At 42.8% G+C, this 69,035-nt stretch overlaps 2 protein-coding genes across 2 annotated transcripts in view; both read left to right on the top strand.

Annotated features, from left to right (window-relative positions):
• Positions 1-24,170, top strand: part of LOC307245499 (sodium channel protein type 4 subunit alpha A-like) — a 36,711-nt gene extending 12,541 nt beyond the window's left edge. The window contains exons 10-23 of the mRNA XM_080021097.1: positions 1-46; positions 483-656; positions 752-1,108; positions 4,735-5,226; positions 7,133-7,271; positions 13,961-14,115; positions 15,004-15,177; positions 15,774-15,896; positions 16,455-16,736; positions 17,075-17,128; positions 17,448-17,585; positions 17,730-17,834; positions 18,814-19,084; positions 19,815-24,170. The exon at positions 1-46 is cut by the window's left edge and continues 193 nt beyond it. Of these exons, the coding sequence (XP_079877223.1) occupies positions 1-46; positions 483-656; positions 752-1,108; positions 4,735-5,226; positions 7,133-7,271; positions 13,961-14,115; positions 15,004-15,177; positions 15,774-15,896; positions 16,455-16,736; positions 17,075-17,128; positions 17,448-17,585; positions 17,730-17,834; positions 18,814-19,084; positions 19,815-21,067 (3,763 nt within the window). The 3' untranslated portion in view covers positions 21,068-24,170. The remainder of the gene's footprint in view (positions 47-482; positions 657-751; positions 1,109-4,734; positions 5,227-7,132; positions 7,272-13,960; positions 14,116-15,003; positions 15,178-15,773; positions 15,897-16,454; positions 16,737-17,074; positions 17,129-17,447; positions 17,586-17,729; positions 17,835-18,813; positions 19,085-19,814) is intronic.
• A 22,976-nt stretch (positions 24,171-47,146) lies between these two features.
• plekhm1 (pleckstrin homology domain containing, family M (with RUN domain) member 1) lies at positions 47,147-68,781 on the top strand. Its single transcript, XM_080021371.1, has 12 exons — positions 47,147-47,349; positions 48,584-48,725; positions 54,132-54,376; positions 54,757-55,407; positions 56,006-56,441; positions 61,435-61,582; positions 63,098-64,036; positions 64,422-64,567; positions 65,111-65,304; positions 65,814-65,877; positions 66,723-66,880; positions 67,414-68,781. The coding sequence occupies exons 2-12, from the start codon at positions 48,672-48,674 to the stop codon at positions 67,520-67,522; spliced, it is 3,144 nt and encodes a 1,047-aa protein (XP_079877497.1). The 5' UTR covers positions 47,147-47,349; positions 48,584-48,671; the 3' UTR covers positions 67,523-68,781.
• Positions 68,782-69,035: the final 254 nt, after the last annotated feature.

The following is a 69,035-nucleotide window of genomic DNA, read 5'->3' as shown; positions in this document are numbered from 1 at the left end:
CCCCATGACGGCCGAGTTCAACGACATGCTCTCCGTGGGCAACCTGGTGGGTTTCTGCCCAAAATCCTCACCATCCAGGCAGTATAGTGATAATAACAATAAACTAGTAATTACATAGTAATAACTCACCGTAAATAGTGTATATATGATACCTGTTGGTATCAGGTAATCAGTAATTACAGGTATATGATACCTGTAATTACTACATTTTCATGTAGTAATTACTTAATAATAATTCATACCTTATATACCTATACCTATAATTTATCCTCTAATAATTTGGTAATTAAATAGTAATAGTTTATACCTCAAATACCTATAAGGTATCCTGTAATCATTTTGGCATAACATTGTAATAAATTATACCTTATTTACCTATACCTGTAATATAATGTAATAACTGAATGCTGTAGACGCTAAAATAATTGAGTTATTTCATAGTAATTATTTACCTTTACCGATGTATCTGTCTGTCCCTCAAGGTCTTCACAGGGATCTTCACGGCAGAGATGGTCTTCAAGCTCATCGCCATGGATCCCTACTACTACTTCCAGGTCGGCTGGAACATCTTCGACAGCATCATCGTCTCCCTCAGCCTGGTGGAGCTGGGACTGGCCAACGTCCAGGGGCTGTCTGTCCTCCGCTCCTTCCGCCTGGTGAGACGCAGGGACGGACGGAGGGATGGATGGATGGATGGATGTGATAGATAGATAGATCGATCTTTCTCTCCCCCTCTCTTCCGTCTCTCCAGCTGCGGGTCTTTAAGCTGGCCAAGTCCTGGCCCACCCTCAACATGCTGATCCGGATCATCGGGAACTCGGTGGGGGCCCTGGGGAACCTGACCCTGGTCCTGGCCATCATCGTCTTCATCTTCGCCGTGGTGGGCGTGCAGCTGTTCGGGAAGTCGTACCGCGAGTGTGTGTGCCGCATTGCGGAGGACTGCGTGCTGCCGCGCTGGCACATGAGCGACTTCTTCCACTCCTTCCTCATCGTCTTCCGCATCCTGTGCGGCGAGTGGATCGAGACCATGTGGGACTGCATGGAGGTGGCGGGGCCCTCCATGTGCCTGGTGGTCTTCATGATGGTCATGGTGATCGGGAACCTGGTGGTGAGCAGGGACCTCGCCTTCCATCCTGGAAGGGATGGAGAAATGGAGGGTGGGGTGGAGGGGTGGGTGGGTGGATGGATGGATGGATGGATGGGTGGATGGATGGATGGATGGATGGGTGGATGGATGAATGGATGGATGGATGGATGGATGGATGGGTGGATGGATGGATGGATGGGTGGATGGATTCTAAGGGCATGCATGTAGAAGGCCGCATAGTCTCATTAATTATGGAGGGAGAGAAGAGGAAGAATTGAGTCGAGCAAAGAAGAGTGGAATTATTATTATGGAGTAGAGGGTGGTAAAGTAAAGGTAAAGGGAAGTTGAGTAGCGATAGAGTAGATGGGAGTAAAGGTAGAATAGAGGGAGGTAGAGGAGAAGTAGGTCGTGTAGTAGAGTAGATAGTGACTAGCGGTTGAATGGATGTCAACTATAGGTTGAGTGAAGATTGAGCGGAGGGACATAGATGTAGAGTTTATGAAGTAGATTAGAGGTAGAGTAGCATAGAAGTAGGTAGTGGCATAAAGGTTGACTGGGGGTCAAATAGCGGTCCAATAGAGGTTGAATTGAGGTCAAATAGAGGTCAAATAGAAGTTGAATGGAGGTTGAGTGGAGGGACGTAGACGTAGAGTTGATGGAAGTAGCGTAGAGGCAGAGTAGAGAAGTAGATTGTGTTGTAGAGTAGAGGTCGACTACAGGTTGAATGAAGATCAGGTGGAGGTTACGTAGAGGATGAATGGAGGTCAGGTAAAGGTTGAATGGAGGTCAAGTAGAGGTCAGGTGGAGGTTTAATGGAGGTTGAATAGAGGGACATAAGGTTGATGGAAGTAGAGTAGAGATAGTGTGGGGTAGAGGTAGTATTAAGGGAGGTAGAGAGAAGTAGGTAGTGTAGAAGAGTAGACTAACCGTGTGTACATCATATAGATCATATGAATCCTATGGATCAGCTCTGAACCTCTGCGAGCGCTGTTAGCCTATAAAGCCGCCTCGCTGTAGTATTACAATATTATAATAATACCAGGAGAGTGGAACATGGCCGAGCCCTGACAGCACCTTAGAAAGTACATTCTGAGTAAACATGGGGGATAGAAATGTGATTTTACTTCCTCTTGTAACACTGTATTTTGTGGTATGGTTTGGCTTGTGATTAAATGCCAGGGTACGAACAAGTAACAAAACAAAAAAAGTGTTGGCGTCCAACATGGCAGCCATGCTTCCTCTGGTGTGACTCACTGCTCCAAAGTGGATTTTAGAGACACCCAAAGTTGTTTGGATGGGAACACAAATTGTTAAGATTTTTAATTTGTCAGTTGAGAAAACCTGAAAACAGAGATAAATGCATAATAAAATCGAAGAATGGAACCATGAACCACCACCACCACACACAGAGACGAAAGACTGACTCAACTCCACTCAGTTCCACTCGCTCTTGGCAGCAGGTACTTTGTTTTCCACTGCAGATAGCACCCCCTGGATGTAGCTGGTCGTCATAGCGACGCCGCATGAAACTGCCGTGACGTCATCTTCAACGCGCCACACACAGGAACATTGGAGGATATCCAAGGGACGGTGTCACTGATTCCCGTTGTGTGGCTGTTTGTCACAGCAAGGAGGACAAACTCTGTTTTGGGAGAGGCTGGCGGCGGCAAGACGCGAAAAAAAAAGTAGGAGAGTTTGGGAAAATCCTGCTTCAGAGCAGGACGTCCCGCCTTGCGCAATGATGACGCGGTGACGATTCCCTCTGACCAATCAGTAGTCTGCAGTGTTTTCACATCACCTTCTGGTGTCGCCTCAGCTCACTTGGAACCTCGACGGAGGTGATACCAAAAAAAAAAAGTACCGGGTACTATCCACAACTTTTGCCCGATGGAAAAACCAAAAAAGCAAGTTGAGTCGTGTAGAGTTGAGCTGGTACCATGCTGTGGCAAAGTGGCGCAAGCACTTAGGGTGGGTGGTGGGTGGAGGGGGGTGTCTATTTACTATTTATATCTAATGACTCGATCGTGCAAACGGTGGTTGTGACCTTGAGTAGGTGCTAAGATCCGTCTTGGATGAAGCCAGACAGCTGAGGGAGCGCGGCTCATAGAGACATTTTAACGGTGGAATTAGCTCTAATTGATAGCGGGTCATAGCGAGCTGATCACGCAGCGACTGCGTCAAATCCAAGTCGTGTTTGTGCTGTGTCGACAAAAAACAAAAACACCAAATCGCTCACAGCACCTCACTGAATATTCAATGTTATTCCAAATACATTTTTCGCTGCATTTTGTATATATTATAAATTTACATTAACATATTAAGCAATTTTGTGTAACCTTATGGTGTAATAACGGGAATAATTGAATAATCAACACAAGGAATCAGTCAATTAATCATTTGTCTCAGTCCAGTCCAGTTCATGAGATATCCTGAGAAGGATTTTGAAAATTTGACAGTCACATTGAGAAAATACTCCTGAAATTAGCTTTTTACGACTTCACCTAAATGTGGATTCTAGTCTTCACTGGATATTATTAATTCAGAATGTATGCGGCTGGATAAACATGTCAAGCAATTTCAAGATAAATGTTTATGTCCAGAGCACCTAATTTGTGTCCGACCTTATTGTGCTGTCATTTTATATTTTTAATTATTGGGATGGATAAATGATCTACTATTAATTATCTCATTCACTTCTATCAGCCGCACTAATGACCAACATACCTTCACCAATCGAGGCGTGTCCATCTTCGTTAAATGTCCTCAGCGATATCTGCTCGAATTAACACAAGGACGGTGACGATGACCTAAAAACACCTTCCTGGAAGGGAGCCGAATGGACGACCAGGCCCTCACCTCCTAGACCCCTCGCGTCCCGGGGGGTCCGGCGGGGGTCCCATGGATCTGTGTCCAGCTCAGCCATTTTCCCTCCCGTAGCCTCACTGATTATCGGCTCGGGCGCTGGAAGGCCAGGAATCAGCCTTCCATTGGTCTGTGTAACCATGATCTCCCGCTAAACCCAGCAAATAGAAACCGAGAAACCAAGCAACTGAGCAACGGAGGCCTAATAGGTTTCGGACCCTAAACATAGAGTTGCTGCTTCGGCAACAAGCAGCAACTTAATATTTACTGATGTGCCATCGCAAGAACAACTCCCTAACTAACCCTGCTTCGTAAATAGGTATAACCCTAACTAACCCTGTGTATAGTCAATAGGTATAACCCTAACTAACCCTGATTAGTAAATAGGTATAACCCTTACTAACCCTGTGTACAGTATATAGGTATAACACTAACTAACCCTGTGTACAGTATACAGTAAAGGTATAACCCGAACTAACCCTGTGTACAATAAATAGTTATAACCCTAACTCCTTAGGGTTATAAAGTACACAAGATAGCTGACAATGCTTGGCCCACATCTGGTTGCAGGGGCAACTGGGCCATGGTCCTTGTTGGAGTCTGGCTATATTGTATAGTTTTTTAATCATAGAGAAGGTCATATGGATAAATATATCATCTCAAACCATTTACTACGCACATACACAAAATATCTTGGACAAAAGTATGGATAAAACTGAGGTAAAACTTTATTTAAATTTGCTCCACTCCTCTGTTTCCTCATCAACACCATCCCTCCATTCCAGGTGTTAAACCTCTTCCTGGCCCTGCTGCTCAACTCCTTTAGTGGGGACAACCTGTCAGCGGGCGACGACGACAGTGAGATGAACAACCTGCAGATCGCCATCGGTCGGATCACCAGGGGCGTGGACTGGCTCAAGGCCTCCACCATGGGCCTGGCCCTCCGGCTGCTGGGCCGGAAGCCTGGGAAGATCGAGGAGCCTCCGGTGGATGATGACGGGGATCCCAACATGGAAGCCATAGAGCTGAACCACCTGGACAGCGGGCGGGCTCTCAAAATGGCCGACGGGATGTTGAACTGTTTGGTGGAAGGTCGGCCTTCTGGGTACATTGTGGACGGAGAGCTGAGCGTCAACGTGCCCATCGCCCAGGGGGAGTCAGACTTCGAAAACCTGGAGGAGGAGGAGGAGGAGGACAGTGATGATGAGGATGATGATGATGATGATGATGATGATGATGATGAGTTTTCAGAAGAGGAAGAAGGTCTAAAACCCAAGGTACAAAACAAGCCAAAATGGGCGCATGCTTTCAAAGGTGTACTTCAAAAGTATTGTGTGCTAACAGTACCATGGAGATTCATTCCTCAGATATTCGTCCCCTTAGTGTCAGGGCCTTCCAAAATTTTTTAGAAGAAGTGGTTGCCAAGGTGTCAACCATCCATCAGCTTTTGGTTGTCAAGATTCACAACAAGGGTGAGATCAATAGATAAATCGATCAATTGATTTCTAATCAGATGGCAAAATATACCGCGCTGGTTGACAAGGGGGAAAAAGATTGTTGGACAATGCCCTGGGCAACCTGTATTGTCGAGCACTTATCTACAGTATCAGATAACACTTTATTGATCCCCGGGAGGGAAATACAGGAAAGCTGTTATTATTAGCCTTTTTCCAACACAATGGATTTTAGATAAAAAATGACAATCAACTATCTAGTGTACTTCTCCCCGACTGACAGAGGGAAATCGTCATTTCCACATTTAACTGCCTACATTCTTCCACTGTCCCAAAAGTTCTTTCCAGCCAAAAAAAAGCTACTCTCCACCAGAAAGAAAAGCCTTGCAGCGTCTCCTTTATACGGTGGCCCTGAGAGCTCAACGCACTGCAACGAAAGAAAACACATGCAAATATAGAAAACATGAGCAAATTAAGAAAACGTTTAGCAATATGACGACACATGAGCAGCATTTAACAAATGTGCTGCAAATTACAGACATGTCGAGAGAACTGCAGAGCAAAACACTTTGCAAATACCAAAAGCACAACTGCATTAACGGAAAACACAACGGCATTAACGGAAAACACAACTGCATTAACAGAAACCACAACCGTATTAACGAAAAACACAATCGCATTAAGGGAAAACACAACCCTATTAAGGAAAAGCACAACCGCATTAAGGAAAAACACAACTGCATTTACAGAAAACGAACCACATTAACAGCAAACACAACCGCATTAACGTAAAACACAACCACATTAAGGGAAAATACAACCCTACTAATGAAAAGCACAACCGCATTAACGGAAAACACAAACGCAAAAGCCACATTACGGAAGTGATCCACACCGGATGCACCGATTTATCTGCAGTACGATACAATATAAATAGATGCAATTCATAAATAGAAAAAAAACCTTTTACATCAATCCATAGTTTTTATTTAAGCCATTTAAGTGCGATGTTCCAGAGAAAACGGCCTCTACCGGCTCTGTGATAGTGTGGTGTCAGCTGCCAACAATTAGAATCTTTAGGGCAAACAAACTGAACTGAATGACTTCCTGAAGTAATCCGTTCATCAGTCAGTTGAGTTGAGCTCTTAGTCAGCTGTGAGCAAACCCATTAATGTGTTTGTGTTTTCAATTACTGTGGTTGTGTTTTCCGTTAATATGTTTGTGTTTTTCGTTAATGCGGTTATGTATTTTTTATTTGCAAAGCATTCTGCTATGCAGTTCATCGACATGTCTGGACTTGCAGCGTGTTTTCTAAAAGCATCGCATGTGTTCTAATTTCATTTAAGTTGTGGCCTTTGCATTTGTGCTTTGTCTATTTGCATTTGTTTTCTTGAGTTGCGGTGCATTGAGCTCTCAGGACCACCGTACCTTCAGGACCAATACGTCTGAAGGCCTGTTAAACCATTGGTCCTAGTCACTCATACTATTAGAATTCGTGATTATTTTTGTTGTTGCTATTCCCTTCTATTGTTCTATTTGCTAATCCGACCCATTTTCATGAACAAAACAACACTTTATGCGAGTGATGTACCTGTAGTTTAGACTGAGGCTGCTCCATTTAGCTTCTTGGCTCCTTCTAGAGTGATGTTTTCAACGGTCAAAAACAGCAATAAGGACGCCATTTTGAACCAAAGTGGGAAATAATGAATAACTTCTGTTTCTTGGCTAGCTGCTAGGAGCTACACATGATGATGATGACAAGTCCTCAGTTTGCAGCACCGTGGACTACCAACCACCTCAACCTGAACCTGAGGAAGAGGAGGAGGAAGAACCCGAACCAGTGGAACCAGAGGCCTGCTTTACAGACAGTATGAGGACATTCACTTTAAACAGACTAAATTCACTTTTACAGAAAGTATGAGGACATTCACATTAAACACACTGAAATCACTTTTGCAGACAGTATGAGGACATTTATATTAACGCACTGAAATCACTTTTACAGAGAGTAAGAGGACATTTATATTTAACACACTGAATTCACCTTGTCAGAAAGTGGGAGGACATTATTTTAATCATACTGAATTACATTTTACAAAGAGTACGAGGACATTTACATTAAACCCACTGAATTCACTTTTACAGAGAGTATGAGGACATTTACATTAAACCCACTGAATTCACTTTTACAGAGAGAATGAGGACATTTACATTAAACACACTGAATTCACTTTTACAGAGAGTATGAGGACATTTACATTAAACACACTGAATTCACTTTTACAGACAATATGAGGGCAGATTGATTCAAGAGGTTTATTCGTCACATACATATTCATACGTTCATACATATAAGCAGTGAAATGTCTTTGCAACACATGTGGAGATTATGCACAATAGTTACTAAACTGAACATAATAGCTAGCCTGTTTCCTACCTAGCACAAGACTGAAACTAACCGATTCCTAAAACATAATGTAGTTAGTGAAGAGAATATATAAAATAAGACTCAAAGAGGTAATACAGAGTGGGGGTACAAAATAGAAATAAAGGGAATAGAGTTATGTACTGTATATGGGATAGGCCATTTGTATATACAGATTTGTGCAGTAAAGTGCCTGTGAATACAGTGAGTATGGAGAAATACAGTACAGGATACAACAGTACGACACAGCAACACTGAACAGAACAGCAATACAGCGCATTATGCAGTAACCCAGAACAGTGATACAGTATGCAGTACAGTATGCAGTAACCCAGAACAGTGATACAGTATGCTGTACAGTCTGCTACACACAGTACAGTAAGGTAGTGGGGTCTGTGTGAGTGACTCAGTACTTTTTGTGAGGACCCCTGGTGAGGTCAGCGTTGACAGTTCTTATGTCTTGATGTAGAAACTCCGTCTCAGTCTCTGTTCTCGCTGTGTGGCTGTGGAGGCTCTTGCTCGACAGCAGCAGCTGGAACAGTGGGTTGTGGTGGTGGTGAGGATCCTTCATGATGCTGCAGCTCTGCTACTACACCTCCTGGTGTATAAGTCCTGCAGGGAGGGGAGGGTGGTGGCAGTGGTAGGTTGGGCTGAATGCAGCACCCTCTGCAGGGCCCCCCTGTCCTGAGAAGTACAGTTCCCAAACCAGGCAGTGACAGTATGAGGACAACCACCATTAAACACAAGGAAAACAACTTTTACTGACAGTTGATTACATTACATTACACAACAATTACATTACACAACAATAACATTACACAACCATTACATTGCATCACATTAAATTACACAACATTACATTACACAACATAACATTATACAACAATAACATGACACAACAATTACATTACACAACATTACAATACACAGCATTACATTACACAACAATAACATTACACAAAATTACATTATACAACAATAAGCTAGTGTCAAAACACAGTGGATTAAAATTTTCCAGACAGTATGAGGACATTTACCATTAAACACACTGAATTCAATTTTACCAACATTTGAGGACAGCTACTATTAAAGCACTCTATATAAACATGTCAGGACATTATGAGGAAAACTATTATTAATTAAACAGCATTAAACAGACTGACTTTGCTTTTAGTAAGGTCAAAGTCAAAGTCCTTAAAACATGATGATGATGATGATGATAATGATGATGATGATGATGAGTTTTCAGATGGGGAAGAAGGTCTAAAACCCAAGGTACAAAACAAGCCAAAATGGGCGCATGCCCATGCACGCAGACATTAAAACCACTGACATGTGAAGTGAATAACATTGATCATCTGGTTTCAATGGCACCTGTGTTCTTCTTTTTTCGTATATCATCAGATGGCCAACTCAGTGTCATATAGCCACGCCCTCGTCTCCAATCCTAGGTCAAAAAGGCCAGCTTCTGAGGGTGGGCTGTATAGGGGGCAGCTGGTGATTATGTGCTCGGCAGTCTGTTCAGGTTCGCCACACTCGCATGACGCACTGTCGGATAGGCCCCACTTCTTTAGAGAGGACTTGAAGCGCCCGACGCCAGTACACAGGCGGTTCAGCGAGGTCCATAGGTGGCGTGGCATGTCTTCTCCTTTTACACCTCCTCCTGGGTCCCGGATGTATCGTTGGATGCGGGAGGGCGCAGCTGACTCCCACGATTGTCTCCAGGATGCTGCCAGCCAGGCGTCCTTGGACAAGTCGTCAGGGATCGACTGTAGCATCTCTTGTGCTGCCTTGTTGTAGGGATGGCGAGACTTGAGCCTGCATGGTGGTGCCGGTGTTGTTGTGGCTTTGTGTAGGATGTGCCAGTCGTTCTTCTGGGCTTTCCTTGCCAGGGCGAGGGTAGCTGCTTCCCGTCGGAGACTGGGTGGGGCGATACCAGCTAGGACTGGCAGGTAGGACACAGGGGTGGGTTTCAGACAACCAGTTACTATCCGGAGGGCGCTGTTGATGACAGTATCCACCTTGTTCGCATGTGGACTTCTGCTCCAGGCAGTATTCCGCTACGGGTAGGACCAGGGCTTGCGTGGATATGCGTAGGGTCTGGGGGGAAGCTCCCCAAGTCGAGCCTGCAAGGCGGCGGATGAGCGAGACCCTTGCGGTTGTCTTGGCCTTCACTTCATCCAGGTGCTGCTTGTAGGACAGCGTCCGGTCCAAGCATACGCCGAGGTACTTGGGGGCTTGCTGGAACTCCAGGCGGATGTTGCCAACATGCACGTCCAGTTCCCTTCTTGCCTCCCGGTTGTAGAGGTGGTAAGCTGCAGACACTGTTTTGCCCATGCTGAGCTGAAGGTGCCACTTCTGGAGGTAGTCTGCCAGGATGCCCATGTCTCGGTTGAGGCCTTCTTCCATAGTGTTCCATGTTGGGCATCGAAGCATGATGGCCAGGTCGTCCGCATAGCCGTACTTCTTGGATGTTGTGTCTGGCAGGTCGTGAATATAGATGTTAAATAACATTGGTGAGAGGACAGAGCCTTACGGGACACCGTTCTTCAGCCTTCTGAGCCTGCTGGTCTGGCCATCGCTGGTTTGTAGGATGAAGCTATGGTTAGATAGCATCTCCATAATAAATCTCACCATGTGCCGGTCCGGGATTGTTCTCAACAGTTTCAGGTGTAGTCCACGGTGCCACACGGTGTCATAAGCGGCTGTCAGGTCCAGGAATACTACTCCAGCTTTCTCATTATCTTGGAAGCTGTCCTCGATGTCCTGGGTGAGTAGCGTTACCTGGTCCACCGTTGACCTGCCTCTGCGGAAGCCGGCTTGTTCCGGTGGGAGTTGAGGGTCCACCACTGGCTCAATGCGGCTGTGGATCAGCCTCTCCAGAATCTTGTACGGGACACAGAGCAGGGATATGGGCCTGTAGGACTTCGGGTCTTCGGCGGGTTTGTTCGGCTTTGGCAAGGCTATGATGGAGGCACGGCGCCAGGTCTTCGGGAGCTTGGACCTCCGGAAGCATGATGAGAAGAATGTGCGTAGCCATTGAGATGTTCTTTCACTTTGGTGCATAACAAACTCTGGGTGGATATTGTCTCGACCTGGTGATTTGCCCAGCTTCAGTTTTTTAATTGCTGCCTTTAGCTCGGCTGCTGTGAAGTCTCCTGAGAGATTAGCATCAGCGCTGGCTGCTCTGGAGAGGGATGATACCTCACACGATGTCAGTCGTGCGAAGTTTTTGTCCGCATCAGGGAAGCGACCATTTTTCAGGAGCTGGGAAGCAATAGCATCTGCAGTCACTGGACACCTACGAGGTGTTGTTTTTCTCCCTGAGAGCAAGTTGATGGTCTGCCACGCCTTCCGGCTGGAGTGGGTGAAGTCGATGGATTCCGCTACTTCCGTCCACCTAGCCCTTCGGGTGTCATCCAGCTTCTGCAGTAGGGTTGTTGCTGTTGCGTCCATTTCTTCCCTGGTGATCGCCTGCTGGTGTTGGCGCAACAGGCAGCTGCACTCCTCATCCCAGCCCGGAATATAGTTTTTATTGTAGCCACGTGGGATGTTGTGCTTTGCTGCCCTTTGGAGGACTTCACAGTAGGCACTGTATGCAGCATCCACGTCTTCTGCTTCTGGGTCCATGAGACCAGCAGTTCTTCTTTCTGTTTCCACCGTAAACGACTGCCAGTTCGCCTTCCTGAAGTTCCATCTCCTGACCGGTTTGCCAGCTACCGGCTGTACTAGGGATGGTACTTTGATGATGGATGGCTGGTGGTGTGAGCGAGGGAACCTGTCCAAGACCCGTCTCTCCGGTTTCAGGTCGTTACTGCGGCATATGACGAAGGCCAGATCTGGGTTGGTATAAGAGTTCCAACGTGCAGAGCAGAAGCTTGGGGGCTCCTTTTGGTCGTACAGCAGTAGTGCCTCAACGTTAGAGGCCCACTCACTCAGTGCTTCTCCATCCTGTGATGTGTGTTGGTAACCCCAATCCGTATGTTGGCAGTTGAAGTCACCTGCATAGATGGCAGGAGCAGTCACGGATGGAAGTGATGATGCAGTCAGCGCTGTTGGTGGGGGCTTATATACGTTCACGACAGATGTTTCTTGGATTTTAGTGGCCAGCCACTCGATGTTGCAGCCAGGTGGAGATTGGCTGGTGGCTGCCCAGCTCAAGCCATCTCGGACGAAGGTTGCCATTCCATGCTTCTTGCTGTGGATGGATCCAGCGAGGGAGAACCCAGGAAGCTTGAGGTTTTCATCTGACAACCAGTGTGTCTCTTGCAGGAGGACCGCTGCCACTTTGTTGGAATCGGCGAGATGCCTGATGACTTCGAGTTTGGCGATGGTAGGGCCCTCGACATTGAGTTGGAGCACCGGCAGACCTTGGTTTTCGACGGTGGGGGTGTCCGCCCGTCCTAAAGAGGATGTTCTCTGCCTTGGTTTTGGCATTGGCTTGTACCTTGGTCTGCCAGCTCGATGATTCTTTGGCGACATTAGTTTCGTGAGTTGGTCTTGCACCATTTCTCACTACTCACAGGAGAGGCCTCGTGAAGGCTGTCGTCTTCTCCCCAAAGACGGTGACGCCTTGACAGGTGCCCCCCCCAAAGTGGGGGGCACCTGTCAAGGGGTGGGATATATCAATTTTATATATTTATATATACTGTTATATTATTATTATTATTATTATTATTATTATTATTATTATTTTTATACTGTTATATATTATTATAATATATCCTGTTATATATTATTATTATCTACATAGTGTTATATAATATTATTATACTGTATATACACTGTTATATATTATTATTATTATACATATACTTTTATATATTATAACATATATTCTGTTATTTTTTTATAATTTTTATATACACAGTATAGGGTTATTATCGACATAGTGTTATATAGTATTCACATACTGTATATACACTGTTATATATTATTATTATTATATATATACTGTTATATATTATTATTATATATGCTGTTACATATTATTATTATTATATATACTGTTAGATATTATTATAATATATATGGTATTATGTATTACTATTATATTTACTGTTAGATATTATTATTATTATATATATACTGTTATATATTATTATTATTATATATATACTGTTATATATTATTATTATATATGTACTGTTATACATTATTGTTATTATATATAAGCTGCACTGTAAGGATCTGAGCCACTTTGACAAGGAGCACATTGTGATGCTGGACGACTGGGTCAGAGCATCTCCACAACCACAGGTCTTGTGGCTGTTCCCGCTCTGCAGTGGTTACTACCAAAAGTGTCCAAGGAAGGACGACCGCTGAACCGGTGACAGGGTCACGGGGCCCAAGGCTCATTGATGCACGTGGGGAGTGAAGTCTAGTCCGTCTGGTTCAATGCCACAGAAGAACTACTGTAGCACAAAGTGTTGAAAAAGTGAATGTTGCTATGATAGAAAGGTGTAGAACACAGTGCATGGCAGCTTGCTGCGTATGGGAGCGCTCACAGTGTCCATGCTGACCCCTGTCCACCCCTGAAAGCTCCTACAATGGACAAGTGAGCATCACAACTGGATCATGGAGCAATGGACATTTTCTTCTACATCATGTGGATGGGCGGGCTTAGGGTCTGATTCAAGATTCAAGATTCAAGATTCAAGATTCAAGATTTTTATTTGTCACATACATATACGTACTTCCATACATATATGCAGTGAAATGTAATGCAACGCACCCGGTGATAGCACACAAGAAGTCCTAGGAAAAAGTACAAAAATAAAATAAAATAAAATAAAAAGTAGACCGCGCTTTCTCACAGCGCGGTGACGGTCGCGGTGACCGTAGACGCGGTGATCCGATGGAGCATCTGCGGGATGTTCTGGAACAACAAGCCCGATCCATGGGGGCCCCACCTCCAACTAGCAGGACTTAAAGGATCTGCTGCTAACGTCTTGGTGCCAGATACCACAGGACACCTTCAGAGTCTGAGGGAGTCCATACCTCCACGGGTCACAGCTGTTTGGCAGCACGAGGGAGAGATTCACAATATTATTGTTATTAGTGGTGGCTTTAATGTTGTGGCTGATCGGTGTATTTGGCATTGAATGTGGCTTCCTGTTGTTCTCCCCTCAGACTGTGTAAGGCGTTGGCCGTGTCTGACTGTGGACATCACTGAAGGAAAAGGCAAAATCTGGTGGAACATCCGCAGAACCTGCTTCACCATCGTGGAGCACGACTGGTTCGAGACCTTCATCATCTTCATGATCCTCCTCAGCAGTGGAGCTCTGGTGAGTCTCCTCTTAATCTAATTCGGAGAAACAGCATGTTTCTAACATTGCTGCCAGCAGGGGGCAGCAGGCCAGATTGGACAAAAATCGACCTCATGTGGAACAGATGTTTTGAAACGGAAGTGGTTGGAGCTCCATGTGTGTGCAATACCCAGAAAGTCTTTCAACCCAAATTACAAGTTCAGTTTATCTTCACTTCTAGTGGAGAAATAGGAGAAAACATTGAATTCCACACATTGCAAAGCCCGACACCGACTTTTAGAAGTGGTTTTGGAGTTGGCAACCATGCATCAGCTGTCAGTTGCCAAGGCGGACAACGTGGCTGCAGAATTGTAAATATTTCCTAATTGAATGATAGTGATCCTAAACAATTAAAATCACCATATTTCAATGTTCACACTAGTTTCATTGTTTTTAAGTAAATCAACGTGCCAGGGAAACTCTGTTTCTTAACACACAGAGGAATACTGTGATGCACGAGACGGTTGACAATGGCCAAAATCTGGTTGGCCGGGGCAACTGGGCAACCATTATTTCCGGGCTCTGCAATGAAAAAATAACTTAATTACATTTTTGTAAAAGGAGAATTTGAAAAGCTCAAATCCTCCTGCAGGCTGCCATCCGATCCTCCGGTCACATATTTGACATCCCTGCATGCATATTTAATATATGACGGGTAGACTGATGGAACACTGAGCATGAAATGAGGTCTTTAGATTCCGACGGTGAAATCAAGGGCATCTAGCTTTTGGAAAGGGTTTTTGGGGACTGGCTGATAAGCCCAATTCCCTGAATCATATTCAGACAGCTTTTCAGTCGTGTTCTCCAAACCGAACATGCAAGGGAAGGTTCCCAGGGTTCCTCTAGCCTCATGTCTGTTCTCTTTAGGCCTTTGAAGACATCCACATCGAAAGGCGGCGGACCATCAAAATAATCCTGGAGTACGCGGATAAAGTCTTCACCTACGTCTTCATAATCGAGATGCTCCTCAAATGGGTGGCGTACGGGTACAAGACCTACTTCACCAACGCCTGGTGCTGGCTCGACTTCTTCATCGTGGATGTAAGTTCCAACGTTTGGATTGGACGATTGTATTTTTTGGGGTAATGTTTCTCTGTGCACTCCCATGATTCCAGTTTATCGTTGGACGCGCTCGGGTTCCCCTCTGGACAGAGCGATTAGTTCACGCATACAGTACATGTGAGGGCTCATAAATGAGTCACAGTTGACCCCCGAATGAGAAGCACATGCACGTACCTCAGTTCCGCACGAAAGGCTGAGATAGAAGCAACGAGGCCTGAAGGACGTGAGTCAGAGGAGCAGGAGGGCGAAGCTCGTGCTTCACCTTTCTCACAGCGCGGTGACGGTGACGGAGGTGACGCCGGCCGGGAAAGAAACAGCATCCACAAATAGGAGAAGATCCTTTGGTTTTGCATTTCGAAATGTGTGTGCCGTGTCTGAAGTGAATAAACAGGAGAGTTCAACGGGAATCAAATTCTGTGTACATTTCACCGTGTGATGAAATGTCACAAAAAAAAAAACAACAGTAAAGTTTTGCTTCAATTCATTAAAAATAGTCATTCAATGAGAAAAGTGCTTGACTTTCTTCCTGAACTCCAGGGTAACACCTGAATAGGAAATGTTTGTGTGTGCCACAGGTCTCCTTGGTCAGCTTGTGCGCTAACTGGATGGGCTACTCGGACCTGGGGCCCATCAAGTCCCTGAGAACCCTGAGGGCCCTGAGGCCCCTGCGAGCCCTGTCCAGATTTGAGGGCATGAGGGTCAGTGGTTGGATGAGAGTGGTTGGTTGGCCATTGGATGAGAGGGTAGAGCCCAACAGGTGGAACAGGTTGTATCATGAGTGGGAGTCGTGTGTTCTCTGCGTTGTCGTCTCGCCTGCCTGGCTGCTCAGCTGCATACCAACACCGTGAAGTCAGGGAAGAGCATCAATTATCATTCAAATAAAATAGATATAAAGACACCTCTGCTTAAAAAACCTTTCCGCCCAAAGTCGACCATCTCTCAATGTCAAGGTAGCATTACAATACTATAATTTTTTTTTTAATTGTTCTTATATTTTTTCCTTAAATTTTTGCCTGTATATTTCTTTTGTTATTTTCTTGTCGATATTTTTTCAGATTTTGATTATTTTATTTTATTTATTTTGTTTTGCACAGCCTTCAGAGTTTGCCCGTTACCAAGTATTCAATGAATAATGAAAAGACATGCATGTGCATGCATGCAGTAAACGGCATGTTTTCGATGTATTCCTGTTGTTCCCCCGGGGGGATAAATGAAGTCTTATCTCGTCTAATGGAGCTGTCGCTCTTCCCCGCCAGGTGGTGGTGAACGCGCTGGTGGGGGCCATCCCCTCCATCTTCAACGTGCTGCTGGTGTGTCTGATCTTCTGGTTGATCTTCAGCATCATGGGCGTCAACCTGTTCGCCGGGAAGTTCTACCACTGCCTCAACACCACCAGCGGCGAGCTGTTCCCCATGGAGCAGGTCAACAACCGCAGCGACTGCCTGGCCATCGCCCTGGAGACTGACGATGCCCGCTGGGCCAACGTCAAGGTCAACTACGACAACGTGGGGCTGGGCTACCTCTCTCTGCTGCAAGTGGTGAGGGCACTATCAGACGTCACAACGTTTGATCAGCGCCTCCACGTTGATTATTTGGGGATGTCTGTCGCTGCTTTCATGTTTACCGGCGGTGTTCGTATAAAGGACGAGATGTGGACGTCGTGACCACTGGGTAGAAGCTGCAACAGCCTCTGCAGCTCAGAAAACTGCGTCGCTCCGCTGCCGACGCTCATCAAAGACAACGTTTAACTACGCCGCCATGTCATGGAAACCACAATCCTTGACGATGTCGTCTCTCATATCACAATATCAATGACATCGACATGGCGGCACTACGCTAATCTGCTTCTGATCTGATCGGACTTCTGCGTTTACAGGCGACATTCAAAGGCTGGATGGACATCATGTACGCCGCCGTTGACTCCCGAGAGGTAATTAATTTTTGATCTATTGATTTCACATATTCATCTCCGACTTATTAATTGTTAAATTTTTGATGTACATTTCGAGTAAATCGCCAAGCTTATTGCGCTTGGCGATTTACCTGAAATGTATGTCAATAATGATTTATATTTACAACTACGTATTTTGTTATTGCATACGACACACCATGTGTTTTGTCTAAAATGACCGTACAGTATAAGATAGGGAAATTAAAGGATGATGTTAAAATGTAATAATACGTGCGGTGCAGTGGGAGTGACGGGGTGTAGTGGAGGGATAACAGCACGGCGTCTGCGTTGGCTGCAGGTGGAGGAACAGCCCTCCTACGAGATCAACCTCTACATGTACATATACTTCGTCATCTTCATCATCTTCGGCTCCTTCTTCACGCTCAACCTCTTCATCGGCGTCATCATCGACAACTTCAACCAGCAGAAGAAGAAGATGAGTGCCGCCCCCTGTTTGAAAAGGGACACTTCCTGTCTCTCCGCCCCCTCCCATTGAATCCCTGCTGTCGCTGCTGGCGGCCGCGCGCTGGGTCTTGGTGCTTATCTTTGTGTTTTTCTCTCTTTTTCTTTCTCTCCGCACTTTGGGGACAAGGACATCTTCATGACGGAGGAACAGAAGAAATACTACGAGGCCATGAAGAAACTCGGCTCCAAGAAACCCCAGAAACCCATCCCGCGCCCGACAGTACGTCCCCGACGAGCATGGTGCCGCCGTAGCGATGCCTTACAGCAAAACTACTAAACTCAACCAAACTTTGAAGCAGAGCTTGTTTTTTAGACACTTAAATAATATTCCAAGATGGACTGGACACAGTCTACTATTAAACAGTCAAATTCCAGTCAATTTAACGTTATTTCTGAATCGTTTCCGTCCAGGGTTGACTGAAGTATCCATCTATCGTGTATCTCACAACGAACAAACAAACAACACAAATTAACACAAGAAGTACCGAAAACAAATGGGCAAAATGCTAACATTGCTAACTCGCTTCTAATCCGTCCGGAACGGCTGTAATACCCCCGTGAGCCTCTGGGGGCGGTGTTCTCGACACACAACCAGCGGACAAATAAACAAACACATCATCACAACATCTATGTTGAATTAGACCGAGACCAAATGAACTCGGGGTCCAGCAGACGTACAGACGTGTTTGCTCCGTACAGACCAGAATGAAGGAACCTTCTGAGACGGAGCTTCACACATTTTGTCTCAGAAACGACCCCAATAATAATTGTGAGTCATTATGGTTTGTGCAGCGTGTTTTATGAATCTATTTTTGACGACCTGAGAACGAGTAAGCTGATCTTGGCTCCGCCCGCCGGGGATCTTTGAGACTGACCCCTGAAGACGGGGCCCCCGAGCCGCTGGTTGGGAACGCCTGGAACCGGGTACCCCTCCCAACAAGCTTGTTGCAATGCATGGTATGTTGTTTTTCTAATTCATCTAAACTACTACCAACAACAACTAAACGACAACAACAACAAGGTTACATGGGGTTGATATGTAGCATGCCACACTGGGTTGGAATGCTTGGCATGGACGTGTCATTATTGACCTTTGACCTTCATCACAGCGCTGGTGTGAACAGGATCAATGACCCTTGGGAATTCATGTTCTCTCCCCCCTCCCACCCAACCCCCTTGACCCCATGACCCCTGTGAAGAACCTGATCCAAGGCGTGGTGTTCGACTTCATCAGTCAGCAGTTCTTTGACATCTTCATCATGTCGCTGATCTGCCTCAACATGGTGACCATGATGGTGGAGACGGACAACCAGAGCGAGGAGAAGGAGGTCTTCCTCTTCAAGCTCAACGTGGCCTTCATCGTGGTCTTCACCGGCGAGTGCCTGCTCAAGCTCTTCGCCCTCCGCCATTACTACTTCACCAACGGATGGAACGTCTTTGACTTTGTCGTCGTCATCCTGTCCATAGCTGGTGGGTTTCCACAGCGGAACATTCATTTAAATCCCTTTGAAGCCATATAATTAATTTTATTAAGATCGCAATGTCAGAATCTGAATCAAAATCTGTTGATTGGGCCAAGTACATCTATTGTACATACTGTATTCAGGGGATTTGAAGGTGTGGAGGACGTTTTACACTTACACTTATCTTTATTCTTCACACGTTTTTGCTTTACTTCTGCTATCCTTGAAACCTCAGCTTTTGCAAACCTCAGGGTCTCAGACGACAGAAAAGAACACCACAACACGCAACACAACACAGGAAACAGACTTCTGCCTGAGATACCAACCACGCAACCCTGACACGTCTGTGATGGAGCTTTTAGAAAGGGGCTCCGTGGTACAATGGTACAAAGGCAGTTACCTATAAAGAGACTTACTTCACTCCCAGACTCTAACAGTGATGAAATTTCTGGTACTTGACACCGCACCTTGACCGGAACCGACAGGACACTTTGGGACAGTTGAGTCATTTCTTAGCCTTGTGTGAATAGAACACTGGGACGTTCAAAAGCTAGCGCCACAGAGACCTCTACCAGGATGTTCGGACCGGCTTGAGTCTTTAGCTTGTTTTTGAGACTTCCTTTGCAGAAGGAATGACGTTGAACAGAGAGAGGGAAGATGCAAAGGCAGATGTTCTTACATAATTCAGTTTCTCTTCTTCCCACTTCTCTAACTGGTGTCTTTGCTTTTTATTCCAGGCACGATGCTCTCGGACCTCATAGAGAGGTACTTTGTGTCGCCCACTCTGTTCAGAGTGATCCGGCTGGCCAGGATAGGACGGATTCTACGTCTTATTAAAGGAGCCAAGGGCATCCGGACACTGCTGTTCGCTTTGATGATGTCACTCCCTGCCCTGTTTAACATTGGCCTTTTGCTCTTCCTCATCATGTTCATCTTCTCCATATTCGGCATGTCAAACTTTGCCTACATCAAAAAGGAAGCGGGAATCGATGACATGTTCAACTTTGAGACGTTTGGGGGAAGCATCATCTGCCTGTTTGAGATCACCACCTCTGCCGGCTGGGACGGACTTCTACTCCCCATTATGAACAGGGAGCCGCCGGACTGCGACCCGGACTTTGAGAACCCGGGCTCGGAGGTGAGGGGAAACTGCGGGAACCCTGGCATGGGCATCATGTTCTTCTGCAGCTACATCATCATCTCCTTCTTGGTGGTTGTCAACATGTACATCGCCATCATCCTGGAGAACTTCAACGTAGCCCAGGAGGAGAGCGGTGACGCGCTGTGCGAGGAGGACTTTGAGATGTTCAACGAGACCTGGGAGAAGTTCGACGTGGAGGGCACCCAGTTCATCGAGTACAGCCGGCTCTCGGACTTCTGCGACGCCCTCCAGGAACCTCTCAAGGTGGCCAAGCCCAACCGGCTGCGACTGATCGAGATGGACCTGCCCCTGGTGATCGGTGACCGGATCCACTGCCTGGACATCCTGCTGGCCGTCACACAGATGGTCCTGGGAGACACGGTGGAGATGGCGGCCATGCGGGAGAGCATCCAGGCCAAGTTTGTCATGAGCAACCCCACCTCGGACTCCTTCGCGCCGATCACCACGACACTCCGTCGTAAAGAGGAGGAGCTGGCCGCCGTGGTGATCCAGAAAGCGTACCGCAAGCACCTGCTAGAACGTTCCATACGCCAGGCGTCCTTCATGCAGCGCTCCAAAAGGCCCGGGAGCGAGGGGGAGGAGCCCCCCGAGAAGGAAGGGCTGCTGGCACGAAAGATGGCTGCGCTCTACGGAAGCGCCCCGGACCTTGCCGAGGGAGCAGAGGGGGCGCCCGTCTGTTCGGAGTCGCCGCGGAGCCGCGCCGTGGCCCAGTGCGGGCCGGAACTCACGGTGGTACCAGTGGAGGTCACCAGCGAGGTGGTGCTCCACGCCGCTCCTCATCGGAAGGTCTGGAACTTACAGGAAGACCTACGAGAGTCCATCGTATAACAAACAAACCGCACAAGGGATTGAGTGACGATTCGTCTTTCTGGTGGTTTCTTTCCTCACCAGTCGTTAGTGTAGCATTAGCACTAAGGGCCGACTTCCACCCAATGGTGTCGTCGCATGTCCCGCTGTGAGTCAGTTTGGCTTTTAAAACTCCATGAGCCTTGATCTCCTCTTTTCTCATGTGGAATTCTCATCATTTTTCCGACTTGGAGAGTAAGACCGAAAGCCAAAGCAAAATTCGGAGGAAAAGTTTTAGTTCTTGTTCCTTCTGGACCAAATACTGTGATATCCAGTAAAAGAACAAAAAACAAAAACAAATTTAGGTTCAGGCAAAAGGTTTTCCAATGCTAATTCTAATGCTAAAGATACAACCCGTGTTGCTATGGTTACACCAGGCTCTCGCGCTACTGTCAGGTTTTAAAAAGTACTTTGAATTTCACATGAGAGAACAGGGATAAACCTTCAATAGAATCATGTTTTTCGAATTAATTGTTATTACGCAATGTCTTAAATATAAACGACACATTACTCTGTCGTCAAAGCAACAATAAATAATGCATCAATCAAACTCACACTTCTGTGTTTTGCTGTGAAGGCCCGTCTTAACAATCGCAGGCCACTTTATTTTGTTTTCATTTTTGAAAATTTTAAAACTGAGCAAATTCCTTTTTCCTGCTCGGTTTAATTCACTTATATGTGGCCTCGATGTGCAAATTGTTTCCTTCAATCCCAAAATACTAAACCCTAATCCCATTTGGTATGACTATAAACCAAAGAACATTTTAGATTTATTTCATTGTGTGAGCTGAATTGTATCTGAATCTGAACCCTAAAACTACCTTGTTCTTTACTGGTAACCTGTAATCTGAATGCTGATCCACAGAATAGACTAGAATAGATTATACAAGAAAATACAGATTCTGATAGATTATACAGGAAAAACAGATTATTCTAAATTATACAAGGAAAATAGTTTATGATAGATTATACAAGGAAAACTAGATTATGATAGATTTTACCAGCAAAAATAGTTTATGATAGATAATACAAGGAAAGACAGATTATTTTAAATTATACAAAGGCAAATAGATTATGACAGATTTTACAAGTAAAGACAGTTTACAATAGATTATACAAGAAAAAAAAGATTATGATAGATTATACAAGACAAATTCATTATGATACATTATATGATAATAATAGAGAGTAATAGAGATTATTATAGGTTATATAAAGAGAACTATATTGTGGATTGTATAAAGAAAACCAGATTATAATATATCTGGAATACTATAAGGAACACTATGTTATGATGGACTATACAAGGACACTGATTATTCTAAATTATACAAGAACAAATAGATTATGCTGGATTATACAAATTATATATTATGATTAATTTGTACGTGATTGATTATATAAGAAAATCTAAATTATAATAGATTAATACAAGGAAAGACGTATTATTCTGGATTATGCAGCGTGTCATGCTAACAGTCCCATTCAGAACGAGCAGGTTAATTTGCACTATTTTGTGAAGTTTTATTTTTAATAATCCGGCTTTCAACCAAATAACAAAAACTATTTTGTCTGATTAAAATTGTCCTTTTTTTAGGTTTTAACGATGACATTTAATCTGTAACTGTCCACTTTGCACATGATGTTCACATTCGGTCGCTAAGCAACAGAATGGGTGAAATAAAAATAACATAAATCCATCATTTTGCAAATATTTAAATCGCCAAAACATCATTTGAACTGTTTTTGTTCAATGTTCTGAACTAAGAGAAGATTTACTCTTGAATTCATAGAGAAGTGTTTTTAGGTACTTTATCTCGTGTGTTTATCAAACTATTTCAAAATAAACGTGTATTTGAAGTATTCATCATTTAAATATTCAAAAGGAGATATTTAACCACGTCAGCCTCCATAGTTATTCACACAGAAACCTGGTGTTAGGCAGCTGGTATAATACTAGAATATATACATTATATATAAAACATAATACATGCAAAATATAAACAACATCAGAACATATTGTTGTGTGCACGGCAGGGTTAATATTCTCAATGTGCGTTGAACAAGTAGCTTTACAGATTAATGTTCTGACTTTGTTATGACTCTTGGTTTAAATCATCTTTCTTTGTGATATAATCTTAAATAATGGGAGGTCTTCGAAGCAGCCGACTCTCTCGTCGGTAAATGACTTTAGATTCTAATCAGTGTTTTATTCTCCTCCCTGCGGCGTATGAAGCCAAACCTGGTTCATTTTAAATCAATTAACACTATCCTTATTTACCGTCATTCATTTTAATGATTTGGTTTCAATCAGTTTTTATTCGACCTCTGCATATTGAACAATATATACAGATTAGAGAATTGATACAACAATTTGAGAAATGTATTGCAATTAAGGGTAAATTAATTACATTTTTAATTTATTGCAATTTCAGACTTTATTGCAATTTCATTGTGAGTTCATTTCAATTTTATTGAGAATTTAATTAAATAGAGACTTTATTACAATTTTGAGAATTTATTGCAATTAAATTTTGACTTTGTTGCAGTTGAATTGAGAGTTTTTATTTTAAGGGTTTATGTGGAGGATCTCCCCCTGCGCTGCTTTAAATAAAATAAACTTTCACATAAAATGTGTTTTCTATTAAAAATGAAGCATTTCCTCCCCACATTATGAAGGATTTCTGTCTTTTTAATGTTTTGCTTTAAGTCTTAACAGATTTAACGTCTTACTCATTAAATATGTCAGTTAACGACATCAGCACTTTCACAGTTTATTTATTTTCTATTCGACTGTCGAAGTTTGTCTCTTTTTTCTGTTTAAACCTTAAATCTCAGAGGTTTGAATGAGACGGTTCAGTGATAAATAGAAAGTAACTGTGGTAAAGTTATGAATAGATAAACCATCAACTTATAAACCATCAATTAGGCATGAAAGCGTTGTTTACATTGTTATATTATAATTATTTATAATCAGACAGAAGCTGAACCGTCAGGGCTTGTACATAAAGTCACTTTTCTTCACTTGTTGTATATTTATATTGTTTTATTATTGTGGAAATATGAAATGATGTTCATAGAATAAAACCTGACGAATGTGGAAAAATAATATGAGAAAATTCCAGATTTTTAATTTTGATTTTATTTTTAACATCAGCTTGATCTCTGCAAACTCTGAATTATCACTTTTCACACTTTCAGTCAAATTAGGGCTGAAACCCTATTGTTTTACTTTTTCTCTTTGTTTGTTTTTTTTTTGCTCAGATTCTTATTCTTCTGGTCACTATCACATGTCACTGTGATGTGATCGTGTCTGCCACTCAGAAACTGTCGAATCCAAACCTACGGACACGAATGAATAGGATTTATATGCAGGGCAGTCCACACATGCCACAGGCCAAGTTTGATCCACATCGCATTATATCTGTAGGCGTAATTCGTGAAAGCCTGTTTTACAGGAGCCAAAGTCCCGTAACTAAACGAGCGAAGGGACCGGGGCGTGTCTCGCATAGCCACACCTACCTCCATGCTGGAGAAAGGTCCGGCTCAACCCACTGTCATTCCAGGATTGGGGGAAAAAAATTGCTCCGTCCGGTTTGTATTTTTAAAGCAATCCCAATGGTCTCGGGCGGAGCTAAGGATGCAGCGGCGGTGCCCTTGCAGCAATAGTGTCGGGTGGGAACTGGTTTTGGGGTGTCGTTTCTTGATGAATTTGATGTGTTGATGAAGAAGGAGAGACCGCTGACGCTGACTTGAGTAAAATAATAGATTTATTACAAAAGAACAGCATCAGACCAGACTTGCCATGGACGGACTGGGAGAGAACCGAGCCGGAAGGATTCTCTGTCGAATGCAACTGGGGCGGGTCTTTTATACTGGCCCAAAGACAACATTTACGATTTGGTTCCCCTACATAGGTCACAGGTCACATTTCACTTCCCTTATCACCAGGACCCCTGGTGATGTGCTCTCTCTCTCGGGACCTCTGGCACCGTCTCTTAGTAATTGTCTTATACGATGGGGCTGTTTGGGACGTCACACATTCCAAGACACCTCAGGGGGAACCTTTGCAGATGGGGAGACGAGTCCTGATAATAAAATGGCTGAATCTCCACAAAGAAAAACACATAAAACAGTAAACTATGTCGACCGTGTGATTGACTTTCCTCATAAAAACAAACAAACATGCCTTGATCAGCGTGTAGGTTGCCAGCTCCGAGGTTGAAAGCGTAAAACACAGATAGTGCAAGGGGAGGAGAATACCGACTGAAATAGTCCCTCAATGGCAGGCTTTACAAGAACCTACATCCGGTGAGTCCGACTAACCGGGAGTGGTGAGGCGGGGCACCTTGTGACATCATCATCCAATATGTTTTTTCTGTGTATGTGCGGGGTGTGGCTCTGGGGGGCATTTCACATAGGATGCTGTGATACTGGACGCGGTGATACTGGACCCCGTCGGTGTGTGTTGGTTGCTTAGCGCAGGATCTGCACCGGGTCGACGGCAGGAAGTGATGCTGCGTTCCATGGGAAACCGAAAAACAGTAATTCATGTTGGTAGTATGTGATGCTGCATTTCATGGGAGCTCGGAAAACTGTAATTCATGGACGATGTGGAGGTTTGACTCTGAATGTTCGGAACCGCTGATCGCAGTCTGGCTCAATACACAGACCCTGTGACATCAAATCAGCTTCAGGGAGGACAGCTGTATATCCAGCGAAATTACTGTGATGCGAACAATAGCTGCGACTAAACTGGACCCGTGCAGCAATATTTATATTCACATTGTGAATGAAAAACTGCCGTCAGTAGTCTCATGGATCCAACGCACTTACAGGCAAAACGAATAAAATGCATATTCGGGGCGGTTCCGACATGCTGTCGTCGAAGTTTGATCCAGATCGGTCCATTATGGTGGAATAATCTAGTAAAAAACTCTATTATTTATCATCGCCGCAATGTGCGCAAATGACGGCTCGCATAGGTCACATGATAGCATTGTGGTCTAGTGATTGGACAACAACCGGGTGCTCACTAAGATGGCGGCACGTGCAGATGTGACTGATGTCAGTCAGACTTTCAGGCAGCAATTCTCGGGGTCCAGGGAAGTCGACCCTTCTGTAAAGTTCAATGATGGGGTGTGCTTTGTCTCTCTGTTGAAGCGTGTTTTGTGACTGCAGAAGTTCATTCCTTCTTCCTGGTTACAGTGTAATTCTATGATTGGGCGGTGTTTGGGACTTTGGGTGGGGTTCCTACGTCGCAGCCAACAGCGGTCATCATTCTGAAGTAGGGCTGTATGATAACGGCTAGAATGATAATTGCGATTATTTTAGTCAATATTGTGATCACGATTATTAATCGAGTTTGGGGAACAGAAATATTTTATGACACTTTGTAAATCAACAGAAAACTGCCTTCACAATAATTAAAAGGAAGTGTAGAGCAGTGACGTAAATGCGTAAATAGAGACTTCGATACGCATCTCCGCTCCGCCGTGCGTTCCCGTTTCTCCAAATGAAACAAATAAAAACAGTGTGTTTTTATTATTTTAGATGTTTTTATTTTTTCCGAATAAAAAAAAGCTCTGTGTGTCTTGTGTCCACGGAGCCTGCAGCGCGCTCCCGCTGGGGCGCGACGCACAGATTATTTACTTTGCCGGGCATGGATATTTTTACGATCTTATAGAAAACAAGGAAAATTGCACTCAGCTGAACGTCCAATGGGGTAGCAGGTCGACTGGATCCGACAACGATCCAAATCCAGCCCAGTGTCCTGGCGTTCTCCTCCGGTGTATTTTAAGAGTGCCGATTCGTAACGGCCCGCTAGACTGCAGCGCCGTCACCTGATCTGTGCACTCCCTCAACTCACGCAGGCGTGCGAGGATTTGTACGTCTGTGCATGGCGCCATCTCGGTGTTGCAGTCGTTGTTGATCACAAGCTCCACCCACGACACTGAACCGGTCTGGATGAAACTCGGACGACGCCATGTTGGATCCGCCGCGAATACACAACTTATTCAGGTTGTCTGTGGGTTCGTCGAATCCATGACATCATTTAAGTTCTGACGTCAGTTACATCTGCACGTGCCGCCATCTTGGTGAGGTCCCGATGGTTGACCAATCACTCGACTGCAATGTTATCATGTGACCTGTGCATGCGTGCGCTTTGCGGTGATAATTAAGAAATACAGTTAACTAAAACCCTTATTTGCATATCTGTAGGTGTCATGGCTTCACCCTGTTTTGTTATAAGTTGTTCTGTCCCTTGTTTGTCCAACAGGTGTCCTCAGTGTGTTCCCCACGTGCATCCCAGCCGAGTTAGCGCCGTGACAGTGGGATTAATACAGATATCACCAAATTGAATTGTTTGAAGCATTTCACAGCAGACGTGTGTATGTTGCGTGTATTTCTATACGGTTTAATATACAGTATACATTTACACACTGCATATTCATGTTTTATTTTGGAGCCGCAGCAGGGATTCCCCCTCATTTCCCTCGAGTCGTCACAGAGCGTCCTCCCACTGCTGCACAACACGCACACTTTAGTCTCCTCATCTGATCTGATCTGATCTGATCTGATCTGCAGAAATATAATATAATATAATATAATATAATATAATATAACCCTAAATCCAGCATCATGCACTGGCTGCTGCTGGGATGCAGCGTCCTGGCCATGGTCACGCTCTCAGGTAAATAATATAAACTTTTCATTCATTCTTTTCTCCTGGAAAATAGTTTTTATAATTCAGATGTAAAACGTTTTACTCCAATTGCACAGGTTAAATATTATTATTATTTGTAGTCCCAGTAAACGATGTATTGCAGATATAATGTTGAAATATTCATTCAGGTTTTGTCTGTTGTTGACTACAGTAGTGTTTTGCATCCTGTTTTTTAACTGAAACTGTCGGCGGCGGCACTTCCTAAACACCTGCCACCCAAAGAGGAAGTCACTTCATAAATAATATCTTTATTATTATCATGTTATGGTCTCATATATTATTGTTATTATTATTATTATTACTACCATTATTATTATTATTATTATTATTATTATTGTTACTATTATTATTATTATTATTATTATTACTACTACTACTACTACTACTACTACTACTACTACTATTATTATTATTATTATTATTATTATTATTATTATTTCTATTATTATTATTATTATTGTTATTATTATTATTATTATTATTATTATTATTATTATTTCTATTATTATTATTATTATTATTGTTACTATTATTATTATTATTATTATTATTATTACTACTACTACTACTACTACTACTACTACTACTACTACTACTATTATTATTATTATTATTATTATTATTATTATTATTTCTATTATTATTATTATTGTTATTATTATTATTATTATTATTATTTCTATTATTATTATTATTATTGTTATTATTAGGGGTCCAGTCCACAGGGCTGATTCCCCTATTCATATTGTTCCGGGGTAAATCAAAAAATCTAAAACTATTTGAAATAGAAAAACGGCAGAACATAAAAACATGGTTACATCTCGTTTGAACCAGTATGTCAAAAGCATCTCATGGTTCAGGTTTCATCCAAATCAATCCACATACGGAGCAGATATTCGTGAAAAACCGACCAAATTTGACCAAAATCACAGACACATTCCAATGCATTCAACGACAAAATATGAAAGAAAGAAGGAGAAAGTCGACAAAAACACGACAACGACAGAAGCTACTAACGCGGTTGAGGTGTCGTTTAAACCGATATGTCACAAGCTTCTCGTGGTTTAAGTTCCATCCAAATTGATCCACATACGGAGCAGATATTAGTGAAAAACCAAACAAATTTGATCACAAATATTCAGCTGGTCCGACATCACAATTCATAAACAAAATGAAGGAGATGAGACTTACAGTAAGACGCTTTATGATGTCATCATACTATTTACTATAAACGATATCTACAGTAAGACGCTTATGACGTCATCATATTATTTACTATAAACGATATTTACAGTAAGGCGCTTTATGACGTCATCATATTATTTACTATAAATAATATTTACAGTAAGATGCTTTATGACGTCATCATATTATTTACTATAAATTATATTTACAGTAAGATGCTTTATGACGTCATCATATTATTTACTATAAACGATATCTACAGTAAGACGCTTATGACGTCATCATATTATTTACTACAAATGATATTCACAGGAAGATGCTTTATGACGTCATCATATTATTAACTATAAATGATATTTACAGGAAGACGCTTTATGACATCATTTTATTTACTATAAATGTACAGGTTCTGGTTCAGAATGTACATTGGACCGTGTCCAGTGTGCGGTGTAGACTCTGTCACTCTGTAGTGTTTAGAGATTACAAACTATACGTTTACGTGTATATTTATGTACTTTCTTAGTACATAAATATACACGTAGATGTCTATGGATCTGTGCCATTGATATTTTATCTCTTTGGTCCACATAACTTTGCCAGATTCATGAAAAATACAAAAAAAAGTAAGTAAAAACTTGTCCACGTGATGTCGAAACCACTTGAATGTGCAAATGCGAGTGATGCATTCAAGATTCAGTGAACCACCGGAAAAATAGAAGCCGTGCAATGGCAATTACTTACAGAAATACCACAATGTTTTTCATATTTCATGGAAATATAATTTATTGAAAATGTAATTCAAGGAAAAAGGTCACCACTGGAATTACACAAGTTCGACTACTATAATGAAATCTAATAATGTAATTTATTCTAATAATGTAATCTAATAATGTCATTTTATCTAATAATGTCATCTAATAATGTAATCTAAAAATGTAATCTAATCTAATAATATAATCTAATAATTTCATCTAACAATGTAATCTATCATTGGAATAAAATGGAACAATGCAATCTAATTATGTAATCTAATAATGTTTTCTAATAATGTCATCTAATAATAGAATCAAATCATTTATTCTAATAATTGAATCCAATTGAATTTCATCTGATAATGTCATATAATCTCGCAATGTAATCTAATAATGTAATAAAACCTAATCATGTCATCTAATAATCAAATCTAATTTTATATAATCTAATGATCTAATCTAATCTCATCATGTCATCTAATAATGTCATCTAATCTGATAATGTCATTTAATAATGTAATTTAATAATCTAATAAAATTTTATGTCATCTAATAATTGAATCCAATAATGTCATCTAATTGTATCATCTCATCTAATAATCTCATCTAATGTCATTTAATCGAATAATGTAATAATGTCATATCATCTAATAATGTAATCTAAATCTAACAATGTCATTCAAAGATGTAATCTAATAATGTAATCTAATAATGTTATCTGAATATATAATTTAATCTAATAATGTTATCTGAATGTATAATTTCATTTTATAATGTTATTCAATCGTATAATGTAATTTAATATAATAATGTAATGTAATTTAATAATTTAATCTAATAATGTCATCTAATAATGTAAATGTGGCAGTTTCTCCTACCACGTGCCACCCAAGTGGTGTGTTCAGGGACCTCCGGCACAGAGACACAGAGGACGGGGTTGTATTACACAGTTTATTGTATAGAGTGAGCTACTTGGAATAAGCCAAGGAGCAGATAGCACCTGTCAGTGTCATGACAAGGCTCCTCTCCCCAGTGAGTGTGGCGATGGGGGTTTTACCTGCTGCTTGCGAGACCAACCAACTAGTTTGCAGCCACTCTGATCCCAATCACCAAGATCCAGGTCAGGTGTGGCTGCTCAAACCACACCATCCCCACAACACATACCCCTGACACCAAACTGAGGCCAGGGAGAATACCTGGCCAAAGCCTAGACCCCCCCCCCCAAAAAAAAAGCAGAGAACAACAAATTAAATAAAAAAGAAAAAGCCTGAAACGGACTCTGAATCAGTGTTGCTACACCTGAAAGCGACAGACACTGACACAGGGTTCCTACACTTTAAAAGAATAAAACACCGGACTCAGAAACAGGGTTCCCACACCTTCAACAAACAAAGGGCTAATAATGTAATCTGATCTAATAATGGAACAAATTCTTACAACGCCATCCAATAATGTCATCTAATAATGTAATGTAATCTATAAATGTAATCTAATAATGTAATCTAATCTAATAATGTAATCTAATAATGTAATCTAATCCAATAATGTAATCTAATCTAATAATGTAATCTAATAATGTCAGATAATAGTATAATATTATCTAATAATGTAATCTAATCTAATAATGTAATCTATTAATGTCAGTTTATAGTATAATGTAATCTAATAATGTAATGTAATCTAATAATGTAATCTAATAATGTAATCTAATCTAATAATGTAATCTAATCTAATAATGTAATCTAATAATGTCAGATAATAGTATAATGTCATCTAATAATGTAATCTAATCTAATAATGTAATCTATTAATGTCAGTTTATAGTATATTGTAATCTAATAATGTAATCTTATAATGTAATCGAATAATGTCAGCTAATAGTATAATGTAATCTAATAATGTAATCTAATAATGTCAGCTAATAGTATAATGTCATCTAATAATGTAATCTAATCTAATAATGTCATCTAATAATGTCATCTAAAAGTATAATGTAATCTAATAATGTAATCTAATCTAATAATGTAATGTAATCTAATAATGTTATCTAATCAAATAGTATAACGTCATCTAATAATGTAATCTAATCTAATAATGTAATCTAATCTAATAATGTAATATAATAATGTCAGCTAATAGTATAATGTCATCTAATAATGTAATCTAATCTAATAATGTAATCTAATAATGTAATCTAATCTAATAATGTAATCTAATAATGTCAGCTAATAGTATAATGTCATCTAATATTGTAATCTAATCTAATAATGTAATCTAATCTAATAATGTAATCTAATAATGTCAGCTAATAGTATAATGTCATCTAATAATGTAATCTTATAATGTAATCGAATAATGTCAGCTAATAGTATAATGTCATCTAATAATGTAATCTAATCTAATAATGTCATCTAATAATGTCATCTAAAAGTATAATGTAATCTAATAATGTAATCTAATCTAATAATGTAATGTAATCTAATAATGTTATCTAATCAAATAGTATAACGTCATCTAATAATGTAATCTAATCTAATAATGTAATCTAATCTAATAATGTAATATAATAATGTCAGCTAATAGTATAATGTCATCTAATAATGTAATCTAATCTAATAATGTAATCTAATAATGTAATCTAATCTAATAATGTAATCTAATAATGTCAGCTAATAGTATAATGTCATCTAATATTGTAATCTAATCTAATAATGTAATCTAATCTAATAATGTAATCTAATAATGTCAGCTAATAGTATAATGTCATCTAATAATGTAATCTAATCTAATAATGTAATCTAATAATGTAATCTAATAATGTAATCTAATCTAATAATGTAATCTAATAATGTTAGCTAATAGTATAATGTCATCTAATAATGTAATCTAATCTAATAATGTCATCTAATAATGTCAGCTAATAGTATAATGTCATCTAATAATGTAATCTAATCTAATAATGTCATCTAATAATGTCAGCTAATAGTATAATGTCATCTAATAATGTAATCTAATCTAATAATGTCATCTAATAATGTCAGCTAATAGTATAATGTCATCTAATAATGTAATCTAATCTAATAATGTAATCTAATAATGTCAGCTAATAATATACTGTAAATAATGGTATTTTAAGGTCTAGTGGCGCCTGTCGACATAAGATCTGCACAGACCCCAGATGCTTTGAAATCACTGTTGAAAACTCATCTCTTCTCGATGGCTTTTTGTTCAAGTTGGGTTTTAAACCCTGACTCTATCTCCTGGTGTGTTTCAATGATTTTACTGTTCTTTTACTATTGTATTTTATGTCTATTGTTTTGTTTTCTTTTGCCATTGATTTGTATTTTATTCGTTTCTACATTATTTGTGTACTTGGTGTTTGAAGCCTGTTCGGCACTTTGCTCAACCACTGTTGTTTTAAAAGTGCTGGATAAATAAAAAATAAATAAATAAATAAACTTTGACTTATAATGTAATCTAATAATGCAATGTAATCTAATAATATAATCTAATAATGTAATCTAATAATAAAATATAATATAATAATGTAATCTAATAATGTAATGTAATCTAATAATGTAATGTCATTTAATAAACTAATCTAATAAAATCATCTAATATAATCTAATAATGGAATGTAGTCTAATAATAACATCTAATAATATCATTTTATCTAATAATGTAATATAATAATGTAATCTAATAATGTAATCTAATAATGTAATGTAGTCTAATAATGTCATCTACTAATATCATTTTATCTAATAATGTAATCTAATAATGTAATCTAATAACGTAATGTAGTCTAATAATATCATCGACTAATATCATTTTATCTAATAATGTAATCCAATAATGTAATCTTATAATGTAATGTAGTCTAATAATGTCATTTTATAAGATCATTTATCTAATAATGTCATCTAATAATTTTATCTTATAATGTAATGTAATCTAATAATGTAATGTCATTTAATAATGTAATCTAATAAAATAATCTAATATAACCTAATAATGTAATCTTATAATGTAATGTAGTCTAATAATGTCATTTTATCTAATAATGTCATATAATAATCTAATCTAATAATCAGAATGTCATCTAATCGAAAAATATAGTCGTATAATGTCGTCTAATAATGTAATCAAATCTAATCATGTAATCACATCTAATAATATAATCTAATAATGTAATCTAATAATGTAATGTCATTTAATAATGTTATCTAATAAAATAATGGAATATAACCTAATAATGTAATCTAATAATGTAATGTCATTTAATAATGTTATCTAATAAAATAATGGAATATAACCTAATAATGTAATCTAATAATGTAGTCTAATAATGTCATCTACTAATATAATTGTATCTAATAATGTAATCTTATAATGTAATCTTATAATGTAATGTAGTCTAATAATGTCATTTTTTATGATCATTTATATAATAATATCATCTAATAATGTAATGTAGTCTGATAATGTAATCGAATTATATCATTTTATCTAATAATGTAATCGTATAATGTAATCTTATAATGTAATATGATATAATCATCTTATCTAATAATATAATCTCATAATGTCATCTAATAATATATGTAATCTAATAATGTAATGTAATCTAATAATCCAATTGAACTATATCACATAACAATTTAATACAATCTAATTATCATATCTATTAATGTCATGTAATATTATTATCTAATAATGTAATCTTATAATGTAATAATGTACTCTAATCTAATAATGTATGCTTATAATATAATCTAATAATGTAATGTAATCTAATAATGTAATGTTATCTAATAATGAAATGTAATTTTATAATGTAATCTAATAATGTAATCTTCGTCTTTTACTCCCGGCTGCTCCCGTTAGGGGTGTCCACAGCGGATCATCTGCCCCCAACACCTTGTCTTCTGCGAATCTTCCTCCCTTACACCACCCGCCTGCATGTCCTCCCTTAGCACATCCATGAAGCTTCTCCTTGGCTTCCTCTTTTCCTCTTGCCTGGCAGCTCCACCCTCAGCCTCCTCCTCCCAATGTAACTCTCATCTCTCCTGCACACGTGTCCCAACCATCTCAATGTGGCCTCTCTCACTTCTCCACCAAACTGTCCAACCTGAGCTGTCCCTCTAACGTCCTCGTTCTTAATCCTGTCCATCCTTGTCACTCCCAATGAAAACCTCCACATCCTCAACTCTGCCACCTCCACTTCATCCACCTGCCTTTTTGTCGGTGCCACAGCCTCTAAACCCTACAACATGGCTGCTCTCACTACTGTCCCGTACACCTTCCCCTTCACTCTTGCTGGAACCCTTCTGTCACAGATCACTCCGGACACTCTTCTCCACCCACTCCACCCTGCCTGTACTCTCTTCTTCACCTCTCCCCCGCACTCTCTGCTGCTTTGGATGGTCGACCCCAAGTACTTGAACTCATCCGCCTTCTCCACCTCCACTCATTGCATTCTCAGCTTTTCTCCGCCCTCCCTCCCATTCAGGCACATGTACTCTGTCTTACTCCTGCTTTCTCTCTGACTTTCATTTCTCTTCTCTCTAATGCTGCCTCCACTTTTCCAGGCTCTCCTCCACCTGCTCCTCTCTCTTGCTACAGATCACAATGTCATCCCCGAACATCATAGTCCACAGAGACTCCTGCCTGATTTTATCTGTTAACCTGTCCATCACCACTGCAAACAAGAAAGGGCTCAGATCTGATCCTTGATGCAATCCCACCTCCACTTTGAATGTCTTCGCCACACCTGCTGCACATCTTACTACTGTCTGACTGCCCTCATACATATCCTGTACCACTCTTACGTACTTCTCTGCCACCCCCGACTTCCTCATGCATTACCACACTTCCTCTCTCGGCAACCTATCATACGCTTTCTCTAAATCCACAAAGAGGCAGTGCAACTCCCTCTGGCCTTCCCTGTACTTTTCCATCAGCATTCTTAAAGCAAACATTGCATCTGTAGTACTCTTTCCTGGCATGAAACCATACTGCTGCTCGCTGATCCCCACCTCTCCTCTTAACCTAGACTCCACTACCATTTCCCATCGCTTCAGGCTGATCAAGTTTATTCCGCTGTAGTTACTACAGCTCTGTACGTCTCGCTTATTCTTGAAGAAGGGTACCAGTACACTTCTTCTCCACTCCTCCGGCATCCTCTCCCTTTTCAGGGTGTGGTTAAACAGCCTCATTAGGAACGCCACCGCCATCTCACCTGAACATTTCCATGCTTCCCCAGGTTTGTCATCTGGGCCAACTGCCTTTCCACTCTTCATCTTCTTTAATGCTGTTCTCACCTCATCCTTGCTAATTTGCTGCACTTCTTGATCTACTATCCCCACATCATCCACTCTTCTCTCCCTCTCATTTTCTTCATTCATCAACTCCTCAAAGTACTCCTTCCGCCTTCTCAACACACTCTCCAGCACATTCCCCTCATTATCCTTCATCACCCTAAACCTGCTGTACATCCTTCCCAGCTTGGTCCCTTTGTCTTGCCAACCGGTACAAGTCCTTTTCTCCTTCCTTACTGTCCAACCTCTCATACAACTCATCGTACGCCTTTTCCTTTGCCTTTGCCACTTCTCTCTTCGCCTTTCGCCGCATCAGCTTGTACTCCTGTCTACTTTCTTCATCTCTTTGACCATCCCATTTCTTCTTCGCCAAACTCTTCTACGCTATGCTCTCCTGTACTTCCTCATTCCACCACCAAGAGTCCTTGTCTTCCTTCCTCTTCCCTCATGATACCCCGAGTACCTTCTTGATCGTCTCCCTCACCACTTCTGCAGTTTCCCAGTCATCTGGTAACTGTTCATTCCCACCTATTGCCTGCCTGAGCTCTTCCCTAAATTGCATGCAACACTCCTCCTTTTTCAACTTCCACCATTTTATCTTTGGCTCTTCTTTCACTCTCTTTGCCTACAGAGTCATCCTACAGACCACCATCCGATGCTGCCTAGCAACACACTCCCCTACCACCACGTTACAGTCACTAATCTCTTTCAGATTGCACCTCCTGCATAAGATGTAGGCCACCTGTGTGCACCTTCCTACACTCTTGTATGTCACCCTGTGTTCCTCCCTCTTCTTGAAATATGTGTCCACATAAACCAATTCTATCCTTTTGGCGAAATCCACCACCATCTGTCCTACCACGTTCCTCTCCTTGACACCATACCTACCCATCCCCTTCTCGTCATCTATGTCTCTGATCCCTAATAATGTAATATAATGTAATCATTTAATCTAATCTAATAATGTAATTTTATCTAATCTAATCCAATGATATTATTTAAAATACTACATGAAATCATGAATGAGTTTAATTCCTTGTATTTTCTTCTCTTGGTGTGTGCTCAGTGTCTGTGAACCCCACCCTGACCATTTCCCAGAAGCCCCGGTTCTACGGGGTGAAGACCCACCGCAGCGTGGTGATCCACTGTGTGGTTCGGGGCCTAAACCCCTCCTACACGCCCTCCTCCACCCCAACCCGGGTGGGTTGGTTCCATGGTCGGGACCCGGACATGCCCCCCACCAGGAGAACCCGGGTGTTGTCCGCGGAGAGGGTCATCCTGACGGAGAGGAGCCCCAGTCGGAATGCCTCCATCACCCTGACCCAGCTGGAGTTGAAGGACAGCGGGATCTACTACTGCAGGATGAACAAGATCTGGGGCCCCGGGACCGAGGTCCAGGTCTTCAGTGAGTAGGGAAGGAAGGAAGGAAGGAAGGAAGGAAGAATGGATGGATGATGGATGAATCCAGGTTCAGAAGGTGATATTCCGCTCCGGAATTTTGAGTCAACCATGTGGATTTGCATAGCGTTAGCTTTAACATTAGTGACGAACCCTGGGTCGATGCTAATGCTAATGGTAAAGTGGGCTAAAGCGGCTGGAGGGAAAACCTGGAAACTGGATCTTTCACTTTCTGGACCTGGAATGGTCCACCCCCTCCCGATGCAGGATCAGAACTATTTCTAACGGAGAATTGTTGTCATTATTATCATAGTATTTCCAATCAAAATACATTTTCATCAAAGGGGAATTTTTTTTGTGCTCAGCATTGGTGCATTGCAGTCGACAGGAGCATAAAGAAGCTCAACAGTCTGAAGGAAATCACAAAATAGACAAAATTGCCAAAATAAATAGTCAAATATACAAAAATAGCCAAGAATTAAATGGGGTGCAGGAACTTTGACGGTTGCCATGACTAAAACGCGAAATATACGAAATCAGCTAAAAAACCTTTGATGAATCCACAATGTGATGTCATCTCAACAATGTGATGTCATCTATACCCTGTGATGTCATCTGTACCATGCAATGTCTCGTACCACGCCCAGCACCACGACGCAGTCTGGTGTGTCGTGGTGTCTGTCACAGGTCTTCATTTGTGACAGGGCTTTTATTTTGAAGCGCTCGCTGTCTTTGCTGCACAGAGCCGGTCAACGTGGCCAAAGCGGAGTTCAGGGGCAAGATGAAGGACGGACTCATCCTCCTGCAGGTGGCGCTGTTTGTGCTGGGCGTGGCTGCCCCGCTGCTGCGCTTGCACACACTGGTGAGGGAGGCACGGACAACACACACTTTACATATCAACTACATTCATATTATTTATCTCCATAGTAGTTTTAGTCTTGCTTTATAATTATATATTTAGTGACAAAAGACTCATCAGATGTGAGACTTGTTTTTATTTCCACAGTATTTAGTATTTTTTCAATTTATGGCATGATATGTTATGTTAAATACTATTATGTACTGTATGATATTATACCTTTGTTTCTTTTGTTTTTCTTTACAGCGAAATAAACAGGAGGCCATTTATGAGGTTCCACAACATGATCACATTTATGAGGTTTGGATTTATAGATTTTTTTAATACTACTAGATTACTATGACTACTACTATCAATAATACTACTATTAATACTACTACTACTCTACTATTAATAATAATACTACAATTAATACTACTACAACTCTACTATTAATAATAATATTACTATTAATAATCATAATAATAATACTATTAATACTACTACTACTCTACTATTAATAATAATACTACAATTAATACTACTACAACTCTACTATTAATAATAATATTACTATTAATAATAATAATACTATTAATACTACTCCCACTCTGCTCTTAATAATAATAATAATAATAATAACAATACTTTTAATACTACTACTACTCCTCTACTAATAATAATAATACTGCTATTTATATTAATATACTATAAATAATAATACTATTATTATTTATAATACTACTTCAACTACTACTAGAAATACTACTACGACTCTACTATTAATAATAATACTACTATTAATAATAATACTATTAAAACTACTACAACTATACTATTAATAATAATACTACTATTAATTAATACTACTACTACTACTACTACTACTACTACTACTACTACTACTATTATTATTAATAATAATAATACTTCCACTCTGCTGTTAATAATAATACTACTATTAATAATACTACCATTAATACTACAACCACTCTACTATTAATAATAATACTACTATTAGTTATACTAATATTAGTATTAATATTACTATAACAATAATAATAATCATAATAATCATAATAATCATAATAATACCACTCTTCAAGCTTCAAGTTCAAGCTATAGAGATTATTTGTCACATACTCTACTATTAATAATACAACTACTATTACTTAAGTCAAGTCACATTTTATTTGTAGAGCGCATTTCATACCAGGGCAACACAATGCGCTCTACAAAGAAATACAAAAAAGAAAGAGCAAACGTAGTTGTCAGCCGGTCATTACCAGAGAATGCTCCTGAAACAACAGCAACAACAAAAGCAACCACAAAGACAACAAAAACAACAATAACAGCGACTCTAACTACAGTGACAGCAACAGCAACAGAAAACAACATTAATACTACTATGCCTCTACTATTAATAATAATAATAATACAACTCTACTATTATTAATACTACTACTACTACTACTACTACTACTACTACTAATATGACTTCTATTACCACTCTACTACTATTAATACTACTGCTGCTACTATACTACTATTAATACTACTTGTTAATAACAATTGTTATTTTATGGCATGTTTACTCAAGCATCATTGAGGAAGTAAAGCAGGGAACATTGAGGCAGAATAAATAGTGAACAATAACAGCTTTTTAATATACAATAAACCTGATAAGCAATAAAGAATACAAATAAACATAATAAAAATACTTAAACAAATCAACAATAAACAAGAGGAATTGGGCAAAAGCCAGTAAACCTAAAGATGAACAAACAACAAAAAATAAACTTAAATGAAGGCAAATGAGAGCCCCCTCCAAAGACTCCCCTGGAGGAAACTCCTCCTCTGAGCCGCAAAGCACCAGGGACATCTTACATTTACTTCACTTTTTATTTCCAATTTCAACCTATACCTTCCACTAAGTTAATTCTATTTTTATATAGTACAGTAGTTATTTTATATGGACACACACACACACACACACACACACACACACACACACACACACACACACACACACACACACACACACACACACACACACACACACACACACACACACACACACACACACACACACACACACACACGATGACTTGCTCCAGTGAGCGTGCAGCCACTGTGAAATATTTGTTTACACTTAAAAATAAATTCTTCACATTATCTAAAAAATATTTATTTTCCCTTAGAATGTGTTTTTTTTCAGATCTTATGCCTAAAACGTTTAGGGCAACCTTGATCCAGGCTGAAATAACTCAATATATAACCACATGGCTTTACAACCTAAATTATACAGTATATTTAGGTTATTAGTATATTAATTTCAAATATATCTGAATATATGAATAGGTTAAATATATTAATTTATATTATGCCAGATATATTTAAATATATTCGTATGAAATTTTACATATTTCTGAAAATAGAAAAAAATATATGGGAATGTAGGGTTATGAAAGAGAGGGGGGGAGAGAGATTAAATGTCACATCAATGCGGTGTCATGTTGAAAAATTCTAAATTCCTCCAATATTCAAATCTATGTTAAAGTGAACCTATTCTCATTTTCATCAAGTCAGTATAGGTCTCTGGGGTTCCCAAAATATGTTTTTGAAGTTTTATTGCTGAAAATACCACTCCGATGATGCCTTTTAGCCGCTCTAATAATGCCTCTAAACCATCCTGTTTCTGTGGGAGGAGCCACCCTCCTGAGGCCCCTCGCTATGTAAACCAATGGCGTTTGAGCATGGCTTCCGGGTTCTGTTGTATTCACTCTGTAACTTTCACTGATTTCAGCTCATCAGTTCACCAAAAATTTGTTTATATTTGTTTCTCAACAAATATAAGGCGAGAAATAAACAATGTAGTTCCTGAATCTTAACTCATTTTAGAACCAAGTATAGTAGGAAGGGATCACAAATCTGATTATATATGAATTCATATACAGTATATGAATATTTATGAATATATAACATGAATTTATTATATGATGTATGATATGTATGATATGTATATATGGATATTATAAATTATTTATTAATATAAGATATATGAATATATGATACATGAATATATGAGTATATGATATGAATATATGTATACATTAATATATGATATGACATATGGTACATGCTGCTTACTGTCGTAGGGTTTGGCGGTGGAGACGTGCAGCGGGGGCGTGTACCACGAGATCAGTGCTTCCGCTCGTAGCCAGGCGGCTGACGCATCATGGGAAAAAAATTGAGGTCCTCATCCAGCGCACAGGATCTGTTACAAATTTTTAATTCTCTTTTGTTTTGGTTAGTTTGTTTATTATTCACTGAATTACATTTGAAATGATGATAAACTAAACATGAATATGCTGTGAAAGGCTGCTGAATTAACCTGCCGTGTTTGATTTATTTCATTGGGATTTTATGAGTTAATATATCCCATGATGCTTTGCTTCTGCTTCTTCATATTACCAGTGTTAATGTTCAAATGCCATGTTTGTATCTTATCTGGTCTGGTCTTAACCTGTCTTATCTCATTCGACTCTTACCAGGATATTCCACAAATACTGTTTGTCAAAGAAGAATGAGTTTGATGTTTTTCATGAATAATATTTTGGTGCTTTAAAGGTCGCATGAGGTGTTATGTTGTTATATCCACAAAGGGTTACAGTCCACAAAGGGTCAACCGATAAAGCATTTTAAAAACATTTATACTTTAATATATGTAATATTTATCTTCATAGCACTGGTTGCTTCCCTCTTGGTTCGAGTCCTCTTCTGCATTAAAAGTTAAGTGTTTAAAATTAAGTGGGGTTTTTTTTTTAAATTATTTCACTTGGACAACAGTTTGCACATACATTGGACTTTTAATGAACATAACTGTCTTACATTGTTATTATTGTTGTTTATTCATAATAAGTGTATATTTATATATAACTTCTTACCTGGTAGATGTCAGAAGATCTATTAGATTGAGATTTTAAATCCGTGGTCCAAATAACTTTGCCGGATTTATGAAAAAAATAATAGAAAATAATCCTTGAAATGTTGTCTGAGCATCCCTCGAAAACACTGATGTTGACTCAGTGATAAGTTCAAAATCCAAGGTGGCGTTGGAAAATATATAAGAACGTCCAGCTGCTCCTCACACCAACCCTCACCTCCAGCTGTCACGACCAAGGCTAGGAGAGACCCAAACGCACGACACGGGGAGACCGGAGGCAGACGAAGAATGTTTATTAGCCCACACCGTGGAGCTGGCCGGGGGGACCCGGTCAGGTAGGGATGAAGCAGGGCTGGGCAGGGATGACCGGGAGGAGGGGTCCAGGATCTGGGTGGAGAGACGGGGAACCGGGCTGGATGGAGAGGGACGGACAGCCTTGGTCGACGAGCGGAGACAGGCAGGTAAACCAGGCTAGCTGGAGAGGGACGGACAGACTGGGTAGACGAGAGGAGACAGGCAGGTAAGGGGAAGACAAAACAAAGAGACATAAACTAGGGACTTGAAACAAGCGCTTGGAACTTGGAACGGAGTAGCTGTACAACTCGGGTAAGCTAGTTGACGGTCTGGCAGTGAATGACTGGGAAGCTGGAGACTAAATACTGTGTGGAGTGATGCAGGTAATTGATCCCAGGTGTGTGAAATTGGCTTAAGGGGGGAGCTGCAGATGGGGCAAGAGCGGCCTCTAGTGGCGCTGGGAGGCAGTGGGCCTAACACCAGCTGCTCCTCACCCCGACCCTAACCTCCAGCTGCTCCTCACCCCAACCCTAACATCCACCTGCTCCTCATCTCAACCCTAACATCCAGCCGCTCCTCACCCCAACCCTAACGTCCAGCCGCTCCTCACCCCAACTCTAACGTCCAACCCCAACCCCCAGCTGCCACTCACCCCAACCCTAACCTCCAGCGGCTCCTCACCCCGGATCTAATGTCCAGCTGCTCCTCACCCCAACCCTAACATCCAGCTGCTCCTCACCCCAACACTAACATCTACCCGCTCCTCACCCCGACCCTAACATCCAGCTGCTCCTCACACCAACCTAACCTCCAGCTGTTCCTCACCCCGACCGTAACATCCAGCTGCTCCTCACCCCAACCCTAACCTCCAGCTGCTCCTTACCCCAACCCTAACCTCCAGCTGCTCCTCACCCCGACCCTAACCTCAAGCGGCTCCTTACCCGGAATCTAATGTCCAGCTGCTCCTCACCCCAACCCTAACATCCAGCTGCTCCTCACCCCAACACTAACATCTACCCGCTCCTCACCCCTACCCTACCCTCCAGCTGCTCCTCACCCCTACCCTACCCTCCAGCTGCTCCTCACCCCAACCCTACCCTCCAGCTGCTGTCAGATGTAAATCACTGCAGATCAATAAGGCAGGAGATATAAGCATGTTCCTGCAACAGAGGAGGCTGCAGTTTCAGGACCGCAGTCCTAGGACACATGGACAAGATGGATGACACCCATGGAAAACCCTGACCCTCTCTAACCTTATAGCTAAATTTAATCTTCTCACATTATACCTAAAACTATAATTTGTTTGACAGAAAGTAGTATTCGGGTGGAATAAACATTTAAAACTATAATTCGCTAGGTGGCACTGTAGGGTCATAGGACTGCAGCCTCTTCTGTGCAGGAACATGTCACTGGGTGTAGCCATTGAGAGACTAAAAAATGACTTTCATTGGGATTGCATTTCATTTTAACACAGGATTCAGATCCAATATTCTTGACATTTTATTATCGTGAAAATGGATAAGTCGTCCATGTTGATGATGAAAAATGAAACCACCCACCCCCTGGTCTGGTTCCAGGGCCCCCCCCCCCTAGCAGGACGCCTCGCTCCTCCACCCATCGTGACGGCGACTCGACTGTCGTTTGTCCCGGTCGCAACAGTCAGAGATCCTCATGAGGTAGTGTAGTACGAAGTTCGGACCACACTACCTCATGAGGATCTCGTTCCCGTTTAGTTTCCAACTTTCTAACGTTCAGTCAACGATCTATTTTGTGACTTTTTAGGTCATCGCTCGCCTTGATACCAGGTTATTTTTTGTAAGACTCATAACATTTGTAAGCATCTCCAGAGATGCTGTTCTTCACTGCCCAGCCTCTGATCCTGACCTCCAACGGCTCCACTCACGATCAGTACTTCATGGAGTGTAAGGCCCTGACGGGCGGCAGTCTGGCCTGGGCTGCCTGCAGCTTCATCCTCTTCCTGAAGAGCTTCCCGGCCTGCGTGGCCATCCTGTGGGAGCTGTGGCAGGGAAGCCGCCGAGGGTCCCCCATCACTCCCAACGACATCTTCACCCTGAACCTCATCACCATGGACTTCCTCTTCCTGCTCTTCATCCCGGGGGAAGTCTGCAACTACCTCATCTGGCACAGCTGGTCGTACGGGTTGCTGAGCAGATTCACGTACAGCTTCTGCTTGACCGGGCGGCCCCTCCTCATGGCCGGGAACTGCCTGGACTGCTATGTGGCCGTGGCACACCCCATCACCTACAGGTCCCAGAAGAGCCTGGTTCCTTGGGTCCTCCTAACCGCCTGCGCCTGGGGCGGCCGCGCTTGCACAGGGCGTGGCCTTGTCCCAGAAGGTCAAACTATTCCTCAACCCGATAATCTGCAGGCCGTACATGATGGCGCCCCCTCGTCGTCTTCTGCAACAGCAACATGCTGTGAATGCTGAAGGGGTCCAGCCTCGTGAGGGGGAAGCCGTACCCGCAGAAGCAGAGGGCTCCGCAGAGGGCTCCGCAGATCATCTTCAACATGCTGGTCCTCACCCTCACCGTGAGCGTCGGCGGCCTTTGGAAGTTGTTCCATGTGCGTCGACAGTAGGTACGCAAGACAAGTTTATTTTGCTTCTCGCAAAAAGTGCTGCAAGTCAAGTGCCACAGATTGGACATTTTGTGAGGTTGTAATGACCAATGTGAGAGGTAGTGATCACAGATTTCAAGGTTCAAGAGGTTATTTGTCACATACATATACATATGGTCATACATATATGCAGTGAAATGTCATGACACCCGGTGATTACGCACAATAAGCTCTAAAAATACTAAAACGACTAAAATGTGCTTAATGGACACGAGGTGCTCACGCAGGCGGCTGCAAGGGGCGGCGCCACAATCGCAATTCCGGGTTCTACGCTGCTTCCAACACATCCACTTCAACCTGCTTGTCATAAATATGTGAGAGGTTGTGATCACAGATTTGTAGATGTACTAGAAAATGGCTTACAGTAAAACTAAAACAACTAAAGTATATCCATCCAAATATCAAATTACACATTTGTGTATTTTTTTCACTTCAAATTCAGGACACAGGTGTGTGGATGTTTTATGTGAGTGAAAATGTAAATATACAAGGTCCGATTTTTGTTCTCCGGGTTCTCACATGCTATTCTACAAGCTCTCGGGTTTTGCTGCATGCACCGATTTTCCCACATGACTTGAACGCAGCATCACAGCAGCAGGTCTGGGACCAGAACACCTTTTCAGTTGTTTATTGATTAGAGGAAAATAAATAAATGAAATCATACATCGATTACAAAAGTAAAGTCACAATGGTAAAGCTCATTTCATATCATATGTCAAGACCAAAACCAGAACAAAGGGACATAAAAATGATTTGGACAGAGACAATCTACATTGGACGACATAACGTTCACAGATTAAGGAGATTCGTTTTGTCAACTACAGAGAATTAATAGTGGGGAAGATCATTCGGCCCGCGAGGAATAAAAACTGATGTCGCATGTTGAGAATAAAATCTAAACGCTGAAAATAAAGTCATAATACATTTAAGAGAATAAACAACAGTTTTGAGAATGAAGTCGCATTTAAAAAAAAGTCCACAATACTAAAAAAATACTTCCTCAGAACTGCTTCTTAAAACATTCTTGAATTATTTTTCCTCCTCAAAATATTAAATACATATTTATTCTCACAATATGAATGACTTTGATCGAGAAAGGTTGTCTTCAATATAAAATGTATATTTTATTCTAGAAAGACTAATAATAATAATAATAATAATGTTTTTCCCATAAATATAAATTTTAATAAATGAAAACAATAAATTGCAGATTAAAAAAAATCTGACTTAGAAATCATTGGCGATGACGTCACATTCATTACTCCAACTCCCACGATGCACCGCGGCTCTGGCCGGCGTCGCTCCGCGGCGCCAGAACCGAGGGAAACAAGCGGACGTCGCGCCTTTTAAATCCCCTTTTACGCCGCAACACACGGGCCACGGCGCACGCCACGGCCGCGGGGCGCCCCGCGGATCGTCCGACGGAGCCCGCGGGCCCCGGCGCCGCGGAAACGGGTGTTTTCCCCCCGACGGTGACGGCGCAGCTCGCCCTGACGCGGTGAGTTGCTCGGAGCGGTGGGACGTTCGACCCCTTTTTCGGGAGTCGGTCGTCAGCGACTCTTGAGTTGTGCTCGGAATGATCACCAGGCTCATTTAAACGTGTGGAAGGTGTTTATTCAAGTTAAATTCGTTTAGAATAATTAACAGAACTTTTGTATTTTGTCAGATAAACTCAGATCTTCAAAAAATGCATCTTATTGTGTCATGCTCAAATTATTTGTTTGGTGGAATGTGGAAGTGTAAACCAGTCGCATTTCGTCTGAATGACGCCACATTCCTCGGCCATTATTTACCTTTTGACTCCTGATTTAGTTCCACTTCTGGCGTCGGAGAGTCGCGCTGTTCCCGGACTGACTCCGGACGCCCGACTCATTTGGAGGAGTGGGTTCGCTGCGAGCGGGTCGTCCGCGAGTCCCGCGTCGCCCGGCGGCTGGAGCGCCTCAGCTGCAGCCGACGAGGAAACTCGGCGAGGAAACTCTGTGTTCTGACGGCGATTCAAGCGCTTTCCGTGCCTGACAAATGGGATTTAGACGCCGCGTCCGTGTCGTTTGAAGGCAGCTTCAATGTCGGTGTCGCCGTGTTCCCCGGCCCGGCCCGTGTTTTCTAACTGGAGCTGTTTGAACGTGGCCCTCCCAGCGAGCAGTACTAGCAGGATTTAAACAACAAGGTGAGTTTGTGTAGACGTTTAAAATAACTGCTGCCTGGCAAATATTTGCCCTGGAATATTAAATCTAGGCTATGAAACCTGGAATATCGACCTGGGATAATAGAGTTAGGGTATTAGACCTGGATTATTAAACCTGGAATATCATACTTCCGACCTGGAGATGGTAGATTTGTATTTGTGTTTGTTCTTTCAATGTTAACCATCATTCTCTACCACTGACTTGTTGTGTTTACTTATGTTTGTGTTCGTTAAAGCAACGTGGTAATCCTCCTGAAATGGAGTATGACGTTTACCTTCAAACTTGTTCTTTATCCAGTTAATCTCGCTTGTTTTGCTCTTTTTCATGAAATGAATGTAAAGCACCTTGAGTTGCATGTTGTGTATGAAAGGTGCTTTGCAAGTCAAGATTATTAATATTATTATTATTGTTTTCCGGTCAGTGGATTTGACTTTTTAACCAAAGCCTTCTTGATTACAAATGTTTTGACTTGTTTTTTTTTTTTATACATTGTTTTATTATTTTTACTTTAGTCTTTTTTTGGTTCATATTATTTATTGTTGGCATTAAGTTATCGTACGTTGCCAAATTTAAAATTGTCATTGTTCATTTTTTAGGTTTATTTTAAAGTTGATTTTTTTTTTAATATTTATTGTACATTTGCAAACTTTCCACCAATTCTTAGTTTTATTGCATATAGCCATTTTATTATTATTATTATAATTATTATAACTACTAGTACTATTGTCTATTTTTGCACAGTATCACAATAGAGTTTGATCTCCATGACTGATTTGCACCTTCAGTACTGTCTGTGCTGTGTGTTTGGGGAAGTCGTCTTTTTGCGGGAAGCTCCGCCTCGAACGGCTCATCACATGATGTGCTCACAAAGCCGCCTCTCAGCAGAGTTTCCAAGCTGCATTATTAAGCTGCTTCTATATCCATCCCAGAGCCCTGTCATGCTGGAAAATCTGCTTGGATGTGGAAAAAAATAGAAAAACGTACACCGTCGACATGAACTTAATACCGTCGACATGAACTTAATACCGTCGACATGAACTTAATACCCAATTGCACAACGGTCATGTGCTTCTTGAGTCACGGTCCTCAGACGTACTATTGCTTTACACTACTGCTGCGTCTCCAGTGCGGTGCGTACGGGGAAGCGGCTTTGGCTGCACCTTGACAAAGCTCCCTGCGCTGGATACGCATGTTGTGTGTGTTTCATATCCACAGGGAATAGTCTCTGGTGCGTTCTGTACCAACAAGCCATGTGGGAGTAAACCACCGTCAACCACCACCACCACCACCACTAGGAGGCGCCATGCTCGCCACCCAGACTCCAGATCCTCCATGCGAGGCTAAAGAGGTGAAACAGGTAAAACCGTAGACCACTCCCTCACACTGTTATAGTTCCATTTTAGTTAATTATTGATTTTCATCCAAATAACTCTGAACAATTAACATGGCTTTTTTTTTTTCCATTCTATGCCGATATAATAGTGGCATAAAATTGTGATAGTGCATTTAATAACACATGTCTACTTCTAGACCTAGGCCGGCATGTGTTAATGCTTTTAACTAATACTAATAATATACTATTCTATTTTGCATTTAATTGAAAATGTCTTCCGTATATTATTGGACTACAAACAAATTGTAAATCAAAGTTCTTTGTAGGAGAATTCATTGTTTAGTTGACGATACATTTCATACAAATATTCATAGAAAAATATTTTTTATTTTATGCCGCATACAATTTGAATAACACCTGTTATTATGCATCATTCTACCTTGAGCAGAACAGCCATTTCTTAGCGTTGAATATTGTGACAAATGCCACATGTCTGCAAGCCCCAGAGGGAAGATAAGTTAAGATAAAAAATTCTGTTGCAGCAGCAGTGACATACATGACAAACTATATGTACTATACTGTACTATATAAAAATAGAATTAACTTAGTGCAAGGTAAAGCTTAAAAGGGGAAATCAAATGTGAAGTAAATGTAAAATGTGCATTGTCATTCAGAGGAGGAGTTTCCTGGCACAGAGGGGAGTCATCGTAGGCGGCTATTGCAGTGGCAGGAATTACCTCCTATAACGGAGCTGAAGGAACCTCTGGCTGAAGACACTCTGTTGTCTGAGCAGTAGGTTGTGTAGGGGCCGTGCAGTGTTGTCATGATGCTGAGCAGCTTGTGCAACATCCTTCTCTCCACAACCAGCTCTAGGGGCTCCAGAGCAGAGAGAGTTTGTTCAGTTTCTTGGAGTCGCTGGCTCTCATGCTGCTGCACCAGCAGATGACTGCAAAAAAATTGCAGGAGCCAAAAAGACTAGTAGAAGATTTGCTATGTGTTACTAACCACCCTCTCAGACACGCATTCCCTCAGCCGCACAAACTGTGGTCTGTCTGTCAGGTAGTCAATAATCCAATAGGTTGTGGAGGCCTCCACCTGCATCTCTTGGAGATTCTCTCGCAGCGGTGCAGGCTGGATTGTGTTGAAAGCACTGGAGAAATCAACAAAACATGACCCTCACAGTGCTGCCTGCTTTGTTCGGGTGAGAGTGGGCTCGCTGAAGCAGGTAGATGATGGCGTCTTCAACTCCAACCTTGGGGCGGGAGGCAAACTGCAGTGGGTCCAGAGAGGTGCTCACCTGAGATGCGGGACGGCCAATATCAGTCTCTCCAAGTCTTTCATGATGTGTGACGGTCTGAGGTCATTGAGGGCAGATGGAGAGGACTTCTTAGGCTTCTTATGTACGGCAACAAGGCAGGATGTTTTCCACAGCACTGGAACCTTCCCCCTGGCTCAGGCTGAGGTTAAAGAGGTGCTGTAGAATCCTACATCGCTGGTCTGCGCAGGCCTTCAGGACCCGGGGCTGATACCATACAGACCTGCAGCCTTGTTCTGCTGCAGTCTCTCCAGCTGCCTCTTCACCTGACTACAGGTAACAGACAGAGAGACAGGCGGATGTGGGAGGCAGACTCTTTGTTTCTTGACGTGAGGGGGTGTTGATGGGGCTGTATTGAAGTTCATGGTGGGGGTTGCGGGGTGAGTGGAGACAGTGTGAGTCCGTGGGCTTGATCACCGGGGAGGTGTGAGAGGGAAGCAGCTGAGGGTCCTGTGCTGAACATGTTGAAGGACATGTTCAACTCATTGGCTCTGTCCAGGCTTCCCTCAGCCTGATCCCCCTTCACCTTGAAGCCCGTGATCCTTTTCATTCCGACACATGACGACACATCCTGCACGTTGTTTTGCTGGAGCTGGCTCTCCAGCATCTGCCTGTGTGCCTCTGTGCTCTCCCTCAGTCTCACTTCCAGCTCCCTCTGCACACTCCTCAGTAATTTCCTATCCCCGTCCCTGAAGGCTCTCTTCTTATTCAGCAGCTCCTTCAGGTCACTGGTGATCCAGGGCTTGTTATTGCGGAAACATGGCACTGTCCTGGTGGGGATGGTGTTGTCCACATAGAAGTTGATGTACCCTGTTATGCAGTCAGTTATTCCCGCTGTGTCCTCGTCAGCGCTCCGAGCTCGTCCAGGGACGCCAGGGACCTCACATTCCCCATTACAATCGAGGGAAGAAATGGTTTGTATCTCCACCTCCTTGCTCTCCGTTCAGCCCTGCATCCCTGATGTCTCCTCTTCCACTCGTCAGGGATTTGGGATCTCGCTCTGGGCAGTAGTGTAGGCTCAGAGAGCGGAAGTAAACAATACCCCCACTCCTGTTGGCATAGTGACCCGGCACAACAAAAGTTAAAAGTGCCAGGAGTATCAACAGAAATCCGTTAAGCCACACAGTATCCATATTAGCGCGAAAAATCCTACTGTATGCAGTGTTCTGACAGAAAAAAAGCTCAATATAAATACAAGACGTTGACCGGAACTTCTGCAACAAGCTGCCACTAGTATGGCCCCATCTTGCGTCATATATATTGCCCTTTGACTTAAGTTATCCTGTGCATAGAATTGCATTTTGTATATTCAGTATATTTGACTCGCTTTTTTTATTTTTTATTTGGCCTTATTTGTAGAGGCTGCTTTTTTTTATTTGGCAATTATTTTGTGTATTTGTCTATTTTTGGCCTATTTTCTCTAATTGACCAAAAAAATATCACACTATTTTTTGACGAATACTTTATTGATAATATGGCGATATTTTGAGGTTGACCTATTGGTGTTCTCATGGGATATTTAGACACAAGAAATATCTGCGAACCAATCATCAGGAATGTGTAATATTATGACCATTCCTTCAAACAGTAGTACAGTCTATGGAATTCAGAAAAATTGCATTACTTTACTGTAACACTCCTTAAAGACAACATTTAAATATATCACTATTACCATAACTAAAGACCCAGACAATGGCTCCTATTTTATCTCTATTTCGGTATTATAAAGATATTGCCCATATCACCTTGTTTACAAATGCCTAGCATTCAAAAGATTGAAGCGTGTGACAGAGCCTCCTCCTCCATCTTGGATTCAGGTTCTATTTACATAAGAAGATCAACGATACGTTGTGGGAGATCCTCAGATTTCCAGGAAATCCTGTCTAGGTGTTCTCACGGCGGCCATTTTGCTGTTGTTGCATTATTTACCTCATCCATTGGCACAGTGTTCACTTTGAACTTGGTCACCTCCAGTGATCCACTTATTTTCCGGCCTCTCTTTGTTTTGATGCCATTAGTCTAAAAAAAAGCTCCTAATTGGCTTAACAGGCAGCTGGACTTCACAGCAGGCACTAAAGCCGAGACCATGAACCGTAGATTAAAAGTTGGCTTTCATCATATCATCATAGATGTGGTGAGGAAGAGTTAATTGAAGGCCACTTTGCTTATTTTATCCAAACGTCCGAGTCTTCTTAGTGTTACTGTGAAAATCCAAAATTGGTCTTTAGATAAAGTTAAGAGAAGTAGAGTAAGAAGTCGAAATTGAAAGCAAAATGCAAGGATGAAACCACGAAAACCTGTTCTCCCAAGGAATTACAGAAGCCAAGTGGGACTTGAATGAACTTAAAACGAACAGAGAAGCAGCATCGGGTGGTGGGTGTGGAAGCACTGTCGAGGGGCTCTTATTGGTTGGTTGATGGTTGTTCCTCTGACTGACTCACTGATCGAATATGTAAAGTGCTTTTTAAAGGTGTTGCAACTCGTGCCGTGTCTGATTTGAGCAACTTGTACAGCCTCTGAATCTGATTGAGAATCGAAGATTTTTGACTAACGGTCTGGGGGACTGTTTGAATGGAATTGGAAAAACAAATTGTCAGACTTTTGAAAGACTGACATGGAAATAATTGGGAAGTTTCAGTGAGTGGAACGAAGCTGTGATCTGTCAAATCTGTTGGAATTTTCAAAATGTCACAATAGGGATGTAGTTGAGGTGGCTTTTAAATGTGCTTGCCCAGATAATGTTACATTCAGATGTATAACTCATATTGTTATAGGGTATTTTTAGGGTATAACTCCAAGTCAATTCCTCATTGACGGGAACCCCAAAAAAGGTTGTTACCCGGACTCGTCCCAGAGTGCTGTCACATCCGCTGATATCTGGGAATGCACAAGTACTGTGTTTACCCTGTTTCATCATGAACATCCCATTGTCATTTTTTTAAGATTCTATGTTATTTATTAACATACCCATCTTTATGATCAACAAATAAATATAGGTGTCATCTGCAAATAATAAGAAATTTCATAGCACCTTACATGTGCGGTACAGACCATTAACATGAATCAGAAAAATAAAGGGCTCAGAATGTTTCCCTGTGCCATGCAACAGGGAATCAGCTCTTTCTTGTATCAAGTGATAAGCGCTTTCCTTGCTGATGAGTGGCTTTTGAACCAAGAGAATTCCGTACCCTTCAGAATATCATGATTCACAGTATCAAATGCCTTTGATTAATCAATTAATACTGCCATGGTCATTTTCTTGGTATGATTCTTTCTGAAACCGTACTGAGTGGAATGGAGCGGTCTCTTGTACTATAAGTATTTCATGGAAAAGTGATTATGGATGGATGCCCTGGTTGAAATAAAGGAATACCACAAGCCCAGTTAGTTGATTGGGAAATAGACCAGAGTGAGGGAAAGGTTCCGAATATGAAGAAGTGCTTTAGACATTGTATCGCAGGCATTTTTTTTTAAGTATTACAGATTTTAATTCATCTTGACCAGGCACCGGGGTTTGACCTTACCAGTAATGTCAAAGACTTACGAAAGTTATGTAAGGCAGATCTTATCAGTTTCACACCAAAACTGTCAACAACTGCAAAAGCCAGTGGCTGTAAAGGCGCTCGAGAGGCCACTCTGTGCTGCAGAACTTTAGGCTGCAGTGCGTTTGTGGGTTTTGGCCGAGACGTGTTGCATAACATAAGCAAAGTTTTTTTTTTTTTTTTTTTGTTGTTTTTTTTTTTTTTTTTTTAATTATACACTCATGTATGCCTTCACCGTGTCAGCTGACATGATACAGTCGAACTTCATTGATCCCTGAGGGTGAAACATGGTCGTCATGCTAGCGTACATACTGCAAACATAGTTGCATGTACTGTAGAGCACATTATGAAATAAAAGATGGCAAGATCAAAGAGAAAGTATTTGAGTAGAATATACAGAAGGACTCCCCATCCAGAGTGGCTGGATAGAGAGCAACAATGTTGTAAAGGTGTCCTTCCTGGTGTACCGATAATGGTGTCCATATCATTATGGGTGGTTTTGGGCGGAGGGAGGGCATTCTGGGCCTCAGCAGACAGGGAAGGAACTGACCGTCTCCTGCCTCCGTCCGCCAGTGGATCAAGGAGAAGCTGGCCCTGTCGCTGAAGGCCCTGCAGAAGCGATACGTCACCTCAGACACCGTGGTGACCAGTGAGGATGGCGACGCAAACCTTCTCTGCAGTGCCCTGGAGGCCATTTTCATCCACGGCATCAAGAGCAAGTACATCCGCTCCGAGACCGGGGGGCGGAGCCGCAAGGGCGACCGAGGACCCCTCCCCCAGCCCTTCTTCTGGAAGCTTCTCAAAACAGTCACCCATCGGTGAGGAAGCGTCTGAAAGAGTACAACTTGCAGAATATTAATTATGTATGAAATCAGTGGTTCTCAACTTCTTTTGGAGTGTACAACCCTTCTTCCAAAATTGGTCGGTTGTTTTTGGTAATTGTTGCTGAGTCTAGCAAACATTTCAAGGAAATAAACAATTAGCTGCCGCACTTACAGAATATTTAGACTTTAGAAGAGGGTGGTAACAAAATATTAATTCGCAATCACTTGATGGCTCATGTCCAATTTCTCTTGCATAGCCCAACTGGCTTGATCAATGCAAAGTGCAGATTGGGATTTGTCTCTTAAAGCCTCTTCAATTCTGATCAATTATTGCAAATTTTGTTGCCTAACACGTCTTCGTGCTGCGTCCCCAGTGATGTGGTCGCGGAGTTGGAGAAGCTGAGCTTCGTGGGTACGGACGTGGGCCAGTGTCGAGCCTGGCTCCGGCTGGCCCTGAACCATGGCCTGCTGGAGTGCTACCTGGCCTCCCTGTTCCGGGAAGGCTCCAAGCTGCAAGCCTACTATCAGCCCAGCGCCCTCCTCCTGGACCCAGAGGAGCGCGAGGTGCTGCTCAGCTACCTTCAGGGCCTGGCCTCCCTCACGTTCAGCCTCTCCTACAAGTCGGCCGTGTTGAACGAGTGGACCACCACTCCCCTGGCCCTCGCGGGACTATGCCCGGCGTCCCTGGCCGACCTCCCTGACCCGTCACACGCCGCCTCCCGCTCCAAGGGCAAGGACTCGTGGGACTCCACGTCCCAGTCATCGGGCTCGTCCGACATCGGGGATGTTCCCCGGCCCGGGGGATGCCCCGGTGAGCCGGCTGCCCAGGGGACCCCTCGGACCATACTCAACTCGTCCAATCTGAGCCTGGACACAACCGGCTCCTCCCAGCTGTCGTCCAGTCTGAGCTCAGACAGCCTCCTGCAGGGGCAGGACCCCCGCAGCCCGGCCGGGGAGCCCTGGTCCTCCTGCGACCTGGAGATACCCTCCGACATCAACAGCTGCTCCAAGATGGCGCTCAAAGGGTTGGTATGATCTAAGTGTACGTTGGCTAGGGCTGGCTACTGACTACTCACCATTCAATTTCAATACTTTTAATAAATATTTACTTTACAATTTACTTTTTTTTAAGAACAGCAACACTCAGTTCAAGGTCTTATAGTACTTTCAAAATGAAAGCTGTATTTTGTATCACTCCCTCAGAACTACTTGGGGAGTGAAGTTTGGCATTAAATTTCAGCGATAGTCATAGAAGTCACATTCATGCCACTACATTAGTGGCATAAAATGAAACGTATTATAGAGTAACAAACATGAAATCTGAACATTATTTTTCTCAACCCAACTGATGGAAGCTCGCCTAATTCACTTTCCTATTTGTTGCATTATTTCTAATATCCGTTTAAAATTCCCCTTAAATTACAATGGAAATGTATGATTGCGGATTCTAACAATTGTGCAAAAAGATGGAGATCTGTTCAAATAGTTGCAGTCAGGCGATTAAGTAATAATTCTCACGGCTGCAGTCGCAGAATTTCCGTTGTTAGCATATCGAGGGAGGCACTGCAGCCTTCGCTCAGCGAGCAAACGAGCTGAGTGGTGTAACATTACCACTGCTGCCAGCAGGGGGAGCCGGCCCTGCAGCCAGGACTCCATGCAGGAGGACTCCTTCGTCTCCAGCACCGGCCTGGACCAGTTCTCGGAGAACACGGCCTCCAGCGGCTCCGACAGCGAGACCCAGGGCCCCGCCCCGGCCTCTGAGGCGACGGAACCCGAATTGGGGCCGGCGCCGCCATCGCAGCTGTCACTACGCACGAGTGGCTCTGACCAGGACACTCGCTCCGACTCCCCCCCCGAAATCCCGCCGGACTCCGGAGTTCCTTTGAGCACGGCGACGTCGGACACGATTGCCGTTCCGCTGGGTCCACAAAGTAACGGGGGGGTTGCCATGGAGACCAGCTCGGAGTGCTCGGTTACCACGGATACCAGCTTGGTGAACGGAGGCTCACGGTGGTCCGCCAGCGTGCTCAGCAGGAAGCTGTCTTCTGATTCGCTCTCAGTGAGTACACGGGAACACATTATGTAACAACACCAAAATACCAATATAGCCTCTTGAATGCAATATTTAATTGGTTTTCCTGCATTGTACTATTGTCCTATTACACATAAAGTACTAACCTATTACAAATAATGTACTAACCATTACGGATTATGTAGTAAACTATTTCAGTGTGTGTGTGTGTGTGTGTGTGTGTGTGTGTGTGTGTGTGTGTGTGTGTGTGTGTGTGTACACACTACTCACAAAAAGTTTGGGATATTTGGCTTTTGGGTGAAATTTATGGAAAATGTAAAAAGTTCCCGCTACAGTGATATTATATCATGAAAGTAGAGCATTTAAGTAGAAGCATGCAATGGTGATTTCCTCATCTCAAACAATTTATTGAAACAAAAGCCAACAACAGTGGTGGGTTTACCACAACAAAAAATGTCAATGTCTCAATAACTTGTCATGTGCCCTTGAGCATCAGTTACAGCTTGACAACCACGTCTCATGATGTTCACAAGTCGACTTATTGTCTGCTGAGGCCTGGCCCCCACTCTTCTTGAAGGGCGGCCCTCGGGTCATTGAGGTTCTGGGGTACAGAGTGACGAGCCTCTACACGGCCACTCAGCTGATCCCAGAGGTTTTCTATGAGATTCATGTCTGGAGAAAGTGCAGGCCACTCCATTTGAGGTGCCCCAGTCTCCAGCAGCCGTTCCCTAATGATGCCACCTCCATGAGCTGGAGCGTTGTCGTCCATGAAGATGAAATGAGGCCTGTGTTGTTCATGCAGGGGCACAATGACTGGATGAATGATGTTATTCAGGTAGTATGGGCTTGTCACTGTACCATTCACAAAGTGTAGGGCAGTTCTGTATTGACTAGACACACCTGCCCACACTGTAACACCACCACCACCAAAGGCTCGTCTGGTGACACCAGTGGGTGATGCATAGCGCTCTCCTTGACGTCTCCAACATCGTTGACGTCTCCATCATTTCTTCTCAACGTGAATCAACTTTCATCAGAGAACAGCACTGAGGCCCCTGGTCCCTCGTCCAGCGTCAATGCTCCCTGGCCCGGGCAAGACGATGATGCCTGTGCCTGGTGGTGTGGTCAGGTGCCCTTGCAGGTGGTCTAGCACGCAGACCACGCTGATGTCAACGCTTTCGAATGGTCTGACGTGACACTTGGTGCCTCTCACCTCCCTTAAATGTGCCTGGAGTTGAGTGGCATCATCATGCGGTTCCACAGGGCACTGTTCACAATGAAGCGCTCATCAGTCTGTGATGTGGCCAAAGCACGTCCACTTCTATGCCTTTCTGTGACTCTTCCAGTCTCTGTATCTCTGTTGCAAGCTGCTGATGACGCTCTGTGACGCTCTAAGCTCAGTGGCCACTTCCCTCTGACAACTTCCTGTTTGAAGCTTCACAAGGCGAGGTGCTGTTGATCAGTTGTTAGGTGTCGTCTTGGTCTCATGACGTCAAAACGTGAACAGCATGATGAAGAGGACTGTTTGAATACCAATTCTACCAATTCTTCATGGATCAAACACCTGTTGTGACTTTTGCCGTTCAGCTCCTTGTTAGAGAACAGCAAGTTGTGCAAAAAGTACTGAAACATTGAACAGTTGGACGTGTGCATTCAAAAGTTTAGAGAAGGTCAAATTAAGTTCACCTGTAAATGTTATAGTGCATTTTATCTTCATCCTGAAGTGTGTGTGTGTGTGTGTGTGTGTGTGTGTGTGTGTGTGTGTGTGTGTGTGTGTGTGTGTGTGTGTGTGTGTGTGTGTGTTCAAGTCATTTGTCGTTATAAACCTTTTACTGGCGCCGTTTTATTTATTCATAAAGTTTTATTTTCTCTGTTTACTTTTCGGAGGTTCTTGGAGCCTTTGAACGTGTAAACCTACATTTAATATGGTTTCATCGGACAACAATTGTCTTAAGGGATTTTGTTAATTAAATCATTTAATACATTTAATATTAAAATAAACGCTCTATGAGCCACGTTTGGAGACCACTAGACTCATTTGATATTCAATGTTTTTCTCAAATAATCATGAACGGGCACCATTAATTGTAAACAGGAAGCCTGCAGGAAGAGGTTTTTCCAAATGATCAACAAAAAAAAAAGAAGTGAAATATTTCCACAGCCCTGAATGAAAGCGTTTGAATGCATTTCAGCTATTTTTATTTGGTTTATTCGGTTAGTTTTAGCTGTTGAGCCCAGAACGTGCTCTGTTCTGCTGAATTATTGTTCAAACAACACTTCAAACTGCAGCGTTTTCAGCTCAAACCTCCATGGTTTCTCCGCATGACTCGTGTTTAAATGATATTTCCAGTAGAGAGCACATTTACTGCGGTTGTTAGTGAATAAAGACACCATTCAGTTCAGGAGAGGGAGGGAGGGCGGGGGGGGGGGGACTTCATCAAATGAAAAGAGTGTATGTATATATATATATATATATATATATATATATATATATATATATATATATATATATATATATATATATATATATATATATATATATATATATATATATATATATATATATATATATATTAGTACAGAAGTGAAGTACCAGCAAATCCTTCTGAACAGAACACAACCAGCACTCCCCTGATTCCCCAGGTTCTCACAAAATCTTCCGATTTGTCCGTCAGTTTGAAAAATTCAAACTCCACCCGCTGGCGGGCTGCCAGCACTCCTGCCTTCTTTTCCTGGTTCTCCAGATGGATCATTTTGTTGTTTACACAACGCTTTACACATGTCTCTTAGGCACCAAATATTTGGGTCCAAAAATAAAAACTTTGAAAGAAAAGTCCTCCCCTAACTGCTGGAACCATTCCAACCCTCAAGTCTCAAACGCTGGATGATAAGATGCTGAGTCATTTCCCTGACTGAGCAGAGAGGACATCCCTCCCCTGGATCCAGGTTTGCCACGTGTCTGTTCATAGCTTTGGCCCCGTGTACAAGCCTCCCCTGGAGGTCAACCCTCTGGTTAGCGGTGGGTGGCTTGTACAGGCACCGCCAGCTGCCTTTCGGTGAAGAGCCTGGGCCAAAGTACTCCGTCCACCTCGACGCCTTCATCCCTGCCAGAGAGCGTAAGTGTGACACTTTAACGCAGGTGTAGTAAACAGCTTTCTTCCCTACTGACTCCAACTCCCCCAGCACTGGGGTTGTGAGGGAAAGAAAACACTCTGTCTGCCACGCCCTGGCAGCTGGAGAGACAGTCAGAGAGGGGAACATGTACTCACATTCGTCATCCCACTACTCAGAAGGAGTACAGTTTTCTGCAAACGCCCCGAGGGGCCCCGGCAGGGACACACAGACCTCCTCCACAATCCTTTCCAACGGTCCTGAGGAACGGAGGCCGGTTGTTCTTCTGAGCTGCTCTACTGGTGTTTTCTTCAAATGTCCAAGCTTGATACAACCAGCCTGGTGCAGGCTTGACCTGAGCCTGGCACAAGACAAAGAGTTTGAGAGGTGATGAACGTGTGGAAAAACAATGGTTCATCAAACAGCAACATTCCTGGTGTTGCAACAGGGTCCTGATGGGTCTTGAAGAACTGCCAGGCTTTCAAGACCCGAAAGATGTAAAGGTGGTAATCCTGTAAAGTCCACCTCTTGTGGCTGCAGCAGGAACGGATGTTTATCTAGACCAAGACCATAGAAGACGAGCTGTGCCCTGCCAGCGTAGTCCTGGAGTGTGAAGCAGCCTTTGGGCAGCCTGAACGCCAACACCCTTGATGGAACCTCCATGAGGCCTGGTCCCCCTTCCTCCACCGCCAGGTACAGAGCAGTGCTGTGATCCAGTGCTGCCCAGACCACAAAAGTTAACAGTCATCCTCTGGATGTCCCTGGATGTCCTCTTCCCGGGTCAGCTAAGGCCTTGGAGCTGTTCTAGAGAGAGAGAGACGTGTCAAAACAGCAGGCGCAAATAATCACAAGTGAATAAGAATGCAAATGGAGAATAATCGACAATATGGAATAAACCTAAAAATTAACAAATAAGAAAAATAATCCTTAAATAAACAAGAGAAATGAGGCCCTCAACAGTGAACCTAGAAATTGGCACTTAACAATAAAAAAATAAACCAAGACATTAACAAACAAAACATGAAACAATAAAAAATGACAAGAAATATAATCCTAATTTAAACAAGAGAATTATCGCCATAAACGATAAACCAACAAAAAAACTGAAAAATAATCCTAAAACTAAACAACAATGACCCTAAAAATGTACGATAAAATATATAAATTAAAGTAAAAATTAACAAACATTTAAATGAGCAATAAAAATACACCAAAAACTAACAAATAATAAAAATCTGGCAAAAGCCTTAAAATGTACATTTATTAAATTATGTTTGTTTACTGTAAAATATGTGCCATGTCAGACAAAATTGGAAATTGTTGCATATACAGTGTACAGCTACTCCTCTCTGAACGACCGAGTTCCGTTCCTACGACCAGGTCATTAAGCGACTTGGTCAATTAGTGAGGACCCGTGTTATTTCATGGTAAGGGGGCGTGGCTGGTATATTGTGTATTTAGTGTATATACAGTGTTTATAGTGTGTGTGTGTGTGTGTGTGTGTGTGTATAGTGTATATACAGCGTGTATATACAGTGTGTGTATAGTATACTGTATAAAGGGTGACGCAATGAGCTGCTTGATGCTGAGAGGCCGTGCACGTCGCTGTATTTTACACAGTGTACAATACAGACTGGCCAGAGAGCTGCTCCTAAGTCTGAATGGTGGTTAAACAGGTAGGTCTTCAAGTGAGGAGTACCTGTATGATTAAACGACATATACTGAGTGCGTCTCATGTGTCTTATGTCTTTTCTTTCTTTTTTTTGTGACTGATTCAGTATTTCATCCTTAAAACAGACATATATCTATATACAGTATTTTTTGACTATACATGAGTGTAGTATTAGTATACAGTGGTACGGGTGTGTTCTGCCACCCCCCGGCGCTGACCTCTGTGTGGTCGCTGCAGCACTCCAGGTCCTGGATCTCTGAGGAGGACTTCTACAAGCCCCACCTGGAGGAGCTGGAGCACCTGGAGGAGGCTCCTCCCCCAAAGACCTCCGCTGAAGCCAGGGCCCCCCCGTCCCCGCCCAGCGTGGTCCACCGCCGGCAGATGGGTAAATAACGTAAATAAAGAGCCTCTCACTTCAGCAGCTTCCTCTTTTTGGAGGCGGTTCCTCATCAGTGGTCACCTTATCTTTCCGTCGCTGCTTCCTCTGATTCATGTTCACTGCTTGGCCTCATGACTTCCACCTCGTATATTTATCAAACTTTTTTCCCTGCATTTTCTGTTTTTAGCCATTTCATGCGCGCCGCTGTGACTCCCAAGGGTCCCGAATCTGTTGTGAATCAGCATTCGTTTGTCAGAATATTGTTATAATATAGAATATGACCATAAAACAACCTCTTTGAATTCCTATTCAACTCACTGGGAATTCAGCTGTAAAATACTGGTGTACACTGTAGAGCACACGCTCCACACCAGTAGGGTTACATTTTAAGACGCATCTTTTTTTCTTCTTCTTGGTTTTGGCTTTCCGTCCGCACTACCACGGCATCTCTATCACCCTGAGAAACTGTGATATTCAAAGACACTCTCCCAAGCGGATGACTTGGAAAACGCCGTTCTCGCATTGGGGTGGTTATGGAAAAAGCGATGGCATAGGAATTGGCCTGTGACCCAGGCTCAGCCGAAAAACACTCAACACGGCGGCTGTTCTCTCTGCGATCCGGTTTGGTGCTTTATTGGACTTGAACAGAGCTTTGTATGATGTTTAAGCAGCATCCGTACGGAACAGACTAACCTTTTCTGTTTATTTATTAATTCTCTTTGTCTGGTGACTTGGACAGGAGTGAGTTGAGAATCTTAAATAATTTCAGATGTTGACTGCATTACGATTACGCTGCCTGTCAGTCATGTAGGCGTCTTTGGCGTTTGTGTGAACGGCCAACTTGTTGGAAACACCAGTGTGGACGTAAAACGTTTGGACACAAAAAAAGAGGTTTTCCATTTATCCTCATTGGTGTGGACATGGCCTAATAAGTAAAGAAGAAGGGGCGTGCAGGCAGCCGCTGGTCGCCCAGTCAGGCCAGAAGTGCGCGAGGCACTGACGAAGAAGTGAAGTTTCTTCTAAGGCCTGGATCATGCTTCTCCGAACGCAAGCGTAAACGTCTGTGTGGAGCTACGCAGCGCAGGGTGTTCTGGGTAACCGTCGGTCGGGTCGCCTCGCAGAGGAGCCGACGCCCACACCTCCCGAAACACGTCAAACGCGCCGATTGGTTGAATGGGCCAACTTCCTGTCGGCAGACGGGCTCCAAGCGGAAAACAAAACGTAGCCGATAGAAGCGGGCCTTTCCATTCGGATTTCTTTGACGTTTTCTGTACATTGTGATTTACTAAATGTGATGCTGCCCCAAAGTGGTCACTTAACGTTCTACACAAAACCCATACAAGTATAAAAGCAAACGGCCACGTCTCCCAAGGACACCGTGCAGATTCACTGCACGCAGACGGAGAAGCAGGATCCAGCCTTGACTCGTGTCCTCGTTGAGTCATCAGGACAACTAGTCAGAAGAAGCTCCTCCTTAAATGCTCCATAACCTAAATTTGTCTGTTTTCCATGACGCCTCAGGGTTGTTCAACCCGTTCCGCGGCCTGCTCAAGCTCGGCCACCTGGAGCGGCGCGGCGCCGTGGGGCTCTGGCGAGATTACTACTGCGAGCTGTCGCCCTTCGAGTTCCGCCTCTACATGGACGCCGAGGAGCGCACGTGCAGCGACAACTGCTCACTGTTGCGCTGCGAGGACGTGGGCGCCGCCTCGCCCGACGGCCGCTTCGAGCTGGCCTTCCCCGGGAAGCGGCTGCAGCTCCGCGCCGCCACCCGCGACGAGGCCGAGGACTGGGTGGACCGGGTCCTGGAGGCGGTCCGCCAGTGCCGCCCCGCGCCGCCGCAGGACGACCAATGGGAGGTGCTGCAGGACCACGAGGAGGCGGGCACGCCCGGCTCCGCCCCCTCTAGCCCCCGGTGCGGCGGGCAGGTGGAAGAGGCGGAGCGGGAGGCGGAGCTGGACTGGACGCGGGGGGCGGCGCCGGAGCCGGATGCCATTAAGGAGGCGGTGCTGTACTGCTGCTGGGACGCGGAGGGCCGGGCCTGGCAGCCACTGGTCTTCTCGCTCTCCCTGGAGGCGCTGAGGGGCTTTCGCCTCCAGGACGGCAGGAAGACCCCGCGCCTCAGCCTCCCCATCCAGGGGGTCCGGGACGTGGTGCCCGACGTGGCCCTGGGGGGGGCGGACTTCTTCAAGCTGCTGACGCGCAGGGAGACGCTGCGGCTGCGGGCCCAGACGCCCGAGGAGGCGCGGTCCTGGAGGGCGCTGATCCGCGGGGCGTTGGACTCGTACCTGGAGAGCGTGGAGGACGGGGCCGGGGAGGGGCCCCCCATGCCGGCCCCCAGCCTTGGGGGAAACATCCACCGGCTGGTGCAGCACCAGCTGAAGGAGGACGCGGCGCTGCTGGACCACCTGTGCACTGCGCCGCCGCAGAGGGGGCTCGACACTCAGAACTTCAAGTGTGCAGGTGAGTTGGGATCACCGTGATGTGAGAACACCTGTCTAACCCAGGAAGGATGAGGGGGAAACTCAGGATTCATTAGAATTATTTTGGTGGAAATGACGCTGTTCATTTGTGGTCGTTTTGTGGAAAAAAAGAGAATTAATTTGTATTAAGTGTGAGATTCAATTGAAATTGTTTGCTTTTGTTAAAATTAACCATTATGTGGGTTAACTCACAAGATAGAGCGTTTAATTGGATTTTACAGTCAAATGTGATGAAACCTTTCTCTCCTACTGCTAAATTTCTCTCAAAATTGCAATTGCAATTGAAAGTTGTTAAAATATGTCAAAACGCACGGATACCCTGTGTGTTTGTAGTTATAATAATGAGTGTACTTATGAATGTGTAGGATGCCCCAGGCAGGTGGGCCTCTCTCTGGGTAAAGCTCGGCTCTGCCACTTCTCCAGCCTGTACTACTGCGACTCCTGTCACCATGGCGACACCAGCATCATCCCCTCCCGCTTGGTGCACAACTGGGACCTGGCGCAACGAGAGGTGGGGGAAGCCGCTCTCATCGTTATTGTTAAAAAGACGTTTGAATTCAGTGCGGACAAAGACCATCCGAAGGAATTTTAGTCTCAATCCAAATGTTTTAGAAAGGGGAGCGGACAAGGGGTTATGGCCGAAAAGAAAGAAATAATAGAATAATAACAACCTTTATTTGTTCACGTCCTGTACCTTTCATTCATAACATGCAACTCAAAGTGCTTGAAGGCCAACAAAAAGTACCAAATAAATACATGGATATTCTAAATATATACTCTAGATACAGATATAAAAACACAGCAGCTCAGTTTGCTCGGGGATCTTTGTGTAGCTGCAGCAAACCCTGTGGAGCCGGTTTCTCCTTAAACAAAAGTGAAAGGAACACAGCTGAAGGAGAACATACCTCATGACGAGGAGGCGGGAGTAGAACTTGGACGAGGGGGGGGGGCCTAGGAGTAGCAGGGGGGACTAGAACGATGAGGAGGCGGGGCTAGGAGGCGGGGCTAGGAGGCGGGGCTAGGAGTGGACGCTCAGTCTCTGTGTGTCCTCCAGGTCTCCAGGAAGGCTCTGGGGCTCCTGGCCCAGGTGGAGCAGGAGCCTCTGCTGAACCTGCAGCTGCTGAACCCAGGTCTGCTGGAGCACGCGGAGCTCATGGTTCAGGTCCACAGCCTGAGGCGGCGGCTCCGCCTCCTGGGGGAGTACCTGCTCACCTGCCGCAGCGGAGCCTGCCGGAAGCTCCAGGCCAGGTGAGCTGCAGATGTCCTGCATCTCCACAGGGGGGCACCGTTCAGCAGACCACCACTCCTTACTACACAGTCAGTGGAGCGGGGGATTGAAATGTCTCCGCAAAGTGCTCCCTACGGCTGCAACCTTGTTTTGGTGAAAATGTGCAAAATACATTTTGATCAAGATGATTCTGTTCTCAACAATCAATCACAGTAGAGACAGATGAATGGATGGATGATGGATGGACTATAGACGGGTGGATGATGGATGGATGGATGGTAGATGCTGAGGTCATCATCAGGGCTGTGACTCTGCTCCACTGGGTTTGAACAGAAATCTTTCTTACGTTTACAAATTGTCCTTAATTGCGATGAACTCATCAGATCTGCCAGATCTTGCCACGTCTAGTTGCAGCACGGTGCTGGAACGGGGTCCTGTGGTTTTGAGGAGGGGGAGTCACAAATTGCAACATAAATATGGATGCTGTGACTCCGCCCTCCTGTCTGGATGGTGTTTCCTCCACCTGCAGGATGGAGCAGCGTCCCTACCTGCTGGAGTCCAGCCACCTGTACAGTGTCATGGACCTCCGCCAGGTAAACCGATCCCCTACATAGTACATGCTGCATACTATGTACTGCATAGTACGTACTGCATACTACATACTAAATAGTACATCCTACATACTACATAGTACATACTGCATACTACATATTACACACTACATACTGCATTATACATCCTACATAATACATACCGCATACTACGTAGTACATCCTACATCCCACATACTAGACTTGGGCAATATTTCAATACTAAAATATCGTATATGGTGGCAAATATCAGCCCAAGCCTACTGCATATTACATACTACAAACAGCATAATGCATACTGCATAATACATAATACATACTACATAATATTTACTACAAACAGCATACTGCATACTACGTCCTACATGATAAATACTATGTAATACACAATATGTACTACATGATACATACTACGTAATACATACTACAAACGGCATACTGCATTCTACATAACATTTACTACATAATACGTACTACAAACTGCATAATACATACTACAAACTACATACAGTGTACTGCAAACTACATACAAAATAATACATACTAAATACTACATACTACATCTTGCATACTACAAACTACATACTAAATACTACATACTACAATTGTTCATGTGTAAAGAATGAAACAAACAGAAAACCAGTTGAGTAAACTTGTCTATGTTTACAAAGCTCCAGAGAAAGTCACTTGTAAAATGATTACAACTCCACAACCATGTAGTGTGGGCAACCGCCAGCGGACTCACTGTTGGCAACTTGGCAACCACTTCTCAAGTGTTAGCGTCGGGCCCTCGGGAGACCCCCGGGGGCCACGCCCGTCAGTGTGTTGACCCTGAAATGTGTTGTCAGATCGCCGAGGGCCACTACGCCTCCTACCTGAGCTCGCTGGTGCAGTTTGCGTGCGACCACGTGCACCAGTGCGACCTGTGCACGCAGCGAGGCTTCATCTGCCAGGTGTGCCACGCCGACGACATCATCTTCCCCTTCCAGTTCGACACCACCACCAGGTAGGATGGTGCAACTGCACCCTAACCCACAACGCTCTGACAAGAAGAAAAAGTGTGTGTGTGTGTGTGTGTGTGTGTGTGTGTGTGTGTGTGTGTGTGTGTGTGTGTGTGTGTGTGTGTGTGTGTGTGTGTGTGTGTGTGAAATGTTTGTCAGTTCTACACGTTGGTATTTCTTGGCTTCATCCCGTTGAACTGACATCAGACATTTTTTTTATGGAACTCTCAAGTATTAATTTCATATTTATACATTTTATGTAACTGATCCATGTTTTCATGGCTGAACAAAGTAATTTCCATGATGTAATATTTATATAAATATTAATATTACATCCTGTGAATCTCTGTCTTGATTCCATGAGGATTTAATTCACTAACTGTTCTGACAAAAAACTGCTTTTAATGGATGCTGTTCTACCCTCTTCCTCCTCTTCCTCCTCTCCTCTTCCTCCTCTTCCTCCCGCCTCTTCCTGCCTCTCCTCTCCTCTTCCTCCTCTCCTCTTCCTCCTCTCCTCTCCTCTTCCTCCCTCCTCCAGGTGTAAGGGCTGTAAAGCAGTGTTCCACTCGTCCTGCAGGTCAGACCCTGCATCCTGCCCTCGCTGCATCCGCATCATGAAATACCTGGAGAGGGATCAGCTGAGCTGAGCTGGTTCCTCTGGTTCACACTGTCGTCCTGTCGTCCTGTCGTCCTGTCGTCCTGCTCTGTTTTATCTTTTAACCTGAAAAACAACCTCAAGTGCAATTACATCCAGACAAGGAATCCTGCACTGCTCCAAGTGCACAAAGCCCTTCCTCCTTCCTCCTTCCTCCTTCCTCTCTCACCGAACAAGGGATTTAATCTCTTCAAATACGCACATTTATTTTATTTTTTTCCTTTCAGCAAAGATTTCCACATCATGTTTACATCCTGTCACAACGTGCCTTCTCCTCCTTCTCCTCCTTCTCCTTCTCCTCCACCTTCTTCTCCTCCTCCTCCTTCTCCTCCTTCTCCTCCTTCTTCTCCTCCTCCTCCCTCTTCTTCTTCTTCTTCATCGAAGCCTCCTCCTTCTCTCTCCAGTGCCAAATGGGTGGTGGTGTTGGACTGCTTGCTCTCCAGCACCACGCCTGGTGGTGGATGTTTGAATGTTTCCCACCAAAATAATCTGTAAATAACATTGATTTGTGTAAAAATGATCATTTCAAACCAGTCGTGATGAGGTGATGGTTTAAATTTGGGATGAACTGGAATCTAAACGTTGTTGTTGTTGTTGTGCTCGCTGCACTGAAGCAGGACTTTAAAAAAGGGACATTCCAACTAGAAGCTAGTTCAATGTTCCCTTTAACAATATTTAAATCAGGATTTCAGTTTTTTCTTTCTTTTTTTCTTTCCATCGTGTTGGATCTGTAGCATTAACTGATATCTACATTTATTGACAAGTTTCTCTATTTGAGTGCAAATAAAAAGTTGTGACGTCGTCGAAGGCCTGTGTGTCGAACCTGAAGAAAAGGAAAATAACTTTTTGTTTTTTGAACATGCAAAAAAAAGTTTGTTGGTTTGTTTTTTTGGGGGTTTTTTTTCAAATGTTTCCCGACACCAAAACTAAATACAGAATGTTGCTGTAATTTGAATTTATAATGCAGCTTATATGAGAAACAAAATGGTACTAAACGCAATGTGGGGCAATATTTTCTTTGTGGTGTATGTTCTGCCTTTGTAAACTAAGGGCAGACTGAGGTGTGGCTTATGAATAAATCTGTTGAAGTCCATATTTAATTTTTTTTTTTTTTCTTTTACCCAAAAAACTGAAGAGAAACAGTGGGCTCGGTGGGCTGTGGCTAAATGGCGTCGCCTTTTGTACAAATGAAGAAATGCAAATCTAAATCTAACTTGCAGGGTTACACACTGACTTCATCGTTAAAATAAAGCAACACGTTTAATCTTTAAAACTGTTTGTACCATTTTTTTTTTTATCTTGACAATAGAAAAATATTTCCTTTTTTTTTGGTAAATATGTTAATTGTTATTAAAGTACAAATACTCCTTCCAGCACAGTCTGAGTCTCCACTAGAGGCAGCCAGGGAGTCAGGAACCAAACTGATTAAAGGACATTTCAACTCAACTTTATTTAAATGTTGTTAAGCCACCGATACACTGCAGCACTAGTCGAGTTTTCTCTTG

The sequence above is a fragment of the Zeus faber genome (genome assembly GCF_960531495.2).
Source record: "Zeus faber genome assembly, chromosome: 20".
Classification (NCBI taxonomy): Eukaryota; Metazoa; Chordata; class Actinopteri; order Zeiformes; family Zeidae; genus Zeus; species Zeus faber.
The sequence above is the reverse complement of the archived record's forward strand: the minus strand, read 5'-3'. Positions and strand labels throughout refer to the sequence as shown.

Excerpts from the sequence above, each read along its gene's own strand:
- plekhm1 (XM_080021371.1), top strand. The coding sequence starts at position 48,672 with ATGCTCGCCACCCAGACTCCAGATCCTCCATGCGAGGCTAAAGAGGTG. Across the intron at positions 65,878-66,722 it reads GTGTCATGGACCTCCGCCAG|ATCGCCGAGGGCCACTACGC; the intron begins GTAAACCGATCC and ends ATGTGTTGTCAG. Across the intron at positions 66,881-67,413 it reads CAGTTCGACACCACCACCAG|GTGTAAGGGCTGTAAAGCAG; the intron begins GTAGGATGGTGC and ends TCCCTCCTCCAG.